This window comes from Muntiacus reevesi, chromosome 2, assembly GCF_963930625.1.
Source record: "Muntiacus reevesi chromosome 2, mMunRee1.1, whole genome shotgun sequence".
Classification (NCBI taxonomy): domain Eukaryota; kingdom Metazoa; phylum Chordata; class Mammalia; order Artiodactyla; family Cervidae; genus Muntiacus; species Muntiacus reevesi.
Genome location: NC_089250.1, coordinates 139,276,014 through 139,336,961, shown reverse-complemented (window position 1 = coordinate 139,336,961; position 60,948 = coordinate 139,276,014). Strand labels below are relative to the sequence as shown.

The 60,948-nt window shown below is 38.6% G+C and overlaps 1 protein-coding gene across 2 annotated transcripts; it reads right to left on the bottom strand.

Annotated features, from left to right (window-relative positions):
- Positions 1 to 9,348: 9,348 nt before the first annotated feature.
- Positions 9,349 to 42,888, bottom strand: LOC136158247 (cytochrome P450 2C19-like). 2 transcript variants are annotated; one of them, XM_065920037.1, is made up of 9 exons: positions 42,721 to 42,888; positions 41,029 to 41,191; positions 40,704 to 40,853; positions 27,151 to 27,311; positions 25,825 to 26,001; positions 17,394 to 17,535; positions 12,890 to 13,077; positions 10,251 to 10,392; positions 9,349 to 9,530 (listed from the first exon to the last, which is right to left on the bottom strand). In XM_065920037.1, the coding sequence occupies exons 1-9, from the start codon at positions 42,886 to 42,888 to the stop codon at positions 9,349 to 9,351; spliced, it is 1,473 nt and encodes a 490-aa protein (XP_065776109.1). The 2 variants fall into 2 exon arrangements, with proteins under 2 accessions (XP_065776109.1, XP_065776110.1); XM_065920038.1 differs by lacking the exon at positions 25,825 to 26,001.
- Positions 42,889 to 60,948: the final 18,060 nt, after the last annotated feature.

The window sequence follows — 60,948 nt, the reverse complement described above, 5'->3', positions numbered from 1 at the left end:
TTCCATGGTGTATATGTACCACAGCTTCCTTATCCATTCATCTGCTGATGGGCATCTGGGTTGCTTCCATGTCCTGGCTATTATAAACAGTGCTGTGATGAACATTGGGGTGCACGTGTCTCTTTCAGATCTGGATTCCTCAGTGTGTATGCCCAGAAGTGGGATTGCTGGGTCATATGGCAGTTCTATTTCCAGTTTTTTAAGAAATCTCCACACTGTTTTCCATAGTGGCTGTACTAGTTTGCATTCCCACCAACAGTGTAAGAGGGTTCCCTTTTCTCCACACCCTCTCCAGCATTTATTGCTTGTAGACTTTTGGATAGCAGCCATCCTGACTGGTGTGTAATGGTACCTCATTGTGGTTTTGAATTGCATTTCTCTGATGATGAGTGCTGTTGAGCATCTTTTCATGTGTTTGTTAGCCATCTGTATGTCTTCTTTGGAGAAATGTCTGTTTAGTTCTTTGGCCCATTTTTTGATTGGGTCGTTTATTTTTCTGGAATTGAGCTTCAGGAGTTGCTTGTATATTTTTGAGATTAATCCTTTGTCTGTTTCCTCATTTGTTATTATTTTCTCCCAATCTGAGGGCTGTCTTTTCACCTTACTTATAGTTTCCTTTGTTGTGCAGAAGCTTTTAATTTTCATTAGGTCCCATTTGTTTATTTTTGCTTTTATTTCCAATATTCTGGGAGGTGGGTCATAGAAGATCTTGCTGTGATTTATGTCGGAGAGTGTTTTGCCTATGTTCTCCTCTAGGAGTTTTATAGTTTCTGGTCTTACATTTAGATCTTTAATCCATTTTGAGTTTATTTTTGTGTGTGGTGTTAGGAAGTGTTCTAGTTTCATTCTTTTACAAGCGGTTGACCAGTTTTCCCAGCACCACTTGTTAAAGAGATTGTCTTTTTTCCATTGTATATCCTTGCCTCCTTTGTCAAAGATGAGGTGTCCATAGGTTTGTGGATTTATCTCTGGGCTTTCTATTCTGTTCCATTGATCTATATTTCTGTCTTTGTGCCAGTACCATACTGTCTTGATGACTGTGGCTTTGTAGTAGAGTCTGAAGTCAGGCAGGTTGATTCCTCCAGTTCCATTCTTCTTTCTCAAGATTACTTTGGCTATTCGAGGTTTTTTGTATTTCCATACAAATTGTGAAATTATTTGTTCTAGTTCTGTGAAAAATACCGTTGGTAGCTTGATAGGGATTGCATTGAATCTATAGATTGCTTTGGGTAGAATAGCCATTTTGACAATATTGATTCTTCCAATCCATGAACACGGTATGTTTCTCCATCTGTTTGTGTCCTCTTTGATTTCTTTCATCAGTGTTTTATAGTTTTCTATGTATAGGTCTTTTGTTTCTTTAGGTAGATATACTCCTAAGTATTTTATTCTTTTTGTTGCAATGGTGAGTGTTATTGTTTCCTTAATTTCTCTTTCTGTTTTTTCATTGTTAGTGTATAGGAATGCAAGGGATTTCTGTGTGTTAATTTTATATCCTGCAACTTTACTATATTCATTAATTAGCTCTAGTAATTTTCTGGAAGAGTGTTTAGGGTTTTCTATGTAGAGGATCATGTCATCTGCAAACAGCGACAGTTTCACTTCTTCTTTTCCTATCTGGATTCCTTTTATGTCTTTTTCTGCTCTGATTGCTGTGGCCAAAACTTCCAACACTATGTTGAATAGTAGTGGGCACCCTTGTCTTGTTCCTGATTTCAGAGGAAATGCTTTCAATTTTTCACCATTGAGGGTGATGCTTGCTGTGGGTTTGTCATATATAGCTTTTATTATGTTGAGGTATGTTCCTTTTATTCCTGCTTTCTGGAGAGTTTTAATCATAAATGAGTGTTGAATTTTGCCAAAGGCTTTCTCTGCATCTATTGAGATAATCATATGGTTTTTATCTTTCAATTTGTTAATGTGGTGTATTACGTTGATTGATTTGCGGATATTAAAGAATCCTTGCATTCCTGGGATAAAGCCCACTTGGTCATGGTGTATGATTTTTTTAATATGTTGTTGGATTCTGTTTGCTATAATTTTGTTAAGGATTTTTGCATCTATGTTCATCAGTGATATTGGCCTGTAGTTTTCTTTTTTTGTGGCATCTTTGTCTGGTTTTGGAATTAGGGTGATGGTGGCCTCATAGAATGAGTTTGGAAGTTTCCCTTCTTCTGCAATTTTCTGGAAGAGTTTGAGTAAGATAGGTGTTAGCTCTTCTCTAAATTTTTGGTAGAATTCAGCTGTGAAGCCATCTGGTCCTGGGCTTTTGTTTGCTGGAAGATTTCTGATTACAGTTTCGATTTCCTTGCTTGTGATGGCTCTGTTAAGATCTTCTATTTCTTCCTGGTTCAGTTTTGGAAAGTTATACTTTTCTAAGAATTTGTCCATTTCATCCAAGTTGTCCATTTTATTGGCATAGAGCTGCTGGTAGTAGTCTCTTATGATCCTTTGTATTTCAGTGTTGTCTGTTGTGATCTCACCCTTTTCATTTCTTATTTTGTTAATTTGGTTCTTCTCTCTTTGTTTCTTAATGAGTCTTGCTAATGGTTTGTCAATTTTGTTTATTTTTTCAAAAAACCAGCTTTTAGCTTTGTTGATTTTTGCTATGGTCTCTTTAGTTTCTTTTGCATTTATTTCTGCCCTAATTTTTAAGATTTCTTTCCTTCTGCTAACCCTGGGGTTCTTCATTTCTTCCTTCTCTAATTGCTTTAGGTGTAGAGTTAGGTTATTTATTCGGCTTTTTTCTTGTTTCTTGATGTGCGCCTGTAATGCTATGAACCTTCCCCTTAGCACTGGTTTTACAGTGTCCCATAGGTTTTGGGTTGTTGTGTTTTCATTTTCGTTTATTTCTATACATACTTTGATTTCTTTTTTGATTTCTTCTATGATTTGTTGGCTATTCAGAAGCGTGTTATTTAGCCTCCATATGTTGGAATTTTTAACAATTTTTTTCCTGTAATTGAGATCTAATCTTACTGCACTGTGGTCAGAAAAGATGACTGGAATGATTTCAATTTTTTTGAATTTTCCAAGACCAGATTTATGGCCCAGGATGTGATCTATTCTGGAGAAGGTTCCGTGTGCACTTGAGAAAAAGGTGAAGTTGATTGTTTTGGGGTGAAATGTCCTATAGATATCAATTAGGTCTAGCTGGTCCATTGTATCACTTAAGGTTTGTGTTTCCTTGTTGATTTTCTGTTTAGTTGATCTATCCATAGTTGTGAGTGGGGTATTAAAGTCTCCCACTATTATTGTGTTACTATTAATTTCCTCTTTCATACTCGTTAGTGTTTGCCGTACATATTGCGGTGCTCCTATGTTGGGTGCATATATATTTATAATTGTTATATCTTCTTCTTGGATTGATCCTTTGATCATTATGTAGTGTCCTTCCTTGTCTCTTTTCACATCCTTTATTTTAAAGTCTATTTTATCTGATATGAGCATTGCGACTCCTGCTTTCTTTTGGTCTCCGTTTGTGTGAAATATTTTTTTTCCAGCCCTTCACTTTCAATCTGTATGTGTCCCTTGTTTTGAGGTGGGTCTCTTGTAGACAGCATATATAGGGGTCTTGTTTTTGTATCCATTCAGCCAATCTTTGTCTTTTGGTTGGGGCATTCAACCCATTTACATTTAAGGTAATTGTTGATAGGTGTGGTCCCGTTGTCATTTACTTTGTTGTTTTGGGTTCACGTTTATACAACCTTTCTGCATTTCCTGTCTAGAGAAGATCCTTTAGCATTTGTTGAAGAGCTGGTTTGGTGGTGCTGAATTCTCTCAGCTTTTGCTTGTCTGTAAAGCTTTTGAATTCTCCTTCATATCTGAATGAGATCCTTGCTGGGTACAGTAATCTAGGTTGTAGGTTATTCTCTTTCATTACTTTCAGTATGTCCTGCCATTCCCTTCTGGCCTGGAGGGTTTCTATTGATAGATCAGCTGTTATCCTTATAGGAATCCCTTTGTGTGTTATTTGTTGTTTCTCCCTTGCTGCTTTTAGTATTTGTTCTTTGTGTTTGATCTTTGTTAATTTGATTAATATGTGTCTTGGGGTGTTTCGCCTTGGGTTTATCCTGTTTGGAACTCTCTGGGTTTCTTAGACTTGGGTGGCTATTTCCTTCCCCATTTTAGGGAAGTTTTCAGCTATTATCTCCTCGAGTATTTTCTCATGGCCTTTCTTTTTGTCTTCTTCTTCTGGGACTCCTATGATTCGAATGTTGGTGCGTTTCACATTGTCCCAGAGGTCCCTGAGGTTGTCCTCATTTCTTTTGATCCTTTTTTCTTTTTTCCTCTCTGCTTCATTTATTTCCACCATTTTATCTTCTACCTCACTTATCCTATCTTCTGTCTCCGTTATTCTACTCTTGGTTCCCTCCAGAGTGTTTTTGATCTCATTCATTGCATTATTCATTTTTAATTGACTCTTTTTTATTTCTTCTAGATCTTTATTAAACATTTCTTGCATCTTTTCAATCTTTGTCTCCAGGTTATTTATCTGTACCTCCATTTTGCTTTCAAGATTTTGGATCATTTTTATTATCATTATTTTGAATTCTTTTTCAGGTAGATTCCCTATCTCCTCCTCTTTTGTTTGACTTGGTGGGCTTTTTTCATGTTCCTTTACCTGTTGGGTATTTCTCTGCCTTTTCATCTTGTTTAGATTGCTGTGTCTGGAGTGGGCTTTCTGTATTCTGCAGGTCTGTGGTTCCTTTTTATTGTGGAGGTTTTACCCAGTGGGTGGGGTTAGACGATTGGCTTGTCAAGGTTTCCTGATTAGCGAAGCTTGCGTCAGTGTTCTGGTGTGCGGATCTTGATTTCTTCTCTTTGGATAGCAATGGAGTGCCCAGTAATGAGTTTTGAGATGGGTCTATGTGTTAGGTGTGACCTTGGGCAGTCTGTATGTTGACGTTCAGGGCAATGTTCCTGCGTTGCTCTAAAACTTATTGGCTCTTGGGTGGTGGTTGGTTTCGGTGCAGGTATGGAGGCTTTTGTACGGTCACTTATTACTTAAAGATCCATGTAGTCAGGAGTTTTCTGGTGTTCTCAGGTTTTGGGCTTAAGTCTCCTGCTTCTGGATTTCAGTTTTATTCTTCCTGTAGTCTCAGGACTTCTCCAACTATACAGCACTGATAATAAAACTTCTAGGTTAATGGTGGAAAGTTTCTCCCCCGTTAGGGAGACCCAGAGAGGTTCACCGAGTTACATGGAGAAGAGGAGAGGGAGGAGGGAGATAGAGATGGGCAGGAGGAGAAAGAGGGGGACTCAAGAGGAGAGAGACAGATCTACGAAGTTGTCTGATCCCAGAGTGTTCTCCGTAGCCCAGACACCCACAAAGATTCACAGAATTGGATTGGGAAGAGAAGGGGAAAGGAGGAAATAGAGGTGTTCTGAGGTAGAAAACAGAGTCAAGATTGGGAGAGAGTAACCAACACACTCCTGAATAAAAATGGGAGCTGAATATTGGATTCTTAAATGTTCACAATTTATATCATATACTGAAAAACAAAAATTAAAAATCTAGAGTATAGGTTAGACTCTTAAAAATACTATATTAAAAACAAAAACCCAAACACACAAAAGAAATTTTAGAAATATATATGAAGTTTGGTATAAAAATAGGGCTTCTCTTCTTCTTTTTTTTTTTTTCTCTTTCTTCTGCAAGGTTATAGTGTATTGAAAATGAAGATTAAGGCGTAGTAAAAGGAGTGCTAGAGGGCTTTAAAGTAAATCAGAGAAAAAGAAAAAGAGAAAATAGAAGAGAAGAAGAAAAAAGAAAAGAAAAAAAAAGAAGAAAAAGAAAAAAAGAAAAAAGAAAGAGAAAAAAAATTGTTTTGCCTAATTAAAAAAAATCGTAAAAATCTATGAAAATGAAAGTTAAGGAGTAATGGGGGAGTAATAGGGAATTTTTAAAGGAAAATAAAAGAGAACCAAGAAAAAAGAAAAAAAAAATTTTTTTTTCCTTACTTAAAAAAAAGAAAAAAAAAAAAAAGAAAGAAAGAAAAGAAAAAGAAAAAATATATCTAGGAATTTCTCTGGAGCTGTTGCGGTCAGTGTGGGTTTGGCTCAGCTTCAGATAGCTCCTCGTTCCAGCTTACACTTCTCGATATCTACAGGCCCTTCCGTTGTAGTCAGTCGGTGGTTTCTTCAGGGATTTTAATCTGTTGCACCGGTCCCTTCTGAAGCGGTTCCCTTTGTTTATTTGGGTTCTGTTGCCGGTCTCTTCCGCGCCTAATTTCCGCCCTGACACACGGGGCGGAGGTGGATTCTTATTCAGGTAGCTAGTTCCGTCGCGCTGCGGGGAGGGGCTGTGCGGGGAGGGGCTGTGCGGGGAGGGGCCGGCGCTCCAGGGAGAGGCTTGCGCTCTTTTCTCGGTCTGCGCTGCTCAGGCTCCGGGCTGCGCTGTCTGAAGCGTGCGCCAAGCTGTGCGCGGCTCCAGCCCTCGGGCGATTCACAAAAGCGCGGCACACAAAGCCGGGTCCGCGCTCCGTCCCCACGCCGCCCGAGCGGCCCAGGCAGCCAGGCGCCTGACGGGCGCTCTCTCCCCGGGTGCGGCGCGTCTTCTGCCCTGCGCGGTCCCAGTCTCAGTCCCCGCCGGCGCCAGTCGGCGCGCCCTCTGCCCTCCGCGTCCCCAGCCCCAGTTCCCGCCCGCGCTGGTCGGACGCCCGCGCCCTCCGTCTCGCCACGACCCTCCCGGCGGACTTCGGTTGCCCAGAATCTCGGTCCCTTTGTTCTGCGAACGGCCGGCAGTGTGTTCGGGCCGGTTAATTTTCTCTCTCTTTGCTCTCCCACAGTTCAAGTTGGCAACTCACAAAAGCTCCCTCTGATTGTCCTCTGGGCGCTCAGGCCCGGACCCTGCCCCAAGTAATGCCGCCCGCTCCTCTCCGTTCCGCCCCCACTTGCTGGTGGCGGATGCGGGCGTCTGGGGTACTTTTCTGCTGGGAGTTGCTTTTAGGCTCGTAATCTGTGGGTTTTATTTATTGTATCCCTCCCAGTCAGATTCAAACTCTTGAGATTCCAACACTTCCCCCAGGCCCGCCAGTGCGAGGGTTTCCCGGTGTCTGGGAACGTCCTCTATTAAGTCCCTTCCCCGGGACGGATCTCCGTCCTTAGCTCTTTTGTCTCGCTTTTTATCTTTTATATTTTGTCCTACCTCCTTTCGAAGACAATGGGCTGCTTTTCTGGGCGCCTGATGACCTCAGCTAGCGATCAGAAGTTGTTTTGTGAAGTTTGCTCTGCGTTCAGTTATTTTTTTTGAAGAATTTCTAGGAGAGAAAGTGGTCTCTCCGTCCTACTCCTCCGCCATCTTGGCTCCTCCCCTCTATTGTATTCTTAATTAACACATAGGTTATTATTAGTATATAGAGAAGCAACTGATTTTTTGCATGTTGATTACCTTATGTTCTGCAAATTTACTGAATTATTTCATTTATTAGTTCTTACATGATTTTATTATGGAATCTTTAAGAATTTTCTTCATACGGTCATATCATCTGTGAACAGATATAATATTAGCTCTTCCTTCTGATTTGAATGCCTTTTCCTTCTTTTTCTAATTTCTCTAACTACAATTTCTAATACGCGTATCAGTGGTGAGAGTGGATTTCCTTCCTTGCGCCAGAGCTTAGAGAAAGAGCTTTCAACTTTTTGAAATCTATGATTCTAAGTACTGGTTTTCATATGGGCTTATTATTCCTAGTTTGTTGAGTTTTTTGTAGTGAATGCTTGTTGAATGCTGTCAAATGCTTTTACTACATCTGTTGAGAAAATCATATGATGTTCATTCTTTGTGGTGGTAATGTTGCATATCACATTGAATTTTGTATGTTGAAGCAGTCCTGCGTGACAGGGATAAATCCTGAATAACTATGATGTATAGTCCTTCTAATTTGCTGTTGAATTTGTGAGACTGTGTCTTTGTTTTTCTTTCTGGCTTTGATGTAGCTGAATTCACATTCACTAAGGGTACAGAAATCTTTCCACTAGTTTCCAAATTGCTATTTTACAAAGAGAACTTATTAATGTTGTTTTGAATCAATATGCCCACAGGGGAAAGTGTAGTTTAGCACTTCCTATAATGCCATGTTACTGATATTATTCCTTGTGTACATTTTGTCAGACTGAGTACTTAAGAAATAGACCCATTTCAATTAAATCATCAAATTGGTGGACATAGAGTCATTCAGAATACTCTTTCATTATCCTTTTAATGTCCATGGCATCAAAGAGATGACTCCCCATTTCAAGGATAAGTTGTGTAATTTCTGTCTTATAGCTTTTTTGAGGGTTCAGTTCAGTTCAGTTCAGTCACTCAGTCGGGCCCACCTCTTTGCGATCCCATGGACTGCAGCACGCCAGGCTTCCCTGTCCATCACCAACTCCCAGAACCTACTCAAACTCATGTCCAACGCATTTTTGAGGGTAGCCTAGCTATAGATTTATCAATTCTGTTCAAATTTTCAAAGAACTAGCATTGGTTTCATTGATTCTATTCAGTTATTTCCTTTATACAATCTTATTGATTTCTATTCTGATTTTCAATTGTAGTTTTTCTGACTTACTTTGACTTTGAGCTTCCCTTGTGGCATGGCAGTAAAGAATCTGCCTGCCAATGCAGGATACCCGGATTCAATCCCTGGGTGGGGAAGAACCCTTGGAGAAGGAAATGGCAACCCACTTCAGTATTCGTGGCTGAGATATTATATCCCATGGAGAAAGAGGCACATGGGCCACAGCCCATGGAGTTGCAAAGAGTCGGACATTACTGGGCAACTAAACAACAATTAACAGTGATCTCCATAATCCCTACAGGATTAAGATGCTCCTGAAAACAATTTCTTTCACTTTCAAGTCCAAACCTCAAGTAACTCATGGTAACATGCACCTAAGCGAGTTTTTCTACTCTCATTCCCTCTGTCCTTCTCTGTGCATATGAGGACCATGTGACACCTTTGCCTTTTTTTCTTTCCTCCCTTATCTGCAATATGCACAAAAGAAGGAAAGCTTGGTGCTGGCTTACCAAGTTATGTGTTTTATTAGGAACAGGCAAAGCAGAAATAGCTCTGTGTTGTACAGAGAGTAATAATCTTGTTTTATTTTGATGGAGTATGTAGTCCTGTGCATGTGGAACTACTCAACATCAGATAATTATGTGCATTATCTGGAAGCCAATACAGATGTTACAGAGTATGAAGAAGAGCAGATACACTTCTGCAGTGAAATTGTACAATGAATGAAGAGAGGTCAGAGCAGGCACTCTCAGGAAAGATGAGGGGAAGCAGGTGAACAATGCTGCAGATGAGAGGGAGTTGAAGACAACATGAGTGAAGAAGCCAGATGATCGAACATTCCTCACACAGGAATGAAACAGAGCCGGTAAAAAGGTGGCACAGAAGCTAATCCATTGACAACTGGGGTGATGTCGAGGTCCTTTGGGTCAACCACAGATTTCAAGGTAAATTTTTGTAAAATTGTGGTTAGAAATAAAAACAGCTCCACGCGGGCCAGGCCCTCTCCCAAACAAACACGTTTTCCTGAAAATAACAAACACAGAGAGTAAATGTTCCTTGCATTCTGTCTTTCTGACAGTCAGAAAGAGATTATGTAGTAGCCATTTGATGAATGCTTGAATGGATGGATGGAAAGCAGGATGACTAGGGAGACTGATGGACAAAGGGTGGACACATATGCTATCCATCTGACATCTTCCCATAGCAAATATTACTCTTTCAACAAATATTTACTGACTATTCCAAACACTTCATTAAATTATTCACATATTATAACCACAATTTTATATTTTCAAGCTTTTATCTATATTTTTCTTGAAAGTCATATATCGTGGCTGTATTTTCTGATCTTAACCTAGTAGTCCCACATGTTTCTTTTCATTCTTCACAGGCTCACTTCTCTGTTCTAAGTATACCTCCTTTTCATCAACCTCCAACACACCTTGAGATTTTATAACACATGGTTCTTTTTGGCTAAGATATGGTTCTCTTACATTTTCAATTTCCAGCTCAAGTTTTACTTCTAAATTTGAAATAACTGGGTCACCTCTCCAAAGCTCCAGTAATCTAGCCCAATAATGATGATGTCTCATGGGGAGGGAAAGTGCGTGGACATTGGGATTGCTGTTCCTCAACATGGACAAAGCGTTTCTACCAGCCCCATAGGATTACTATATAACTCCCAACTGATCTTTAGAAGGTATATTGTCCTCTAAAGGTTTGAGGGAAAAAAAAAATTATTACCTGTAGAGAAAGCCATGAAATAGTCACTCTTTCTAAAGTTGCCACTCTCATCCAGGAAGTGGCCAGGATCAAATACCTCAGGGTTGGGGAATTCTTTGTCATCACGTAGCACAGAAGTCAGTGATGTTAATATATCCGTGCCCTGGAAAGAACAGATGAAGATAAAATAAACTATGGAGAAGTCAGGAAGCTAGAAGGAATGCTACAAATCGTTATTCCATTCTAAGGACCAATAAAGAGGAAACTTCAGTCCAAAGAAGAGCAGTGGTATTTTGAGGCAGACAGAACAAGTAATTAACAAGGATAAGTTTAAGACTAGTGGTAGTGATGCTGCTGATGTGAACTTCAACAGCATCTGAAAACTTCGGTATCTGGGTCCTAAGGTGTCAGATCTCATGAATCCAATCTGCTAATCCCCATATTTGGATACAAGTGTCTGTTCCCATGAGGTGCTTTATTTTATCATTTCAATTCTCACTCATCTCGTATTTGGATTATGGTTTAAAATGGAAGTCTCTATTGAACTAGAAATTTTTTTATAAATGAATATATGATCTTCTGTGATAATAGAATAAGTTTGGTAACAAATATTATTGTTTACCATTGCCATGCAGACAGTCTGTCTTTATTTGAAAACATATGGTAGAACTTCCCTGGTATCTCAGTGGTAAAGAATCCACTTGCCAATGCAGGAGACACAAGTTCAATCCCTGGTCCAGAAAGATCCCACATGCTGTGGAGCGGATAAGTCAAGGCACCAAACTACTGAACCTGTGCTCTAGAACTTGGGAACCACAACTATTGAGCCAAATCACCACAACTAGTGAAGCCTTTGTACCCTAGAGCACATGCTCCACAACAAGAGAAGTCATACAAAATGGGAAGCCCATGCACTGCAATGAAGATTAACCCCCACTCGCCACAACTAGAGAAAAGCCCGCATGTAGCAACAAAGACCGAGCACAGACAAAAATAAATGAATAAATAAATAAAATTATTTAAGAAAACAAAAATACAGTAGACATCATCACCCATTAATCCTAGATTTGAAACACAGGAAGAATGATAAAACTAGAAAAATCATTTCATACCAGTTCAGGTTAGTATCATCAATTTAAACATGTTTTGCTAGCAAAGCTAAAACTGTTGGGTAAATGATTAAGAAACACTATACTCTCAAAGCCCTAATGTATCATGCAATAGATTTTGGTGTATTAAATGTAAAAAATGCTTCTGCTCTGGAGCAATCTGGCAAACACCACTTTGTCATGTGAACAGCACTGCATAATGAATAATAATGGAATAAGTGACAGTATGGACCTTCACCTCATTTATGAAGGAAAACAGAAAAACTAGAAAGGTTATTCTAAGAAAATTGGGATATTTTAAGTATATCCGGTGCATTAGATCATATCATTGTTTCAGTGATAAGCCATGCTATTATTCCTCTGTGTACAATAATCACTGTTATTGAGGTATGCATACCGAGTAAGGACATTTTGATGGATAGCTGAATATGGATACACAAGTGGTTGTTAATGGAAAATTTTTTCACATATTGCAATATAGTGAAATCATTCGGGCTTATCAATGATTTAACCTGAATTCTGCATTAACTAAAACAACCTGGTGTGGTCTACCAAATATATATTGTCTGTGCTCCTGCTCAGTCATGTCCAACTCCTTTAGTCCCCTTGGACTGTGGCCTGTCAGGCTCCTCTCGCCATGGGATTTTCCAGGCAAGAATATTGGAGTGGGTTGCCGTTTCCTTCTCCAGGGGAACTTTCTGACCCAGGGATTAAACTGGTGTCTCCTGCATCTCCTGTACTGGTAAGAGGATTATTTTACCACTAGGCCACCAGGCAAACTTCCTTAATTTGATTTTAAAAAAAGTCCAACAAAATATAGATAAAACATCATTCCCAATAGTGAGGTGTTAACTTCAACTCTCCTTCAAATCAGAAATAAAAAAAGGATGATACAAAGATATTAATCCAGACAGGCAGGATAATGTATACAGAAATTGCAATTAACTAGAGAGAAATTTTCAGAAATGATTTTAAATTTAGCAAGTTTGCCATATACAAGTTCATAAAAATGATAAAAGCAATTATATTTTGATATTACATGCAAAAAATGGATAAAGCATTTAAAAAAAATTCTAACTACAATAACCACCTTGGCAAAATTATCCCAAAAATATTCAAGCCAATTCCTGGAATAAATTATTGAAAAACATTACAGAAAGCCCTTTCAAACAGGGAGACTGTATCATATTCATATCATGATATTCAATCTTTCTAAATTGATCTAAAATGTCACCATTCTAAAAAAAAATCCCTGCAGAGTATTTTGGTAAATGGACAAATTGATACTAACATTCAGTTGGAAATGTGGACAGCTATGGTTAGATAAACAATATAAAAGAAACAAAAAATGTGGAAGTCTTATACTGCTACCTGTCAAAATCTGTTACAAACCTTTACAGATTAAACTGGAAACAACACACAACCCATCAAACCACCACACACAAGACTATTTTTACTTCTCTCACCTTGTGTTCATCGAAGATTGTGCCCATACTGTATAAATGGGAACTTCAAGACCAATGAGGTCAGTATAAGAGAAACCAATCCTACCTTGGGGATGAGGTAGTTTCTGAAGTTAATGTCCTGGGTCACTGCATGAGGTATACCAGTGGGGACCAGGTTAACATATCTCTGGATCTCATGGATCACAGCGTCCATGTAGGGCATGTGGCTCCTGTCCTGCATGCAGGGGCTCCGGTGTCTGCCAATGACACGGTCAATCTCTTCCTGGACCTTAACTGATAAGAGATAAGTAAGAAGGATGGAGAAAGAGGAAAATGCACACCATATTCCATACCAATTCAGGGATACATGAGGCATTTATGAAGGTGTCCCAACAGCATATGAACTTCCCGGGTGGTTCAGATGGTAAAGAATCTGCCTACAAGGTAGGAGACCTGGGTTCTATCCCCGGTTTGGGAAGATGCCCTGGAGCTGGAAATGGCTACTCACTCTAGTATTCCTGCCTGGAAAATCCTATGGACAGAGGAGCATGGTGGGCTACAGCCCATGGGGTCGCAAAGGGACACAACTGAACAATTAACACTTTCTTTCACTTTCAACATTATTATACACATAAACTACAAGACCAGAAAGGAACCTAAACATAGAGAGGTAATGGTCATAGTACAGACACTTGCAAGTCTCTTACAAGCTTGGCTTAAGATACATCTATACATATCTCTATATTAGCATGCATGATAAAACAAAGAGAAATGATGAAATGTTTCAAATATAAACAGAATTTAAAGTCAAGAAATCACATTGGCAGATGAATGGATAAGAAAGTTGTGGTACATATCCACACTGGAATATTACTCAGCTATTAAAAAGAACACATTTGAATCAGTTCTAATGAGGTGGATGAAACTGGAGCCTATTATACAGAGCGAAGTAAGTCAGAAAGAAAAACACCAGTACAGTATATTAACGCATATATATGCAATTTAGAAAGATGGCTAATGACAACCCTATATGCAAGACAGCAAAAGAGATACAGATATAAAGAACAGACTTTTGGACTCTGTGGGAGAAGGTGAGGGTGGGATGATTTGAGAGAATAGAATTGAAATATGTATATTGCCATATGTGAAACAGATCACCAGTCCAAGTTCGATGCATGAAACAGGGAACTCAAAGCCGGTGCAATGGGACAACCTAGAGGGATGGGATGGGGAGGGAAGTGGCAGGGGTTTGGGGATGGGAGATACATGTACACCCGTGGCTGATTCATGTCAATGTATGGCAAAAACCACCACAATATTGTAAAGTAATAAGCCTTCAATTAAATAAATTAATTAAAAAATATTGTCCTTCAAAAAACAAGCAAGAATAAAATATTAATTTTATATCAAAATAATACAGGTTAAAATTTAACTTATATGTGTTTTATTGTATTTGTGTATTTTGCATGAACAATTTACGATGGTATTCACTTTATCCTCCTATTGTCAAATGCCACAGTTTGAGCATTTTAGCAATTTCTTCTGAAATTCATGTCCTATTTTAAAATAATGACTCTTTGTTTCTATTTTTAACTTGCAAATTTTAAAAAATAATCTTATGTCCTGGCATGGGAGTTGAGAATTTACATCTCCATCCACCACTTATACAAAATCACACACACACACACACACATACACACACACACACACACACATACAAAAATCCCCTTAGTCCATTTCCCCAATATATTTACACCACAATATTTGGTTGTTAGAATATTCACTCTAATATCATTCTGATTAAATAAACATTGCTTCCTGGTAAGAAAATTATGATTATGTTCCTTTTTGGTACTTTCTTGGACCTAAGCATATTATTTTAGTTCAATTCAAACAACTCTGTATCTTGACTTAGGATTGAGACTCATATTTGATTTAGGATTATTTCCTAACACTGAGGCAGATGCATCAAACTCCTAATAATAATTTACTTATTATTCAGAAGTTACAGATATTCCATCACCTCTCTTTTGTTCTTGGTGTCTCTCCTCATACCTGCTTTACCCACCTAATCCATTTAGATGTGGATATTTTCCAAGTTTACTTTCTAGCAATAGCCCTGACACTTTCACTCTCCTTCATGAGCTTTTCAAATCCCTAGAGCCCATGACTTCCTTGACATGACTTCAGGCATCTGGATGAGATAGGGGAAACTATGGATAAAAACTGTGACAAACATACAAGACTGAAAACACCCTTTAAAAATTAATACCCAGTTTGATATTTACTCTTGAATTCTGATGCTGTTGTGAACTCTAATTTTTTATCTATGATCTGCTACATCTCTCTGAAAGGTTTTGTGATTTTCTCTTTCATCCTGGTGTTCTGAAATTTTGTGACCTTGTGTCTTGGGAAGGATGTTTTTATTTCATTCACTCTGTGAGACATGTTAAGATAATTTTCTGTCTAGATGGCAAAACTTGGAAGTCTTTTCTCCAGAGTGCTCACTCTGGAGTTTTTCTCTGGCAGCTGAATTTCAGGAAGCAGGATGGAGAAAGGAACCAAGAATCTCTGAATTCAAGAAGTGGATTCTTCCCTAATCTTTCCTCTATGTTGTGGCCTCACTCTTTCCCCCTGTCTCTGTCAAGCATCCTGAGTGTAGGACCTTTAGATTCCATTTCTCTAGACAGTAAACCTCTCTCATCCTATTGGAGAATGAAAGTTACCTGATAAAAGGAGTTATCAAAGACTCCTGGCTGGGAGAGCTACTTTTATCAGCCTTTGTCTCCTCTATCCTTTTTGAAACTAGGTACTTCCCAATTCAGAACCTTTAAGACTTTAAGAACATAAATGACTTCTCATTTGATGATACCACTCTCATGGTTGAAAGTGAAGAGGAGTTGAAGAACCTCTTGATGAGGGTGAAAGAGGAGAGTGATAAAGTTGGCTTAAAACTCAACATTCAAAAAAACTAAGATCATGGAATCCAGTCCCATCACTTCAGGGCAAATAAAAGAGGAAAAAATGAAAATAGTGACAGATTTTATTTTCTTAGGCTCCAAAATCACTGCAGATGGTGACTGCAGCCACGAAATTAAAAGACGCTTGCTCCTTGGAAGGAAAACTATGACAAACCAGGCCAGAGTAATAGGAAGCAGAGACATCATGTTGCTGACAAAATTCTATATAGTCAAAGGTATGGCCTTTCCAGTAGTTGTCTATGGATGTGAGAGTTGGACCATAAAGAAGGCTGAACACTGAAGAATTGATGGCTTTGAATTGTGGTGCTGGAGAAGACTCTTGAGAGCCCTTTGGACTACAAGGAGATCAAGCAAGTTAACCTTAAAAGAAATCAACCCTGAATATTCAAAGGAAGGACTGATGCTGAAGCTGAAGCTTCAATACTCTGGCTACCTGATGCAAAGAGCCAACTCTTTGGAAAAGACCCTGATGCTGGGAAAGATTGAGGGTAAAAGGAGAAAGGAGCAGCAGAAGATGAGATGGGTAGATAGCATCACCGACTCAATGGACATGAATTTGAGCAAACTCTGGGAGATACTAAAGGACGGGGTAGCCTGACGTGCTGCAGTCTATGGGGTTGCAAAGAGCTGGACACAACTCAGTGACTGAACAACAACTTCATCCTCTCTACTGACTTCATTGTCACCCCTCAATATGCTCTCTGTATTTCAGAAATCTGTTGAATATTTCTTGACTGCTACTTGACTTCCTCTTCTCCAACTTTAAAAGGCTAATTCTTATATGTTATAATCATTTCAGGGCTATTCTGACACTAATCAAGGTAATGTATGTTTCTAAACAGTGACGCATAGCCATAATCCTTTAAAAATTAATTTCTAACGAAAAGTTCTTGTGAAAGATAAAATTCTTGACTCCTTAAAATGCATTTTTTGGCAATAACCACTCTTCTGAAAAGAAACTTATGGACCAATAAAATTCCTTTACATAAATATCTTAAGCCAATTTATTGTCAATCTAACTTTTTAGAGAACTTCCTAGACTGTGGAAATTTTATCAGGCAACTTCACTAAATTTCTACGATTTCCAATTATGCTTCAGTAAGGAGCATTTCCATTCTCCCAACACTGGCTTTTTTTTTTTTTTTTTTTTTCTTTTGTTTTGATTTTTGGCCACCCTCTACAGCACATGGGACCTTAGCTCTCCAAACTGGGATTGAACCACGGCCCCGTGAACTGCAGGTGGATTTGTAAACACTAGACCACCAAGTAGTCCTCAGACACTGTTGATTGGAACATCTCATTTTCAGAATGAAGGGCCATCACAGTTACATTTCCATGATAAAACCAATATGCAGCCCCAGGTCAATTCATGCTGGCCATGCCTGCTACACATAACCTCCCATGAAATTCAGATGCTACAGTGTTGATGTTCTTACCATTCACAGTCTTTACTCCTCTTAGTCATCTCATATTATGTAAAGATGTCACATTGCTATCCCTTCATTAAATGTGAGAAAAATGAAGCTGCTCAGAGACTTAAATAGTTTTCTGAGAGAAACAAGGTAGAGTACATTCAAGCATCTTTCTCTCATCTCTTCTGCAGTCACCGTGCCCACCATGTTATCATACCTGTGACCTCAGGGTGTTTCAGTAGGAGGAGGAGCCCATATCTCAGCGTGGTGCTCGTTGTCTCTGTTCCAGCTGCAAACAAATCCAATATAGTGTTTTCCAAGTTTTCATCTGTATACACCAGTTCTTGACCGGGCTTTTCCTAGGAATAATTTAATTAAAAAGTTACAAAGTATACAAAAAAGGAAGAAGCATGGACCACTAGCAGCTAAAAAACCAAATCATTGACACAAATCATTCCTGAAGAAGTCCAGGCATGGACTTACTAAATAAAAACTTTTAGATAAATGCGTTAAATATGCTTAAACAACCGATGAAAATCATCAAGAATGAAAGAAAATCTGAAAAGTATATGAACAAGTACAGAATAATGAGAAAGTTTCTATAAAAATAAACCAAACAGAGTCTTGGAGCTAAAAAAAATGCAATCTCTGAAGATTTAAAATTTTACCAGAAAGTTTGAATAATAGACTACAGGAAACTCAAGAAAGAAACAACAAGCCTGAAGAAAGAATAAAAATTTGCAGTGTGATTATCAGAAAGAAAAAAGAATAAAGAAAAATAAACAGATCTTAAGGGACCCATGGAACTCAATCAATTGTAGTAACATCCACTTTATAGAGTCCCAGAAGAGAGATCAGGAAGGAATAAGTATTTAAAATAAGAATGACTGAAAATTTCCAAAATTTTGCGAAGTACCTGAATCTAGAAATCCAAAAAGTTAAGCTCCAAGAAGAATAAAACCAAACAGGCTCACAGTAAGGCATATTGAAATAAAACTGTCAAAAGCCAAAGCAAAGGAGAGAATGTTCAAAGCATCAAGAGAATAGTAACTTGTCATATACAAAGGATCATCCATATGATAACATTTCAGTTTTTCCACAAAAACTGTAGAGGCCAAAAATCAGTGGAAAGATATATTTAAAATCTTGATGGTAATTATGTCCACCAAGACTTTTGTATGTGGCAAAACTACCCCTCCATAAAAATAGGAGCTATAAGACACCCCCAAAATAAAGGATAAGGAGTTCCTGGTTAACAAAATCAAAGATAGAAGATAATTCAAAGCCAGATTGATAAAGTTCCTTGTTAAAAATAAGTATGTAGGCAAATAGAAAAGCAAAAACGACTATTGTTGTTGTTGCTCAGTCACCAAGTCGCATCTAACTCTTTGGCACCTCAAGGACTGCAGCATGCCAGGCTTCCCTCTCTGTCACCATCTCCTGGAGTTTGCACAAGTTCATGTTCACTGAATCGGTGATACCATTCATCGTCTGAGATGATTCATCCTCCAATCATCTCATCCTCTGTCATCCTTTTCTCCTTCTGCCCTCAGTATTTCCCAGCATTGGGGTCTTTTCCAATGAGTCATCTGTGTGTATCATGTGGCCAAAGTACTGGAATTTCAGGTTCAACATCAGTCCTTCCAATCAACATTCAGGGTTGATTTCCTTTAAGATTGACTGATTTGATCTCCTTGCCATCCAAGGAACTCTCAAGAGCCTTCTCCAGCATCACAGTTCTGTATAGTTCAGTTCAGCTGCTCAATCGTGTCCGACTCTTTGCAACCCCATGAATCACAGCAGGCCAGGCCTCCCTGTCCATCACAAACTCCCGGAGTTTACTCAAACTCATGTTCATTGAGTCGGTGATGCCATCCGGCCATCTCATCCTCTGTCGTCCCCTTCTCCTCCTGCCCCCAATCCCTCCCAGCATCAAGGTCTTTTCCAATGAGTCAACTCTTCACATGAGGTGGCCAAAGTATTGGAGTTTCAGCTTTAGCATCAGTCCTTCCAATGAGCACCCAAGACTGATTGATTTTAGAATAGACTAGATGTTTCTGCTTTCTACTATGATTATACAGTAGAAGTGAGAAATAGATTTAAGGGACTAGATCTGATAGAGTGCCTGATGAACTATGGATGGAGATTCGTGAGATTGTACAGGAGACAGGGATCAAGACCATCCCCATGGAAAAGAAATGCAAAAAAGCAAAATGGCTGTTTGAGGAGGCCTTACAAATAGCTGTGAAAAGAAGAGAAGTGAAAAGCAAAGGAGAAAAGGAAAGATATTCCTTTTTGAATACAGAGTTCCAAAGAATAGCAAGGAGAGATAAGAAAGCCTTCCTCAGTGATCAATGCAAAGAAATAGAGACAAGCAATAGGATGGGAAAGACTAGAGATCTCTTCAAGAAAATTAGAGATACCAAGGGAACATTTCATGCAAAGATGGGCTCAATAAAGGACAGAAATTGTATGGACCTAACAGAAGCAGAAGATATTAAGAAGAGGTGGCAAGAACACACAGACTATACAAAAAAGATCTTCATGACCCAATCAACTCAATGATACAACTTATCTTCTCTGACCACAGTAAAAAGAGGCTAAACATTAATAGAAGAAAGAAAGAAAGTGAAGTCGTGTCTGACTGTTTGTGACCCAATGGCCCGCCAAATTCCTCTGCCCATGGGATTCTCCAGGCAAGAATAATGGAGTGGGTTGCATTTCTTTCTCCATGGGAATCTTCCTGACCCAGAGATCGAACCCAGGTCTCCTGCATTGCAGGCAGACTCTTTGTGGTCTGAGCCACCTGAGAATCCCCTAAACATCAATAGCAGAATGAAAAATTAAAAATTCACAAATATATAAATGTAGAAAAATAAATCTGATAGTTCTACATGTAAAGACCTTGGGAGCTTCAACTCCATTCCTAAAAACAATTAAAAAGCTGAGCAGACCAAAAAATAAACTTTTCAAAGACTCTTAAGAGTGTTGAGCACAAAGGGAACACCAATGCTCCCTAGACTGGAGAGGTTGACAGGGGAATACAGGGAGTCAGACTTACCAAAAGGAGCTTCAATGAGTGAAAAGAGCCATTGGAACAAGTATCAGGGAAGGAAAAATCTGAATTGTAATAAAGAAATCCTCAAGGTTTAGCATGAACAACTTTGAGAGACAGGGTGACCCCATCTTCCAGGGGCCATCAAATTTTTTTCAGATTTATCTCTAGGAGCTTTAGCAAATTCTCAAAGTACAGCTGGAGAAAAAACAAACAAACAAACAAACAAAAAACCTTTATGCTTCCAGCAGGGGAAGGGCAAAAGGAGTGTTTTAAAAATATAGCAGAGCACTCGATTCTTCTTAAAAAACCTTGCCCTCAACAGAAACTAGCTAATCAATAGCCTCACCTGCTGGGGTATTATCAGAGCCTAACTGACTGAAGGAAAGGGAAATAATCCAGTCAGCTCTAGCATTCCATGTGAGGGAAGAAAAATATTCACCTCTAGTCTACTAAACCTATGCTTTCCCACTTAAGGAAGGAGAAAAACACGTGTGAAGCTCACAGTCCAGAAGCAAAGGTTTGTTTAATGTATGAGACGGATTCATAGGACTATAGAATGTTTCCCCTCCTCCCACATGTCACCATCACATTACTAAATGACTATTTGTAACAGTTCCTTTCACCAAGCACAGCATGTTCACCATTCAATAAGAAATTACAAGGCATACCAAAAGGCAAAAACCAGAATTTGACAGAGTAAGCATCAAAACCAGACAAGACAGGGATGTGGAATTATCAGACTAGGACATAAAATTATATTCCTCTGCTCATGGATTTCAAGGATAAAGTAGAAACCATGCAAGATCAGATTGGAAATGTAAGGAGAGACATAGAAATCCTAAAAAAGAATCAAAAAGAAATGTTAGAGATCAACACACTGTAACAGAAATAAAGAATGCCTTTGATGGGCTTCTCGGTACACGGGACAGAGCTGAAGAAAGAATCTCTATCTTGAGGAAATCTCAATAGAAACTGCCAATGCAAAGAGACCAAAGACTTTTAAAAAAGAGAAAAAAAGCATATCCAAGGACTATGAGACAAGTTCAAAATGTGTAACATATTCATGATTGGAGATGGAGAAAAAAGAGAAAAAGGAACAGAAGAAATATTTGAAACAATAATGAACAATAATGACTGAGAATTTCCCCCAAATTAATATCACATACTAAACCACCAATTAAGCAAATGTAAGGAACATAAACAAAATATATCAAAAAAGCAAAACATAATCAAAAAGCTCCTGCACCTAGGCATATATTTTCATATTACCAAAATAAATAAGTAAATATTTTAAAATTCTGAAAAAAGAGGAAAAGAGCATCTTACTTATTAAAGAACAATAAGAAGAATCATTCTAACTTCTCCTTACATATCTCAGAAGCAAAAGGACAGTGGAGTGAAATATTTAAAGCATCAAGAGAAAGAAATCACCAACCAAGACTGTGAACCCTGCAAAATGATACTTCATTAGGGAAAGAGAAATGAAGACTTTCTTAGGGGGAAAAAAGCCTGAAAATCAAAAATTGAGAGAATTTGTTGCCAATAGAACCACCTTGCAAGAACTGTTAAAGGAATTTTTCAGAGAGAAGGAAAATCACATAGGTGAGAAACACATCTATATAAATGAAGAGCTACAAAGAAAAAGCGAAGGTTTAAAAAGGTATTTTCTTTGGTCTTAATTGATCTCAAAGCTAAAAGTTTGTTCAAAATAATAACAATGAATTTAATTGGGTAATGCTTATGAATATGTCATACAAATATATATGCTTATATAAAAGTGGGAAGAATGATAGCCTGATACAAGGAATGGAAGGGAAGAATCAGAATTATTTTGCTACTACCTGTGAAATGGTGCTGAAACAACTAGGTAAGCTCAAGGAAAGGAGTGAAGATAAGTCAGCCTCACTTCATACACAAAATGTAACTCAGAATAGATGAAAACTTTAATGTAAGAGCTAAACATATAACACTCTTAGAAGAAACAGTGGTAAATCTTCACAGACACAAATTTGGCAACAGATCCTTAGATGTGACACCAAGTTACAAATATATGTGTATATATTTGTCTTATATATGTATTTGTCTGATACATATGCTGGACTTCATCAAGTAAAAAATGTTGTGTATCAAAGTAAAAATATTTGTGTATCAAAAGATATAATCGAAGATCTGAAATGACAACTATAAATCGAGAGAAAAAACTGGCGTTTTATATATATGTAAGGGCATAATGCACAAAATATCAAATTTTACAGCTCAATGACAAAGACAAGCAACACAATTTTAAAATGGCAAAGAACTTGAATAATATTTTTCCAAAGGAGATATAAAAATGGGTAAGAACCCACAGTTCAGTTCAGTTCAGTCGCTCAGTCGTGCCCGAGCCTTTGCGACCCCACGAGCTGCAGCACGCCAGGCCTCCCTGTCCATCACAAACTCCTGGAATACATCCAAACTCAAGTCCATTGAGTCGGTGATGCCATCTAACCATCTCATCCTCTGTCATTCCCTTCTCCTCCTGCCACCAATCTTTCCCAACATCAGGGTCTTTTCAAATGAGTCAGCTCTTTTTATCAGGTGGCCAAAGTATTGGAGTTTCAGCTTCAACATCAGTCCTTCCAATGAACACCCAAGATTGATCTCCATTAGGATGCACTGGTTGGATCTTCTTGCAGCCCAAGGGACTCGCAAGAGTCTTGTCCAACACAACAGTTCAAAAGCATCAATTCTTCTGCACTCAGCTTTCTTTATAGTCCAACTCTCATATCCATACATGACTATTGGAAAACCCATAGCCTTGACTAGATAGACCTCTGTGGACAAAGTAATATGCTTTTTAATATGCTGTCTAGGTTGGTCATAACTTTCCTTCCAAGGAGTAAGCGTCTTTTAATTTCATCACTGCAATCACCATGTGCAGTGATTTTGGAGCCCCCCAAAATAAAGTCAGCCACTGTTTCCCCATCTATTTGCCATGAAGTGATAGGACCAGATGCTATGATCTTAGTTTTCTGAATGTTGAGCTTTAAGCCAACTTTTTCACTCTCCTCTTTCACTTTCATCAAGAAGCTCTTTAGTTCTTCACTTTCTGCCATAAGGATGGTGTCATCTGAATACATGAGGTTATTGATATTTCTCCCAGCAATCTTGATTCCAGGTTGTGATTCCTCCAGCCCAGCATTTCTCATGATGTACTCTGCATATAAGTTAAATAAGCAGGGTGACAACATACAGCTTTGACATACTCCTTTCCTGATTTGGAACCAGTCTGGTGTTCCATGTTCAGTTCTAACTGTTGCTTCCTGACCTGCATACAGATTTCTCAAGAGGCAGGTCAGGTGATCTGGTATTTCCATTTCTTTCAGAATTTTCTACAGCTTATTATGATCCACACAGTCAAAAGCTTTAGCATATTTGATAAAGCAGAAATAGAAGTTTTTCTGGAACTCTCTTGCTTTTTTTGATGATCAGCAAATGCTGGCAATTTAATATCTGGTTCCTCTGCCTTTTTTAAAACCAGCTTGAACAGCTGGGAGTTCACGGTTCACGTATTGCTGACGCCTGGCTTGGAGAATTTTGAGCATTACTTTACTAGAATATGAGATGAGTTCAATTGTGCCATAGTTTGAACATTCTTTGGCATTGCCTTTCCTTGGGATTGGAGTGAAAACTGACCATTTCCAGTACTGTGGTCATTGCTGAGTTTTTCAAATTTGCTAACACATTGAGTGCAGCACTTTCACAGTATCATCTTTTAGGATATGAAATAGCTCAACTGGAATTCCATCACCAGTGGCTAGTTTTGGATCCAAAAACAAGACCAGGAGCCGACTGTGGCTCAGATCGTGAACCCCTTATTGCCAAATCCAGACTTAAATTGAAGAAAGTGTAGAAAACCACTGGACCATTCAGGTATGACCTAAATCAAATCCCTTATGATTATATGGTGGAAGTGAGAAATAGATTTAAGGGACTAGATCTGATAGAGTGCCTGATGAACTATCGATGGAGGTTCATGACATTGTATAGGAGACAGGGATCAAGACTATCCCCAATTAAAAGAAAAGCAAAAAAAACCAAATGGCTGTCTGAGGAGGCCTTACAAATAGAGGTGAAAGGAAGAGAAGTGAAAAGCAAAGGATAAAAAGAAAGAAATACCCATTTGAATACAGAGTTCCAAAGAATAGCAAGGAGATATAAGAAAGCCTTCCTCAGCTATCAATGCAAAGAAATAGAGGAAAACAATAGAATGGGAAAGGCTAGTGTTCTCCTCAAGAAAATGAGAGATACCAAGGGAACATTTCATGCAAGGGCTCAATAAAGGACAGAAATGGTATGGACCTAACAGAAGCAGAAGATATTAAGAAGAGGTCGCAAGAATACATAGAAGAACTAAACAAAAAAGATCTTCACGATCTATATAACAACTCATAAACATCCAACAAAAATATGTTCAGCATCATCATTCATTCAGTTCAGTTCAGTTCAGTCGCTCAGTCGTGTCTGACTCTTTGTACCTCAAGAATCGCAGCACGCCAGGACTCCCTGTCCATCACCAACTCCTGGAGTCTACCCAAACCCATGCATCAGCATCAGTCCTTCCAATGATTATTCAGGGTTGATTTTCTTTAGGATTGATTGGTTTGCTATCCTTACAATCTAAGGGACTCTCAAGTTCTCGAGCACCACAATTTGAAAGCATCAATTCTTTGGCACTCAACCTTTTTTATGGTCCAAATCTCACATCCATACATGACTACTGGAAAAACCATAGCTTTAACTATATGGACCTATGCTGGGAAAGAGATGTCTCTGATTAAAAAAAAAAAAAAAAAAAGAAAACAACCAGTAATTAAAATGACTAGATGAAAGTGTAAGGGCTGACATTCAGATTACTGGAAAAGATGTCAAATTACACAAATAAACCCTCAAATTTTGGGTCAGTTGATTTTTGACAAAGATGCTGAAATGATTCATGTGGGGAAAATAGTCTTTTCAACACATGATGCACGATTCATGCTCACAGACATGTAACTCCAACTCCATATCTCTGCCAATTCATTTTACTTCACACAAAATTAAGGCTTCTCTTCCACCTACCTACTCTTTCTCATCACAGGCCAATATATACAGCATTATGTATATAGCATTCACCCATCTGAAATTCCCTACCTTGCCCTTCAGTGCTAATATATTCAGATTTATTTCCAACCACCTGACCTGCAAAAAGTTCAGCTAGATTAAGCCAGTCTTTTCCATTTCCTAGTACAGTGTGTGCAACGATCATGTCCATCATCATATACCACAATATTTGTATTTTCTAACTTGTTTCTAAATGTTTCCTTTTCACCTGAGTGTCATTCTGTCTTTCCATAGGTATATTATCAGTATGTGAAGAGTAGAATCAATATATTCAACTGATTAAAGTTAAATGTTATATCTTCCATAATAGATTCTTGCTATAGATTTATGCACAATTCAAATACTTGTCAGCATAGAATGCCAAACCACTGAAATATCTCCAATAAATTCAATGACCCCCCCAAACTGCATAAGCAACCAAGTTAGTGAGTTGTCATTAACATTTTACCTGCTTCATCTTGATTAGGAAACAATCAATAAAATCCCGAGGATTGTTAATGTCCAGGGATGTTTGGTGTTCTCTTGTTTTCTCAAAAATATAACTCTTTAAATTAGCACAGTTTTTGAGGAATTTGTTATGGCTTCCTGGGAAATAATCAATGAGAACAGGAAAAGTATTGCAGACCTAGAAAAAAAACAATAGTTTATTAAATAAAGAACACTTTATGAAAATTTATATACTATATGCCCATTCTTGGTGAGCAGCCATGTTAAAATAGTAATATAACATGGTCTCTGTATTGAAGGAAATATTTATTTCACAATACACAGTATCTATGTTGATAGATGTATTTGGGGAAGAAAATTCAACCCAGGGATGAAAGATAATAATCATTTCCTATATTCACACATCATGTTTATAGTATAAAATCATCCTTATATCAATTATCTTATTATTTTTTTACAACAAGTTTTCCCTACAATCATGAAATAAGGGATGGATTTACATTTTATAGATGACAGTAGAGGTTAAGAGAATTTGGATAACTTGATATGCACAGAGCTGATTCCTGATGTTTCTATTTCTGTTTAGTAGCCTCAAACATAAAATCAGTATTTTAGAACCTAGAGGGTTCACAAGACACCATGAAACACAACTCAACATTTTATGGATAAAGTAACTGGGAACCAGATCAGTTAAGTGACCTTTATGAGGTCACACCATTGTCTTTTAGGCAGAGGGCAGAACATGTCAGCTCAGCACAGGGTACACCTGTGAGGTTTGTTTTTGGATCCTACACCAAGGAAACAATCATTCCGTCATCCCCAAAGCAACTATTCTGCCAGTCAGGGCCAACTGAAGCATCGAACTCTCCTGTCCTCGTCAGTGTCCCCTGGGAGCACTCTCCCCCTAAAGGAGATCTTCTCTTCCTTCCCCAAAGCAGATATTCCTGCCAATTAATATGCTGAAGTAGCAACTAAGTGGAGACAATGACTAGACTTGTGGGCAATGGAAGCCTTTCCAGAAGGGTCTGCAGGTCCTTCTACTGCTGTGGGCATGCTTTGGAGAAGTCACCCAAGTAGTTTATGGAAAAACCATTGAACAGAGTCAACAAAACTGAATTGCAGTTCTGTATCATTCTGGGCATGTATTTTCCTGTCTGCTCTTAAAGGGCTCAGCCATCTACCCCAGATGAGCACTCCATGATGCTAAGCTCTGGGCCAGACTGTGCTCTTCATACATTCACCTCACAGCTTTGTGCAAAGAGAGATCTGGACCTCATGCAGAAGAGAGCAGAAATGATTCCTCAAGAAGAAAGGAACTTAGCCTCACCTGCAGCCATGGAGAGCTCAGAATTCTGGCATTTTCATTAAACATTTTCATCATATCTAGAAAAAATTGATCTTTGTACTCAAAACGGTTCTGGAAAATAATGGAGCAGATCACATTGCAGGGAGCACAGCCCAGGATGAAAGTGGGATCACAGGGCAACCCTAAAAAATAACAATTTAAACACATCATTAAAGCATACATGTGAAAAACATTTTGCCTTTGAGACAACAGGTAAAGGTTATGTTAGAAAGTTTGTCAGTGTTTCTGCTACAAATTCCCTTAACAGCACAATATTCAACATGCATAAAATTAACACATCACTTTTATCTTGATCTGAATAGCTAGTTAAATAGCGTTTTTTTTTAAAAATTAAAATCATATCCACTGATAATACTTGTGCTCTCTTCACCCAGTGTTCCTTTGTCCAAGGGGTAAAGAAGAAAATATTTAAAAATATTATTTTCAAGAGAAATAGGAGAGACTATAAGTGCATCCCTTGGGTGGTTTACAATCCCCCTGGACTGGCAAGATGCAGAGCTGGTAGAGAACAGCAGGAGGCACACCATGCAATACAAACACTCAATCTGAATACAAGCAATTGTTGGGAAAAGGATTACGGAAGCTCAAAAAAGGAAAAGGGCAACTTTCAATTACTTGTAAGAAGTGGTTGTACTTGACATGGTCTTGAATAATTATATTTTGTAGTATTTGTGTGGTACCTCAGCATTTTCAAAGCCCCTTCAGTTAAACTCACTGAATATATTTCATACTAATGTTGTTAGGTATTGCTATGCCCATTTTAAAGAATAAGAGGACAAGGTCTTGAAAGCAGGAGAGATTCAGCCAGAGTCACATGGTAAGATAGGGGCAACACTGGGACTCAAACCTGGGTCTTTGGAATTCAAGTTCAATGGGCCATGCAATGCTCCCACTGCTTTCTAATCCTATCATTCTTTGGCTTTAAATTAGAATTTAAGAGCAAAGCCATGAAGCAAAATGAAAATGTAATTTAAAAATTGTGGGTACAGACAGGAGGAGCCAAGATGGCGGAGGAGTAGGACGGGGAGACCACTTTCTCTCCTAGAAATTCATCAAAAGAATAACTGAACACAGAGCAAACTTCACAAAACAACTTCCGATCGCTAGCTGAGGTCACCAGGCGCCCAGAAAAGCAGCCCATTGTCTTCGAAAGGAGGTAGGACAAAATATAAAAGATAAAAAGTGAGACAAAAGAGCTAAGGACGGAGATCCGTCCCGGGAAGGGACTTAATAGAGGACGTTTCCAGACACCGGGAAACCCTCGACCTGGCGGGCCTGGGGGAAGTGTTTGAATCTCGGAGTTTGAATCTGGCTGGGAGGGATAGAATAAATAAAACCCACAGATTACGAGCCTAAAAGCAACTCCCAGCAGAAAAGTACCCCAGACGCCCGCATCCGCAACCAGCAAGTGGGGGCGGAACGGAGAGGAGCGGGCGGCATTGCTTGGGGTAGGGTCTGGGGCCTGAGTGCCCTGAGGACAATCGGAGGGAGCTTTTGTGGGTTCCCAGCTTGAACTGTGGGAGAGCAAAAGAGAGAGAAAATTAACCGGCCCGAACACACTGCCGGCCGCTCGCAGAACAAAGGGACCGAGAAGGTCCTGAGAAGAGCTTGCAGGCTGCGGACCGGCCCAGCCCCGCCAGAGGCAGGAGGCAGGGGGGAGGGGAAGGGGGCAGGCTCGGCCCCAAGGACCACATCCCCTACCACACTGCAAACGGGCCTCCGCCTTCTAATCAAAGACCTCCGGGGATTCTGGATGGTCGACATCTGCCGGGAGGGTCGCGACTAGACACAGTACAAGCACCCGGCCAGTGCGGGCGGGATTGGGGCTGGGGACGCAGAGGGCAGAAGGCGCACGCACCCGACTGGCGCAGCGGAAACTGAGGCTGGGATAGCGCAGGACAGAAGGCGCGCCGCACACGGGGAGAGAGCGCCCGACAAGCGCCTGGCTGCCTGAGCCACTCGAGCGGCGTAGGGACAAACCGCAGGCGCAGCTTTGTGTACCGCGCTTTTGTGAATCACCCGAGGGCTGGAACCGCCTGGAGCCTGAGCAGCCCAGACGGAGAAAATAGCGCCAGCCCCTCCCTGCAGCGCCAGCCCCACCCCGGAGCGCGACGGAACTAGCTACCTGAATAAGAATCCACCTCCGCCCCCTGGGTCAGGGCAGAAATTAGGCCCTGATGAGACCGGCAACAGAAGCCAAATAAACAAAGGGAACCGCTTCAGAAGGGACCGGTGCAACAGATTAAAATCCCTGAAGAAAACACGGACTTCACCGGAAGGACCTATAGATATCGAGAAGTATAAGCTGGAACGAGGAGATATCTGAAACTGAGCCGAACCCACACTGACCGAAACAGCTCCAGAGAAATTCCTAGATATATTTTTTTCTTTTTTCTTTTTCTTTTTTTTTTTTAAGTAAGAAAAAAAAAAAAAATTTTTTTTTTCTTTTTTCTCTTTTATTTTCCTTTAAAATTCCCTATTACTCCCCCATTACTCCTTAACTTTCATTTTCATAAGATTTTTACGATTTTTTTAATTAGGTAAAACAATTTTTTTCTCTTTTTTTTTTTCTTCTTTTTCTTCTTTTTTTTTCCTTTTCTTTTTTCTTCTTCTCTTCTATTTTCTATTTTTCTTTTTCTCATTTCTTTTAAAGTCATCTAGTACTCCTCTTACTACTCCTTAATTTTCATTTTCAATACACTATAACCTTACAGGGGGAAAAAAAAAAAAAAAAGAAGAAGAAGAGAAGCCCTATTTTTATACCAAACTTCATATATATTCCTAAAATTTTTTTTTTTTTATGTTTTGGTTTTTGTTTTTAATATAGTATTTTTAAGAGTCTAACCTCTACTCTAGATTTTTAATTTTTGTTTTTCAGTATATGATATAAATTGTGAACATTTAAGAATCCAATATTCAGCTCCCATTTTTATTCAGGAGTGTGTTGATTATTCTCTCCCAATCTTGACTCTCTGTTTTCTACCTCAGAACACCTCTATTTCCTCCTTTCCCCTTCTCTTCCCAATCCAATTCTGTGAATCTTTGTGGGTGTCTGGGCTACGGAGAACACTCTGCGATCAGACAACTTCGTAGATCTGTCTCTCTCCTCTTGAGTCCCCCTTTTTCTCCTCCTGCTCATCTCTATCTCCCTCCTCCCTCTCCCCTTCCTCATGTAACTCTGTGAACCTCTCTGGGTGTCCCTAACGGAGGAGAAACTTTTCACCATTAACCTAGAAGTTTTATTATCAGTGCTGTATGGTTGGAGAAGTCCTGAGACTACAGGAAGAATAAAACTGAAATCCAGAGGCAGGAGACTTAAGCCCAAAACCTGAGAACACCAGAAAACTCCTGACTACCTGGATCTTTAAGTAATAAGTGACCGTCCAAAAGCCTCCATACCTACACTGAAACCAATCACCACCAAAGAGCCAATAAGTTTTAGAGCAAGACATACCACGCAAATTTCTCCAGCAACTCAGGAACATAGCCCTGAACGTCAACATATAGACTGCCCAAGGTCACACCTAACACATAGACCCATCTCAAAACTCATTACTGGGCACTCCATTGCTCTCCAAAGAGAAGAAATCAAGATTCACGCACCAGAACACTGACGCAAGCTTCGCTAATCAGGAAACCTTGACAAGCCAATCATCTAACCCCACCCACTGGGTAAAACCTCCACAATAAAAAGGAACCACAGAACTCCAGAATACAGAAAGCCCACTCCAGACACAGCAATCTAAACAAGATGAAAAGGCAAAGAAATACCCAACAGGTAAAGGAACATGAAAAAAGTCCACCAAGTCAAACAAAAGAGGAGGAGATAGGGAATCTACCTGAAAAAGAATTTAGAATAATGATAATAAAAATGATCCAAAATCTTGAAAGCAAAATGGAGGTACAGATAAATAGCCTGGAGACAAAGATTGAAAAGATGCAAGAAATGTTTAATAAAGACCTAGAAGAAATAAAAAAGAGTCAATTAAAAATGAATAATGCAATGAACGAGATCAAAAACACTCTGGAGGGAACCAAGAGTAGAATAACGGAGACAGAAGATAGGATAAGTGAGGTAGAAGATAGAATGGTGGAAATAAATGAAGCAGAGAGGAAAAAAGAAAAAAGAATCAAAAGAAATGAGGACAACCTCAGGGACCTCTGGGACAATGTGAAACGCCCCAATATTCGAATCATAGGAGTCCCAGAAGAAGAAGACAAAAAGAAAGGCCATGAGAAAATACTCGAGGAGATAATAGCTGAAAACTTCCCTAAAATGGGGAAGGAAATAGCCACCCAAGTCCAAGAAACCCAGAGAGTCCCAAACAGGATAAACCCAAGGCGAAACACCCCAAGACACATATTAATCAAATTAACAAAGATCAAACACAAAGAACAAATACTAAAAGCAGCGAGGGAGAAGCAACAAATAACACACAAAGGGATTCCCATAAGGATAACAGCTGATCTATCAATAGAAACCCTCCAGGCCAGAAGGGAATGGCAGGACATACTGAAAGTAATGAAAGAGAATAACCTACAACCTAGATTACTGTACCCAGCAAGGATCTCATTCAGATATGAAGGAGAATTCAAAAGCTTTACAGACAAGCAAAAGCTGAGAGAATTCAGCACCTCCAAACCAGCTCTTCAACAAATGCTAAAGGATCTTCTCTAGACAGGAAACACAGAAATGTTGTATAAACGTGAACCCCAAACAACAAAGTAAATGGCAATGGGACCATACTTATCAATAATTACCTTAAATGTTAATGGGTTGAATGCCCCAACCAAAAGACAAAGATTGACTGAATGGATACAAAAACAAGACCCCTATATATGCTGTCTACAAGAGACCCACCTCAAAACCAGAGACACATACAGACTAAAAGTGAAGGGCTGGAAAAAAATATTTCATGCAAACGGAGACCAAAAGAAAGCAGGAGTCGCAATACTCATATCAGATAAAATAGACTTTCAAATAAAGGAGGTGAAAAGAGACAAAGAAGGACACTACATAATGATCAAAGGATCAATCCAAGAAGAAGATATAACAATTATAAATATATATGCACCCAACATAGGAGCACCGCAATATGTACGGCAAACGCTAACAAGTATGAAAGAGGAAATTAATAGTAACACAATAATAGTGGGAGACTTTAATACCCCACTCACAACTATGGATAGATCAACTAAACAGAAAATCAATAAGGAAACACAAACCTTAAATGATACAATGGACCAGCTAGACCTAGTTGATATCTATAGGACATTTCACCCCAAAACAATCAACTTCACCTTTTTCTCAAGCGCACACGGAACCTTCTCCAAAATAGATCACATCCTGGGCCATAAATCTGGTCTTGGAAAATTCAAAAAAATTGAAATCATTCCAGTCATCTTTTCTGACCACAGTGCAGTAAGATTAGATCTCAATTACAGGAAAAAAATTGTTAAAAATTCCAACATATGGAGGCTAAATAACACGCTTCTGAATAACCAACAAATCATAGAAGAAATCAAAAAAGAAATCAAAATATGTATAGAAACGAATGAAAATGAAAGCACAACAACCCAAAACCTATGGGACACTGTAAAAGCAGTGCTAAGGGGAAGGTTCATAGCATTACAGGCTTACATCAAGAAACAAGAAAAAAGCCAAATAAATAACCTAACTCTACACCTAAAGCAATTAGAGAAGGAAGAAATGAAGAACCCCAGGGTTAGCAGAAGGAAAGAAATCTTAAAAATTAGGGCAGAAATAAATGCAAAAGAAACTAAAGAGACCATAGCAAAAATCAACAAAGCTAAAAGCTGGTTTTTTGAAAAAATAAACAAAATTGACAAACCATTAGCAAGACTCATTAAGAAACAAAGAGAGAAGAACCAAATTAACAAAATAAGAAATGAAAAGGGTGAGATCACAACAGACAACACTGAAATCCAAAGGATCATAAGAGACTACTACCAGCAGCTCTATGCCAATAAAATGGACAACTTGGATGAAATGGACAAATTCTTAGAAAAGTATAACTTTCCAAAACTGAACCAGGAAGAAATAGAAGATCTTAACAGAACCATCACAAGCAAGGAAATCGAAACTGTAATCAAAAATCTTCCAGCAAACAAAAGCCCAGGACCAGATGGCTTCACAGCTGAATTCTACCAAAAATTTAGAGAAGAGCTAACACCTATCTTACTCAAACTCTTCCAGAAAATTGCAGATGAAGGTAAACTTCCAAACTCATTCTATGAGGCCACCATCACCCTAATTCCAAAACCAGACAAAGATGCCACAAAAAAAGAAAACTACAGGCCAATATCACTGATGAACATAGATGCAAAAATCCTTAACAAAATTCTAGCAAACAGAATCCAACAACATATTAAAAAAATCATACACCATGACCAAGTGGGCTTTATCCCAGGAATGCAAGGATTCTTTAATATCCGCAAATCGATCAACGTAATACACCACATTAACAAATTGGAAGATAAAAACCATATGATTATCTCAATAGATGCAGAGAAAGCCTTTGACAAAATTCAACACTCATTTATGATTAAAACTCTCCAGAAAGCAGGAATAGAGGGAACATACCTCAACATAATAAAAGCTATATATGACAAACCCACAGCAAGCATCACCCTCAATGGTGAAAAATTGAAAGCATTTCCTCTGAAATCAGGAACAAGACAAGGATGCCCACTCTCACCACTACTATTCAACATAGTGTTGGAAGTTTTGGCCACAGCAATCAGAGCAGAAAAAGACGTAAAAGGAATCCAGATAGGAAAAGAAGAAGTGAAACTCTCGCTGTTTGCAGATGACATGATCCTCTACATAGAAAACCCTAAAGACTCTTCCAGAAAATTACTAGAGCTAATCAATGAATATAGTAAAGTTGCAGGATATAAAATTAACACACAGAAATCCCTTGCATTCCTATATACTAACAATGAAAAAACAGAAAGGGAAATTAAGGAAACAATACCATTCACCATTGCAACAAAAAGAATAAAATACTTAGGAGTATATCTACCTAAAGAAACAAAAGACCTATACACAGAAAACTATAAAACATTGATGAAAGAAATCAAAGAGGACACAAACAGATGGAGAAACATACCGTGTTCATGGATTGGAAGAATCAATATTGTCAAAATGGCTATTCTACCCAAAGCAATCTATAGATTCAATGCAATCCCTATCAAGCTACCAACGGTATTTTTCACAGAACTAGAACAAATAATTTCACAATTTGTATGGAAATACAAAAAACCTCGAATAGCCAAAGTAATCTTGAGAAAGAAGAATGGAACTGGAGGAATCAACCTGCCTGACCTCAGACTCTACTACAAAGCCACAGTCATCAAGACAGTATGGTACTGGCACAAAGACAGAAATATAGATCAATGGAACAGAATAGAAAGCCCAGAGATAAATCCACGAACCTATGGACACCTTATCTTTGACAAAGGAGGCAAGGATATACAATGGAAAAAAGACAATCTCTTTAACAAGTGGTGCTGGGAAAACTGGTCAGCCACTTGTAAAAGAATGAAACTAGAACACTTTCTAACACCATACACAAAAATAAACTCAAAATGGATTAAAGATCTAAACGTAAGACCAGAAACTATAAAACTCCTAGAGGAGAACATAGGCAAAACACTCTCTGACATAAATCACAGCAAGATCTTCTATGACCCACCTCCCAGAATATTGGAAATAAAAGCAAAAATAAACAAATGGGACCTAATGAAACTTAAAAGCTTTTGCACAACAAAGGAAACTATAAGTAAGGTGAAAAGACAGCCCTCAGATTGGGAGAAAATAATAGCAAATGAGGAAACAGACAAAGGATTAATCTCAAAAATATACAAGCAACTCCTGAAGCTCAATTCCAGAAAAATAAATGACCCAATCAAAAAATGGGCCAAAGAACTAAACAGACATTTCTCCAAAGAAGACATACAGATGGCTAACAAACACATGAAAAGATGCTCCACATCACTCATCATCAGAGAAATGCAAATCAAAACCACAATGAGGTACCATTACACGCCAGTCAGGATGGCTGCTATCCAAAAGTCTACAAGCAATAAATGCTGGAGAGGGTGTGGAGAAAAGGGAACCCTCTTACACTGTTGGTGGGAATGCAAACTAGTACAGCCACTATGGAAAACAGTTTGGAGATTTCTTAAAAAACTGGAAATAGAACTGCCATATGACCCAGCAATACCACTTCTGGGCATACACACTGAGGAATCTAGATCTGAAAGAGACACGTGCACCCCAATGTTCATCGCAGCACTGTTTATAATAGCCAGGACATGGAAACAACCTAGATGCCCATCAGCAGATGAATGGATAAGGAAGCTATGGTACATATACACCATGGAATATTACTCAGCCGTTAAAAAGAATTCATTTGAATCAGTTCTAATGAGATGGATGAAACTGGAGCCCATTATACAGAGTGAGGTGAGCCAGAAAGATAAAGAACATTACAGTATACTAACACATATATACGGAATTTAGAAAGATGGTAACAATGGCCCTATATGCAGGGCAGAAGAAGAGACGCAGAAGTACAGAACAGACTTTTGAACTCTGTGGGAGAAGGGGAGGGTGGGAAGTTTCGAAAGAACAGCATGTATCAAGTGCTCGGGCCTGTTGGGCTGGGAAGATCCAGAGGAATCGGGTGGAGAGGGGGGTGGGATGGGAGACCGGGATGGGGAATTCGTGTAACTCTATGGCTGATTCACATCAATGTATAACAAAACCCACTGAAAAATAAAAAAATTAAAAAAAAAAAAAAAAAAAAAAAATTGTGGGTACAAAAATAGAATCACAGACATAGAAAACAAACTGGTGGTTTCCAGTGGGGAGGGGTTTGATGGAGGGGTGGAGTGCAGTGGAAAGTTGGGGTTATAAAATGTTAAGAGTTATGTACAAAGTGTGGAAACAACAAGGTCCTACTGTACAGCATGGAGAACTATATTTGTTATCCTATGGTAAACCATAATGGAAAAAATATTTTAAAGAGACTGTGTGTGTGTATATATATATATATATATATATATATATATATATATATATATATGTATAACTAAACCACTTTGCTTTACAGCAGAAATTAACACATCATTGTAAATCAACTACACTTCAATGAAGGAAATTGATTAAAAAATAATTTAAAAAATTTTAAAAGATGAAACTTTCATAAAATTAATTACTCACATTGTCAATGCTGATTATCATTCATCTGAAAATTCTGTAGAAAATTAAACACTGGGGACTTTCCAGTGGTGGTCTGGTGGTTAAGAATTTACCTTCCAATGCAGGGGATGTGGGATCTATTAGAGAACTAAGATTCCACATGCCACGAGGCAACTAAGCCTGTGAACCTCAACCAGGAAGCCCATGTGCCGCAAACTACAGAGTCTGCAGACCACAACCAGAGAGAAACCCACATGCTGCAGTCAAGATCCAGGATGCCACAACTAAAATTCAGTGCATCCAAAACTAAATAAATACAAAGAAAAAAGAGGAGAAAGTTAGAGAACAATCAGCTGCAATCTCAGGGTATCAGTTATATGAATGAATTATATTCATACAAAGAATTTTTCTGAATTTTTTCAAATCATGGAAAATCTGTACTAGATAATGTGCAGTGTTGCTTAGAACTTCAAGATAAAGCTATTTAAAAGGGAGACAATGTGATAAATAGATACACTGGAATTTTATTCAGTCATAAAAATGAAAGACTGCATCATATGCTACAACATGAATGAAAAGTGAACATACTGTACTAAGTGAAAATAATTGATTACAGAAGAACAAATGTTGCGTGATTCCACTTATATTTGTATGTATATATATATGTGTATACATACATATGTATATATGTTTTTATATACACACACACACACACACACACACATATATATATATATATGTATATAGTAGTCAGACTCATAGACACAGAAAACAGAATGCTAGTTGCCAGAGTCTGGGGGAAGAGGAAATAAAGATGACTCCAGTAGGCCTCTGCCCTTGAGTAACTCATGCAAAGAATGAGATCTAGAAACCTCATTGTGTCCCTAGGGAATTCATGTAAGAGTATCAGCAAATGTTGGTTTCTTTGTTGGTGTTGTGTTGTTTTTTTAAGGTACAGAAGGTTCCAGGAAGAGATTTTTCTCAAAAGCCAGTTCAAACCAGGTTGGGCCCAACCACAAGACTGGAGACTGAGCACACAAACCAAAAACTGTCCAAAAGCTACCTTTGCTTCATGTGAATGCTAAAATCTCCTCTGCAGTCAGAGATTAAGGCCCATTAACATAACACAAGATGTATGAAGAAGCACGTTCCCAAACTGGGCTTCTGTGAAATTATGACCACCTTTATATGTAATGACAAAACTTTCCTGCTAATATTCATCCCCTGCCCTGATAAAAGGACAAAGCTTTCCTTGTTCAGGAAGCCAGAAAAATGATTCCCTTTACTAGATGCAAATAAATACTTCAATTTGTATGGCAATTACTCTTGGAGTTGTCTCTGATTAAACACTCACTAAGAAGTGAACTCCTTTTGGTATGGTAACAGAGAGTCATAGTTCAAAGAGTACAGAGTATCAGATATGTGAGATGAAAAGTTCTAGAGACTTGCTGTATGACAGTATGATCATAGATAACAAACTCAGTGCTGTAAGCAAGTATTCACTGAACTTTTGCTAAGATGGTAGATTTCATGTTAGGTGGGGTTTTTTTGTTTTTTTTTTGTTTTTACTATAAATTTACTATAAAGGTTTTGGGAAGAATTGGTAGGACATAGATAAAAGAAACATGTATCTTGGGCTTCTGTGCCAGGTTCCAGGGTCCTAAGTCTAAAAAAAAAACACATTTACTTTAGCTAGACTGGCAGAGGTAATTTGGAAAACAGGTAATTTGGGGGTGGGTATTTCTTTGTCTATATGTGAGTCACAGGTAAAATCTGATTTGCTGACTTTTGTTTCACTTAATACAGGATAAAGAATTTAATTTTTTTTGGTTTATTAGAGTAGTTTTATTGCTGTCAACCAAAGAACTAAAAAACTAGGTATAAAGAACCAAAAGAAAGAAAAGTTCAATCACAAAAGAAAAGAACACATGAGCAATTAGGTGTGGGTTGCTCCTAGATAGAGAAACTCAATCAGTAAAGATGTAAGTTTTCTTCCAGATTAATTATTATAATTCTCCGCAATCATGATTCCACTGTAAGGGTGTGACTCAATTAATTTATTTGAAAAACAAGAAAATAGGACAACTTGTATAGTTCAGTGGATCTTCCCATCAGTTAGGGGAAAAAAAGAACAAATAAGCTCTGTTTATTGTAGGAAGGAACAAGAATAAACACATACATAAACAAACATAAAAGAAATCTGGCAATAACTTCATAAATGATAAAATTCTAATTGAAAACTAGTAAAAAGTTATTCAAACAAGTTATACCCTTCCCCCATATTACAAACACACACTCACATGCTCTAGTTTAACTAAAGGTGTAAATTTAAAGTATAGAACCATAAAAGTTTAAGAAACGTTTAAGAGACTATTTTCATCACCTTGGTGTAGGGAGGGTCTAGGTTAAGAAAAAAGCTTTGAACATCATAAGGGAAAGAACAGATATATTTGTTTACATAAAACATAATAATAGAAGTTACTACACAGCAAAAGTCACCATAAACAAAGATTGAAAATTCATTTGACAAGTGAATACATACTTTCTCTCAGTGATTCAAGAACTGCAATTTTAAACAGCTAGTCAAATTGAGAATGATTGAAAGACCTATTGAGAAGGAAGCTCCAAACACTGGACAGAGATAAGTATATTTCTGCTGGGCAATTTGGTAAAGGACCTTAAATTATAGTGAAGTGAAAGTCACTCAGCCATGTCCAACTCTTTGTGACCCCATGGGCTATACAGCCCATGGAATTCTTTAGGCCAGAATACTGGACTGGGTAGCCTTACCCTTCTCCAAGAGATCTAGCCAATCCAGGGACTAAACCCAGGGACTGAACCCAGGTCTCCTGCATCGCAGGCAGATTAAGTGCACAGCAATTTCAACTCACCAAATTTACTTTTAGAAATTTATTAAATGGAAATACATTGACAAATACAATAAGATAATATATGTTTGATCCTTTGAGCATAGTAATAATAACTTGGAAACAACCTGAATGATCAACATTGGTGGATTATTCATGAAAAAAAAAAAAAATAAGCAAAACCATGCAGGAAAATATTTATTATACAGTCATTAAATATTCTGAATTATGACTAAAAGTAATAAACATGTTCATAAGACATCAAGTTATATAAAGTGGGTTACTATATTCAGTTTATGTCTACACTATGGAGTATAATCCCAAAATACTTAAAATAGCAGAATTTGGGACTTCCAAGTTGGTCCAGTGGCTAAGACTCCATGTTCCCAATGCAGGGGGCCTGGGTTCAATTCTTGGTCAGTGAACTAGATCCCAAATACCGTATCTAAGACCCAGTGCAGCCAAATAAATGAATATAAAAAAAATAAATAGTGGAATTTGTAACATAAGCTGAAAATTAGAGGCATTGCAACAAACACTTTATAGGTGATTATACCTGGTACTGCAAGGTAAATAATTACCATACATTTGTTACAAAGTCTAATAACAGTAGGGCAAAGTTTGAAAATTGAAAAGAGAGTCAAATTTGGCTTAGAGAAGACAGGGTAAGCAGGTGTTGAAATGTTGAAATCTAGTTAAATAAAACATTTTGTAACTTATGACATAGCAATTATTTATTCAAAATATATAAATCAATACAGTATTATGCAACAGAAAATAATGAGTGCTGCTATTTTAAAACAGTGTTGATTTTTAGAAAGATCATAACTGATGAGAACTGCAATAAGATATCCCTAAACGATTAAAATCATATGGCATTACTATTGGCCAGAATTGTAGGTTTGGCCCCTGGAAGTACTCTCAGACAAATCTGTGAGGATGAACACATAAATATGGTTTAATTAAGTGGATGTACATGATACTAGTTTCACGCTCCATAAGGGTATGAGAAGGTCGTTCCCACCCTGTCTAGTTAACAAGTATTCCCTGCTGAAATGCTCTGAAATAGACAATCCATATTTATGCCATGAGAAAAACATTGTTTTCTCACTTTTTCAGGAAATGATTCAGAGATCTTCGTTGGTATTTCTGATGTGAAAACAAGGTTCAGAGAAAGTATGATAAGTGAACTTTAAACCCACACTGTGTGCACAACCATGGGTGTACACCAAACTATCAGCATGGCTACGCAAAAGCTCCCTCGGCTCCCTCTTCTTCACAGCCTCCCACTTCGAAGGAAGGGCTGGCAATCATGATCCATAGGAGCAATGTGGCCACTCCTGAAATGTTTCCAAGGGCGTCACTGGAGAAGACAGCAGTCCGTTAAAGTCAGAGTTATAGATAATAGACTCACCCACCATTGGTTTTTCTCAACTCCTCCACAAGGCAACGCGCTTCCTCTTGAACTCGGTCCTCAATGCTCCTCTTCCCCATCCCCAAATTCCGCAGGGTCATGAGGGAGAAGCGCCGGGTCTCCTTCCATCTCTTGCCATTGCTGAAAAGGATTCCTACCAGGAGAAACAGAAACTATTAACAGCAGGGAGGCCCTAGGCAAGGAGGAGTGAGCTTACAGTTGGCAGCCTTTCTGGTGGATCCAGCTCTGCTGGAGGGCTCTTCAAATCCCTCTTTTCCATCCTCCTCATCCCCATTTTGAATGCAGAACATGTGCACATGCACACTTACCATGTCCTTTTCTAACTTTTTCATTCACTGGGAGGCGGCCTCTTCCAGAAAACTCCTCTCCTAGATCAATCAGAGCTTCCTTCACTGCTTCATACCCATGCAAGACCACCATGGGCTTCATGCCAAAATACAGAGTGAACACAGGGCCATAGACTTTTGAGAGCTGGGAATGGAGATGCATGTAATAGTAAAAGAAGTCAATATTTGATAATACATTATGCCTGATGCAGAACATGTTATCATCCTACAATTATGTTTTTCTTCTGCCACATACAGCCTAAATATTCCTGAATTCAATACCTAAACATGATGGTGGTTGTTACAGCTTCCGCTAATGGCTGAACTGCAATGCCAGGCAATGACAAAAGTAATTGGTACACAATGACAACTAATCCTCATATCAACACCTTCAGCAAGTTTATTTGCTCCACTTATAAATAAGGAAACCATAGTCAAGGAATTCCATTTCATGCCAGTGTCCCAGAGTTACTATATATAGAGGATTGAAATTTGAATCTCTCCTTGTTCAACTTCTGATCCTTGAACGATAAATGATTCCTCAAAGCCCACCTTTAAACCAACACCCAGCTGACTGCTTCAGAGTTACATGTAGAGTTCTTCCCATGAGAATTCTCATTCTCCAGTCCTGTGATGAATGCTACGATTATTTTTTGAAGGATAGTTGACTTATAGTACTGTTACAAGACTACAGTACTAGTTTCAAGATTACAGCAAACTGATTCAGTTTTATATACACATATATGTATGTATGTATATATACACATATATGTATGTATATATGTTTGTATATATACATATTGTACAATGTGTATCACATGTGTATATATGATTCAGTTTTATATATATGTATGCATACGTACATGTATGTATATACATACATATGTATAATATATATAATACATAAATATAAAACATGTTATTTTTTCAAATTCTGTTCCATTATAGGCCATTGCAAAATGCTGAATATACTACAATTCTATATTATAAAAAATAAGATCAAATGGTTCTAATGCCCAGCCTTGGTTGAGATCCACTGGTGTCACTAACACAGAAAGAGAGGAAGCATCATTGAGGCAGTGCCAGGACATGCAGCATCTCACGGAAGAACATCATCGTCCATCCTGCAGCATTCACAGGGTACAGACGGCAGCTTCCTGCAGAATCCAAATGAACGCTGCTGCCGCCAGTTGGACCCTGACTGACAACTTCTTTCTTTCACTTACTTATGCTGGTCTTGAACACAGAGCTATTTCCTTCATACCAAGTCCAATGTGCTTCTTTAGAAAAGTTCTGTTTTCATAGAATTGACCATCTGAACAAAATACACAGCTTATATAGTACACGTCTTCTGCAAGGAAATTTTTTTATTGCCAAACACTTCATTACCAATTTACCTTCAGCCCCAAATCAAAGCAAATGGCTGTGATATAAAGAAGGAAAGCAATACTCTAGCTTTTGACACATTATTATTTTGATTGCTCCATTCAAAGAGCTAAATTTCCTCTACTCACAAAACACATTATTTTGTTTCTCTATGACAATGACAGAGCTAAAAAAAAAAAAAACCAAAATGGGAAATATCAAAGTTTATGTACATATATATAATTTTTTTAGTTTGGCTTAATTTACTCACTGTTTTCAGGACATTGGAGGAGCATAAACTCTACTTACATTACTTAAGGATTTGCTGATGTTCTTAACATCTAACTGTAGGATGTTTCCAAGAATCGGGAGAGGAGTGGGGCCCGGCGGGAGCTTCCCTTTCCCAGATCTCTGTTTCCAGAGTGAGAGGAGAAGCAGAGAGCAGAGGCAGAGTACCAGGTCCACAGCCAGATCCATTGACACTGTCTCTTCTCACTCAGATGGCTGTCAGCATGAAGTCTAAAGATTTCATAATAATCCCTTTTAATTCACCCTTGGCCTCTCCCATATAAACAGGCCAATCAGTTATATCCACTTTGCACTCTATTCTGAGTAGACTTTACCCCACTGATAAAAATCAGAATAAGCTGTCCTTTACTCTTGTTTTCTCTGTGTCCAGTGACCGCTCTGGAGAATCTGGTTTAATCACAGTAGATGCTGTTCCAGTTATAATTTTACAAAGTGTTTCCATTATGCAGCCAAGATTGAGAACTACTGAAATAAAAGATCTAATGACAAAAAGGGTTTGAAATTCTGGATTCAAATCAATGACCAACTGTGAATGTATCACTTTGAGGACAATCACTGTAATACCTACCCTCTTTATTTGAAAAGAATGCTCTATCTAATGCTAGGTATTTTGTCCTTGAAAGTGAAAGACTTCGAAGTATTTGAATGCATTGTACTAACATTGCACTTGTGGCTGTTTAGTCACTAAGTCGTGTCCAACTCTTTGTGCCCCCATGGACTGTAGCCTGCCAGGCTCCTCTGTCCATGGGATTTCCCAGGCAAGAATACTGAAGTGGGTTGCCATTTCCTTCTCCAGGGGATCTTCCTGACCTAAGGATCGAACCTGCCTCTCCTACATTGGCAGGTGGATTCTTTATCACGGAGCCACCACAGAAACCCAACATTACTGTTACCTATTCATAAGATAGTTAATGATGACATATTTAAGAAAATCAAAATGGAGTAATTGTGGGCAGTCATTGTGGATGTGATTTCAGACACGTTCCTGCATCACTGACTACTTCAATTCTGAACTGTGTCAAACTCAAGTAGTCCACCAGCCATTTGCAAAATGATATATACTGGTAACTCTTAAATACAAGTTTAAAGTTTCAAAACTGCCTGCTTCACAACTATTTAATCACTTCAGACACAACCAACCTTTGCTTAACAAGCATCTTTACATCTTTCCATCTCCAATCCTAATTCTTTTCTTTTTCCTTGGCTTAAGACAACACTAATTTATTATCCTACAATTCTAGAGGTCACAAATCTGAAAATTAAGGTGTTGACAGGGCTGCATTCCTCCTGGAGGCTCTCAGGAGAATCCATTTCCTTGTCTTTTCCAGTTTCTAGAGGCCACCTGCATTCCTTAGCTCATGACTACCTTCCCCATTGCCAAGGTCAGCAGCACAACATCTTCATGGCTCTTTGATCCCCTTGACTGCCTCCTTAATGGACTCTTACAATTCCACTGGGCATACCAGGTAATCCAGGATGATTTTCTATTCTCAAGATCCTTACTTTTTAAAATTTTTAATTTTTTGTACAGTTATTAAAGGTTACTTTCCATTAACAGCTATTACAAAATATCCAACCCTAATTTTTGACACAATTTGTAATATTTGCCCTTATAAACTTCCTCATTTTGTAGTGTGGAAGAACACGGCTTAAATACTTCTTGGATATGTGTCTTCTGAGCAACAGTCCTAACAAATCCCAAATAAACAGCTCTTGATTTCAACCAGATCTCCATTCTGGAAATTCATGGTTAACAATAGCATAATTTGAGCATCCTGAATGACCAAAGACATATAGAATAGTTGTCTAAGTAATTCAACATGACTTTTACCTGGAAATCCCAGGACTACCCTAACAAAAGAAACACTGGAAGGTAGAGATGGTAAATTTGTTTTTATCAAATGAGGGAAAGGGAGATTCTGGATAAAGAGGACAACCATCCAGTGTCACACGGCTCATAATAAATTAGGATTTAAACTGAAATTTTCTGATGCCCATTGTGATGCTCTCTCATATATACCACAGCTGTCTCAGGGACAATTTTAGGAAAAAACCCCCACAAAATCAAACACCCTAAAATGGTACTCTGAATATGCACCACATTGACAGTTCACAAAACAACAGGCATCACAGTAAATACATCTCCCTGGACTCCAAGGTGAAAAGGGTCATAGATTCTCAAGTGGAGAAATGTTAATAACATACTCTCCCCTCCTCATCAGCAAAAAGATAAAACTTGCTCAGGCAATAGAAGGAAGAGCCTTTCTAAGCCTCCCAGTTGCCTTCAAACCCAAATGCTTTGCTGCCCCTTGGAGTCTGACTTTGTCAGAAATAATGAAATAAAGGGGGCTTCTCCTGTGACTCATCAGCAAAGAATCTTCCTACAATGCAGGAGATGCAGCAGGAGCTCAGGTTTCAGCTCCAGAAATCCCCCTGGAGAGGAAATAGCAACCCACTCCAGGATTTCTTGCCTGGAAAATGCCATGGACAGAAAAACCATAGCCTTGACTAGACAGACCTTGATGACAAAGTTATATCTCTGCTTTTTAATATGCTGTCTAGGTTGATCATAACTTTCCTTCCAAGGAGTAAGCATCTTTTAATTTCATGGCTGCAATCACCATCTGTGGTGATTTTCAGTTCAGTTCAGTTCAGTCGCTCAGTCGTGTCCGACTCTTTGCGACCCCACGAATTGCAGTACGCCAGGCCTCCCTGTCCATCACCAACTCCCAGAGTTTACTCAAATTAATGTCCGTCGAGTTGGTGATGCCATCCAGCCATGTCATCCTCTGTCATCCCCTTCTCCTCCTGCCCCCAATCCCTCCTAGCATCAGGGTCTTTTCCAATGAGTCTACTCTTCACATGAGGTGGCCAAAGTATTGGAGTTTCAGCTTCAGCATCAGTCCTTCCAATGAACACCCAGGACTGATCTCCTTTAGGATGGACTGGTTGGATCTCCTTGCAGTCCAAGAGACTCTCAAGAGTCTTCTCCAACACCATAGTTCAAAAGCATCAATTTTTCAGCGCTCAGCTTTCTTCACAGTGCAGTTCTCACATCCATACATGACCACTGGAAAAACCATAGCCTTGACTAGATGGACCTTTGTTGGCCAAGTCATATCTCTGGTTTTTAATATGCTATCTAGGTTGGTCATAACTTTCCTTCCAAGGAGTAAGCAGTGATTTTAGAGCCCCCCAAAATAAAATCAGCCACTGTTTCCACTGTTTCACCATCTTTTTGCCATGAAGTGATGGGACCAGATGCCATGATCTTAGTTTTCTGAATGTTGAGTGTCGGGGCAGTGTGTAATTGCCTCAGTTCTGTCTCATCACAACAAAAAATTGAAGCAATGGGCCAGTGTTTCAGCCCTTGGAAAGATCATGTGACAGCTCTCAGACAGATCAGTGTCACAGCTCTATGTTACAGCTCAGTTTTATTTAGAAAATAAAGGAAAATACATCCTTGATGCATGAGGGCATGATGACCCAAAAGACGTGAAGAGGAGAGAGAGAGAGAGCATGTGAGAGAGACCCCCGGCCCTTTGACTCCTTTTTTTATATGTTTTTTCTCATCCTCCTGGACCTGCCCTATGTAAATTGGCCTAGCCAGGAGTGCTGCTTGTTCTACATGAGGTCCTCATTCCGGTCCTTGGACCTTCCTTTGTTCTATTTTCATGGACTTTTCCCTTCCTTGTCTTTTAGTCACCGCCATTCTGGACTCCTTTTTCCTATTCTAACTACCTAACAAAAGGATACTCCTAATAGGCATTTGATTTTTTTCTGCTAGAATTACATCGAAGATATTTGCATCCATCATCATAAGGAATCCTAACTAACCTATAGTTTTCTTTTCTGGGTAGCATCTTTGCCAGACTTGGGAACCACAGAATTTCTGGCCTCAAAAAAAAAAAAAAAAAAAAAAAAAAAAAAAAAAAGAATTTTGAAGTGTTCCCTCCTCTCACATTCTGAAAGACCTTGAAAAGGATTAACATTAATTCTTTTACATTTGAGTATTTTAAACTCACCAATGAAACTAGGTGGTCCTGGGCTTTTCTTTGTCGGGAGGCTATTGATTACTGATTCAATTTCTTTAGTCTTTGTATGTCTTTTCTGACTTTCTTCAATGGCATATAATTGGTCATAATAGTCTCTTATGATCCTTTTATTCTGTGGTAATGTTGTACAGGTTTCTCTTTATGATTTTATTTATTTGAGTCTTACTTTATTCTTAGTCTAGGTAAAGATACGTCCATTTTTTCCCTTTTCTAATATAAGCATTGCATGCTGTCTATTTCCCTCTTTGCCTTTTCTTAGCAACAGTTGACATTTGCAGCTACACAGATGTACCTAGAAATGATCATGCTAAGTGAAGTAAGTCAGAAAGAGAAGGACAAATACTGCCTGATATCACTTATATGTGGAATTTAAAATATTACACAAATGAACTTAGTTACAAAGTAGACTCACAGACATACAAACCAGACTTGTGGTTGCCAAGGGGGAGAAAGGTAGGAGAGGGATGGATTGGGAGTTTGAGACTAGCAGTTGCAAACAATTAAATATAGGATGGATAAACAAGGTCTTACTGTATAGCACAGGGGACTATATGCAATATCCTGTGATAAACCATAATAGAAAAGAATATGAAAAAGAACATATACATAAACATAACTGAATCACTTTGCTTCACAGCAGAAAGTAACACAATGCTACAAATTCAACTATGTGTTCATGGTGGTGTAGTCTCTAAGTCATGTCCAACCCTTTGCAACCCTGTGAACTGCAGTCCACCAGGCTCCTCTGTCCATTAGATTTTCCAGGCAAGAATATTGGAGTGGTTGCTATTTCTTCTTCCAAGGGATCTTCTCAGTCCAGGTATTGAACCCACATTTCCTGCACTGCAGGTGGTTTCTTTACTGATGAACCATCAGGGAAGTCATTTCTAGCCATTTACTTTCAGCCTATGAGTGTCCTGAAATCTAAGATTTTTTTTTTCAGAACTCTGAGGATATGTTCTATTTTCTATCCTGTCAGTTTCTGCTCTAAAATTTACTGACAGCTTTGTGGGGTCCCTTGTATATAACAAGCTGCTATCTATGGTTGCTTTCACTCTCGTGGTCATTGACTTTTGACAATTTAATTATTGTGTGTCTCAGAATGGATTTCTTTGATTTTTTTTAATCTGAGGTTCTTTATACATCCAGGATTTTTATGTCCACTTCTTTTCCAGATTTGGAAGATTTTTTGACATTGTTACCTTGAATAAGCTTTTTAGTCCTTTCTCCTTCTCTCTTCTCTTTCTAGACTCATATTGGTTCATCTCATGGTAGCCCATAAATCTCTTAAGTTTCTTTTCTTTTTCCTATTCTTTCTTTCAATCGCCTGATTGACTGAATAATCTCCAACGATATATATTTTAGTTCACCGATCACTTCTTCTCCTGATTCAATCTGCTGTGAACCCTCTAATGATGTCTTAGATTCAAATACTATATTCTTTAATTATCTGACTTCTGTTTGGTTCCTTTAAATTGTCTTTTGTTGAAATTTCTGCATTTCTTTACTGTTTTCCTGAACCCAGTAATGATCTTTGTGGCTGTTATTCTGAATTATATTTTTGTTCCATCATGTATCTTCTGCTTCTTCATTTTTATTGACACTCTGCATTGGTGTTTGCACATTACACCAACAGTCAGTTCTCCCAATCTATAGTAACTAGCCTCATGTAGATGAAGAACCTCACCAACCAGTTCAGTCAAAGATTCTGAAAGTCTCAAACTTGCATGCTAGTGCAGCCTACTTTTCTGTTCTAGCTGTCACCAGGTTTCTTCAAGAGTATACTGAGTCCTGTCAATGTTCCAAGACAAGCAAGATAAAGTGAGTTCCTCATTCAAGTCCCCCCAAAAGCTATTATCCTTTGGAATGCCAGATGTACTGACTTATAATTTGGAGAAACATCATGACTATTTGCACCTTTTCTTCCATTTTGTACGTGCACTATGCACAAAAGAGGGAGAGTCTGAGAACTGACTCATCAAATTACGCTTTTTATTTTGAACATGCACAGGAGAAGGCTCTCCATTGGTATACACTAACCATCTTGTTATATTTTGTAGTGATTACATAATAATACTCAATATTAGACAATTATTAGCATATGTGATGGCCAATACAAATATTACAGGATATGAAGAACAGCAAATACATTTCTGCAGTGAAACAGCACAACGAGATGAGAGGTCAGAGAAGGAATTCTCAGGAAAACTGAAGGGAAAGAGGTGAGTGATGCCCTGAAGAGAAACAGTTGAAGCCAGATGATCTAAAATTCCTCACACAGGAATGAAGCAGAGCTCGTAAGAAGGCGACACAGTAACTAACCCACTGGCAACTGGGGTGGTGTCAATGTCCTTTGGGTCAACCACAGATTTCAAGGCAAAGTTTTGTAAAATTGTGGTCAGGAATAAAACCAGTCCCATGCGGGCCAGACCCTCTCCCACACAAATCCATTTCTCTGGAAACACAAATACATAGAGTACACATACTCCTTGAACATTGTGTTTCTGGCTGTCAGAAAGAGACTATGCAGTAACCATTTGATGAATGTTTCAGTGAATGGAAGGAAGGCAGAATGGCTGGATAGACAGATGGACAAAGGGTAGATATACATGCTATCCACTTACATCTTATCTTAACGAGTGTCCTCCTTTCAACAAACATTTACTGAGTATCAGTCCTATACCACATACTTCATTAAGTATTCTCATACTATAGCTGCAATTTGATATTTTCAAGTTCAATCTTTCTCTAGGAGCACACATATATTCATTCTATTTTCTGTTCCTATTTTCTGTTCTGATGGTCCAACACATTTCTTTCTATTCTCCACAGCCTCTGTTCTCTGTTCTAAGTATATTTACTCTTCATCAACTTTGAAGTTTCAAAGATTTATAACACAGAGTTTCTTTTTTCTAAGATGCACTTTAATTACAGTTTCAGAAGGTAGCTCAAACTTTATTTCTGAATTTGAAAGAACTGGGTCACCTCTCCAAGCTCCAGTAATCTAACCCAACAATGATGATGTATTGAGGGGAAGGAAAGTGTGTGGGCATTGTGATTACTGCCCCGCATCATGGACGAAAAAGCATTTTTACCATTCCTAGTGCAGGATGCCAGTTTCAGCTGATGCCCGAAAGGTATCCTGCTCTCTGAAGTGATGAAGAAAATAAACTTGTGTTACCTGCTGAGAAAACCATGAAGTATTCACTCTTCTTAAAGTTGCCACTCTCATCCAGGAATTGGTCAGGGTCAAATACCTCTGGGTTGGGGAATTCTTTGTCATCATGTAGCACAGAAGTCAGTGATGTTAATACCTCTGTGCCCTGGAAAGAACAGATGAAGATAAACTGAACTACACAGAATTTCTGGAACTGAACAAATGTTGCAAACCATTCAGTCCAATTTTATGACTTATGGATGAGGAATCCTAGGCCCAAAGAAAGGCTGTGGCATTTTGATCAAGACAGTGGCAGACAGAGCAAGGAATAAACAAAAATTAAAGATGAGTGGCAGTGATGTTGCTAAAGTAAACTTCAAGAGCATTTGGAATAGTGAGTACATGGGCCCTAGGGTGAATTCATTTTGCTTATCACCACATTTGGACACGGGTGTCTGTCCCCAACAGCTACTTCATCACTTCAATTTCCACTCTTCTCATATGTGGACAATGGTTTGAAATGGAAATCACTATTGGAACTTGAGGTGTTTGGAGTTATCTGTCCATAGTACTTTTGTAAACAGTTATCTGATCTAGTTAAAAATAACTCTTCTGTGAAAGTAATAGGTACTAGAGCAACTCTTAGTGCTTATCATTTTCATGCAAATTGTCTTATTTGAAAGTATAGGGCAGATTTCATTACACCTTAGTCTCAGCTTAGAAACAGAAACAATGTTAAAATTAGAAAAATCTTTCTACAGCAATTCAGTGTATGATCATTAATTCAAGGAATTTGCATCAATAAATGCTAAAACTGTAGAGTGAATGGTTGAGAAGTTAGATTTACAAAGACCTGAAGTACTACACCATAGACTTTTATTCAGTTCAATTCAGTCACTCAGCCGTGTTCGACTCTTTGCGGCCCCATGAATCGCAGCACACCAGACCTCGCTGTCCATCACCAACGCCTGGAGTCTACCCAAATCCATGCCCATCGAGTCGGTGATGTCATCTAGCCATCTCATCCTCTGTCGTCCCCTTCTCCTCCTGCCCCCAATCCCTCCTAGCATCAGGGTCTTTTCCAATGAGTCAACTCTTCGCATGAGGTGGCCAAAGTACTGGAGCTTCAGCTTCAGCATCAGTCCTTCCAATGAAAACTCAGAACTGATCTCCTTTAGGATGGACTGGTTGGATCTCCTTGCAGTCCAAGAGACTCTCAAGAGTCTTCTCCAACACCATAGTTCAAAAGCATCAATTTTTCGGCGCTCAACTTTCTTCATAGTCCAACTCTCACATCCATACATGACCACTGGAAAAACCAAAGCCTTGACTAGATGAACTTTTGTTGACAAAGTCATGTCTCTGTTTTTCAACATGCTGTCGAGTTTGGTCATAACTTTCCTTCCAAAGAGTAAGTGTCTTTTAATTTCATGGCTGCAATCACCATCTGCAGTGATTTTGGAGCCCCCCAAAACAAAGTCAGCCACTGTTTCCACTGTTTCCCCATCTATTTGCCATGAAGTGATGGGACCAGATGCCATGATCTTAGTTTTCTGAATGTTGAGCTTTAAGCCAACTTTTTCACTCTCCTCTTTCACTTTCATCAAGAGACTTTTTAGTTCTTCTTCACTTTCTGCCATAAGGGTGGTGTCGTCTGCATACCTGAGGTTATTGATATTTCTCTTGATTCCGGCTTGTGCTTCCTCCAGCCCAGCATTTCTCATGATGTACTCTGCATATAAGTTAAATAAGCAGGGTGACAATATACAGCCTTGACGTACTCCTTTTCCTATTTGGCACCAGTCTGTTGTTCCATGCCCAGTTCTAACTGTTGCTTTGTGACCTGCATACAGGTTTCTCAAGAGGCAGGACAAGTGGTCTGGCATTCTCATCTCTTTCAGAATTTTCCACAGTTTATTGTGATCCACACAGTCAAAGGCTTTGGCATAGTCATTAAAGCAGAAATAGATGTTTTCCTGGAACTCTCTTGCTTTTTCAATGATCCAGTGGATGTTGGCAATTTGATCTCTGGTTCCTCTGCCTTTTCTAAAACCAGCTTGAACAGCTGGAAGTTCATGGTTCACATATTGCTGAATCCTGGCTTGGAGAATTTTGAGCATTACTTTACTAGCGTGTGAAATGAGTGCAATTGTGCAATAGTTTGAGCATTCTTTGGCATTAGCTTTCTTTGGGATTGAAATGAAAACTGACCCTTTCCAGTCCTGTGGCCAATGTGGAGTTTTCCAGATTTGCTGGTATATTGAGTGCAACACTTTCACAGTATCATCTTTCAGGATTTGAAATAGCTCAACTGGAATTTCATCACCTCCACTAACTTTGTTCATAGTGATGCTTTCTAAGGCCCACATGACTTCACATTCCAGGATATCTGGCTCTAGGTGAGTGATCACACCATTATGATTATCTGGGTCATGAAGATCTATTAATTAAATATAAAAACAAATGAAGCTCTCCCAAGGAGAAATCTGGTAGATACTGCTTTATTATGTGAAGAACACCACATACCAATAGTAGAGTGACATTATGTATCCCACCTCCCAAATGAATTTCAGTGGAAGAAACAAATGCATCTACGTAGGTGTCTAACCAAATAGTAACTGAAATCTAATGTCTAGAAAATAATCACCTGCTGTAAAACTACTAAATTGAATTCTTCGCAAAATTAAATGTTGAAAGAAATACAAAGCAAAGAGAATTGATAACAGGAAATTAAAGAGAAAAGGAAACCAAATTATATGCTTGTCCTTAGGCTACACACTAAATTGCAAAGAAAAAAAAAGCTATTAAGTATATTTTAGGCAAATCATTTTTGAATTGAATCTTTAAATATAGGCTATACATTAGATAATATGATTGCATTCATGGTAACTCTTGAGTGTAAATATTATTGTTCTGTTTATAAAAATTATTGTTAATGAGACATACACACTAAAATAGTGAGGTGTTAATGGGTAGATGGATAGATAGATAAACTGATATTAATGGAAGAAATTTTTACATACTGAGGTATGGGGAAGTCATTCTGGTTGATACTTCATTTAACTTGAATTTTACCTGAAGGAAAACAGCTTCTTTGTGGCCTATCAAACATACATTGTCCATCTGTTTAATCATTTTTTAAAAGGGTGGACTGAGCAGAAATAAAGAATATTAAAAATACAGATTAAATGTTGTTGGGACATCAAAGCTGGAAAGACTCCCTTCCCAGGCATCAAGGCCATACTGACTTTTTAAACATGCTCATCTTTGGGGAAAAAAACGAAAACTTGAAGGAATGTTTTCCCGACTTGCTTGATGTACTTTGTTCTGACAAGATATAAAACTGTGCTGAAAATCATGCTTCTCCACAGCAGCTCTTCAGAGTGATCTGAGAGGCTGTCTCACAGGCTTACACCTAAATTTGGCTCAAATAAAACTCTCTTCTATTGCTAATATGGCTCATGATTGTGGTTCAGGTGGTCAGTTTGGTTAGTTTTTGGTGATTGTGGTTTTTATTTTATCTTCCCTTTGAAGGATGAGGATAAGAAGCTTGTGGAAGTTTCCTGATGGGAGGGATACCAGAGACTCCAGGACAATCAGGCAAGTCTGGCTTAGTCTCTTGTGGGGTCACTGCTCCTTTATCCTGGGTCCTTGTGTGCACAAGGTTTTGTTGTGTCCTCAAAGAATCTGTTTCCCTGAGGGTTCTTGGTCCTTTTGCCAGATCCCCAGGTTGGGAAATCTGTTGTGGGCCCTAGAACTTTTGCAACAGTGTGAGAACTTCTTTGTTATAACTGTTCTGCACTCTGTGTGTTGTCTGCTCTGTGGCTCTATGGTGGGCCAATGGCAATCTCCTCCAAGAAGACTTATGCCACATGCTGCACCTCCCAGGTATGCTGCAGCCAGAGCCCATGTCCCCACAGCAGGCCACTGCTGGCCCATGCCTCCACAGGAGACACTCAAACACTCAAAGGCAGGTCTGGCTCAGTCTCCTGTAGGGGGATCACTGCTCCTTGCCCTCAGTCTTGGTGTGCACAAGGTTTTGTTTGTGCCCTCTGAGCATCTCTGGTGGGTCTGAGATTTGATTTTAAACACAGTTGCACCCCTCCTACCATCTTGTTAAGGCTTCGTCTTTGCCCTTGGATGCAGGGTATCTTTTTTTTGGTGGAATCCAACATTCTATTGTTGATGGTTGTTTACAGGACTGGAAAAGGTCAGTTTTCATTCCAATCCCAAAGAAGGGTAATGCCAAAGAATGTTCAAACTATGGCACAATTGCACTCATTTCAAATGTAGCAAAGTAATGCTCAAAATTCTACAAGCCAGACTTCAACAGAACATGAACCAAGAACTTCCAGATGTTCAAACTGGATTTAGAAAAGGCAGAAGAAACAGAGATCAAACTGCTAACATCTGTTGGATCATAGAAAAAGCAAGAGAATTACAGAAAAATATCTATTTCTGCTTCATTGACTATCCTACAAGCTTTTGACTGTGTGGATCACGACAAACTGTGGAAAATTTTTAAAGAGATGGGAATACCAGACCACCTTACCTGCCTCCTTAGAAATCTGTATGCAGGTCAAGAAGCAACAGTTAAAACCAGACATGGACCAATAGACTGGTTCCAAATTGGGAAAAGAGTATGTCAAGGCCGTATACTGTCACCCTGCTTATTTAACTTATTTGCAAAATACATCATGTGAAATACCTGGCTAGATGGAAGCTGGACACAACAAAAGAGATTGAGAATGCATGCGAACACACATTAAATACATAAAAATTTTTCAAGCTTTCAGTTCAGTTCAGTTGCTCAGTCATGTCCAGTTCTTTGTGACCCCATGGACTACAGCACGACAGGCTTCCCTGTCCATCACCAACTTGCAAAGCTTGCTCAAACTCATATTCATCGAGTCGGTGATGCATCCAACCATCTCATCCTTTGTCATCCCCTTCTCCTTCTGCCTTCAATCTTTCCCAGCATCAGGGTCTCTTTTCAAATGACTCTGTTCTTTGCATCAGGTGGCCAAAGTATTAGAGTTTCACCTTCAGCATCAGTCCTTCCAATGAAACTTCAGGACTGATTTCCTTTAGGATGGACAGTTTGAATCTCCTTGCAGTCCTAGGGACTATCAAAAATCTTCTCCAAGACCACAGTTCAATACCAAAGTATCAGTTCTTAGGAGCTCAGCAATCCTCGTAATCCAACTCTCACATCCATACATGACTACTGGAAAAACCATAGCTTTGACTAGATGGACCTTTGTTGGCCAAGTCATGTCTCTGTTTTTTAATATGCTGTCTAGGTTGGTCATAGCTTTTCTCCCAAGGAGCAAGTGTCTTTTCATTTCACAGCTGCAGTCACCATCTGCAGTGATTTTGGAGCCCCCCAAAATAAAGTCTCTCACTGTTTCCATTGTTTCCCCATCTATTTGCCATGAAGTGATGAAACCGATGTCATGATCTTAGTTTTCTGAATGTTGAGTTTTAAGCCAACTTTTTCATTCTCCTCTTTGATTTTCATCAAGAGATTCTTCAGTTCTTCTTCACTTTCTCCCATAAGGGTGGTGTCATCTATGTATCTGATGTTATTGATATTTCTCCCAGAAATCTAGATTCCAGTTTGTGCTTCACCCAGTCTGGCATTTCGCATGATATACTCTGCATACACTCTGCGTATTCCAAGCTTTCAGTTCAGTTCAGTTCAGTCACTCAGTCGTGTCCGACTCTTTGCAACCCCATGAATCACAGCATGCCAGGCCTCCCTGTCTATCATCAACTCCCGGAGATGACTCAAACTCACGTCTATTGAGTCGGTGATGCCATCCAGTCATGTTATCCTCTGTCGACCCCTTCTCCTCCTGCCCCCAATTCCTCCTAGCTTTAGGGTCTTTTCTAATGAGTCTACTCTTCCACTGAGGTGGTCAAAATGTTGGAGTTTCAGCTTCAACATCAGTACTTCCAATGAACACTCAGGACTGATCTCCTTTAAGATGGACTGGTTGGATCTCCTTGCAGTCCAAGGGACTCTCAAGAGTCTTTTCCAACACCACAGTTCAAAAGCATCAATTTTTTGGTGCTCAGCTTTCTTCACAGTCCAGCTCTCACATTCATACATGACTACTGGAAAAACCATAGCCTTGACTAGATGAACTTTGTTGGCCAAGTCATGTCTCTGCTTTCTAATATGCTATCTAGGTTGGCCATAACTTTCCTTCCAAGGAGTAAGCGTCTTTTAATTTCATGGCTGCAATCACTGTCTGCAGCGATTTTGGAGCCCAAAAAAACAAAGTCTGACACTGCTTCCACTGTTTCCCCATCTATTTCCCATGATGTGATGGGACCAGATGCCATGATCTTAGTTTTCTGAATGTTGAGCTTTAAGGCAACTTTTTCACTCTCCTCTTTCACTTTCATCAAGAGGCTTTAAAGTTCCTCTTCACTTTCTGCCATTCCAAGCTTTACTGAGGTTTAATTGACAGGTAAAAAATTGTTTAATTGAAATAGAAGAACTCTCCAGACCAATCGGGATTCCCTGGTGGCTCATCTGGTAAAGAATTTGCCTGCAATTCAGGACACCCCAGTTCAATTCCTGGGTTGGGAAGATCCACTGGAGAAGGGATAGGCTATCCACTCCAGTATTCCTGGGCTTCCCTGGTGGCTCAGCTGGTAAAAAATCTGTCTGAACTAAGGAAGACCTGGGTTCGATCCTTGGGTTGGGAAGATCCCCCATAAAAGGGAACAACTCCCCACTCCAGTGTTCTAGCCTGAAGAATTTCATGGACATACAGCCCATTGGGTCACAGAGTCAGACATGACTGAGTGACTTTCACTTCATTTCACTTCCAGACCAATTAGGCAAGAAAAATAGACAAAAGACATTCAATTTGGATAGGAAGAAGTAATACTATGACTATTTGCAAATAATTTAGTATACATATAGAACCCACACAAAAAATTACTAGAGATAATAAATGAATTCAACACAATTCCAGTGTATAAGATCAATGCAAAAAACAATGTTCCATTCTTTATTTCTTCTCTGCCCTTGTGATTTGATGACTATCCTTAGCATTATGTTTGTATTCCTTTCACTTTTTTGTGTGTTTGTACCTATTGTAGAATTTTGGTGTGGTTACCATGAGTTCTATATACAGAGATTTTTGATGTGTATTTACCATGAGGGGTGTGTCTATGTGTGTGTGTGTATGTGTGTATGGCCTTCCCAACTGGCTCAATGGTTAAGAATCTGCCTGCCAATGCAGGAGACACGGATTTGATCCCTGGGTCAGGAAGATCCCCTGGAGGAGGAAATGGCAACCTGCTCCAGTATCCTTGCCTGGAAAATTTCATGGGCAGAGAAGCCTGGCAGACTACAGTCCATGGGGTTGCAAAGAATTGAACACAACTGAATGACTAAGTGTGTGTGCATGTGCACACACACACACATCAAATGACACAATCAAAGATGTAAAAAAAAAAAAAAAACTTACGGGATGGGAAAAAATATTTGTATTTCATGTATTTTATATATATAATATATGGGTTTAATGCACAAACTATATAAACAACTTTTACTTTCAACAACAAAAACAAGCTCCCCAATTTAAAAAGGGCAAAGGGACTTGAATGACATTTCTCCAAAGAAAATATAAAAATGGTGGACATACTATACTAAAATCACATAAAAATATGTTCAACATTATTGGTCATTAAACAAATGGAAATCAAAGCCATGACAAGATACCACTTCACATTAACTAGGTTAGCTTCAATAATTACAAAAATTAGGAAATACACACTGGCAACTATGTGGGTAAATAGAACCTGTGTACATTGCTCATGGGAACATGACTTCTGTAGTCTCTGTGGAAAACGTTGGCAGCGCCTCAAAACTTAGACATAAAATTACAACATATCCCATCAATTCTTCTCATAGAAATATACCCCACAAAAATGAAAAAATGTCCATCAAAAAACTTGTACACAAATGTTTACAGTGAAACTATTCATAAGATTCAAAGATAGAAACAACACAGATATCTACCAATAGATGAATGTATAAAAAATTACAATAAGTGAAAACATGGAATATTATTCAACTGTAAAAGAAAGTAACAAAGCACGGGTGCATGCAACTTAGATGAACCTCCTAAACACTATACTAGATCAAAGAGCTAGAAACAAAAGGGGCAATGCTATGAGACCTTTCATATGATATATACATAATAGGCAAATTCATAGAGATATAAAGCAGATAACAGGTTAACACATGATGTGTTAGTGATCATTTAATGGGAGGGTATATTTCTGCAGAGTGATGGAAAAGTTTTGAAATTAGATCAAGTAATCACACAATAGTGTGAATGCACTAAATGCCATAAACTGTACACTTCGAATCACCAGTCCAGGTTCTATGCATGAGACAGGGTGCTCAGGGCTAGTCACTGGGATGACCCAGAGGGATGGGATGAGGAAGGAGGTGGGAAGTGGGTTCAGGATGGGGAATACATGTGCACCCATGGAGGATTCAAGTCAATGTATGGCAAAACCAATATAATATTGTAAAGTAAAATAAATAAATTAAAAAAAAAGAAAAAAAGAAAAAGATAGTGAAGGATCAATCTCTTAAGGATCATTCTCTGACCTTCAGCATAACATTGTAACTAGGGAAATTGTTTCTATTACATAGTTCCATAGAATCACAAACATCTATTCTCAGAGCACTCCACATACATTTACGAAATAGTTTCACTGTCTTTAGATTCTGACATCCATGATGGCAGGGAGTGTATCTGTCAGACTCAACTTTTTATCTCTAGTTCCTAGCACAGTACTTGCTGAATACATAAACAGATGAACAAACTTCACAATGTAGGCATCAAAGATTTATTAAAGCAAGGATTTTTAAAGAAAATAAATAACTATATGTAAAATCAATTATAAATCATTATATATTTATATAAATATTACAGTGGGTTGCCTCCAAAAAGATATGTCTAAGTGCTAACACTCCAGTACCAGTGAATGTGACCTTATTTGGAAATAGGGTATTTGCAGATGTACTTAAATTAAGGATGTCAAGGTGAGATCATATTAGATGTAGAATGGGCTCTAACTTCAAGAAAAATTTCCCTTATGAGAGAAAGGAGAAGGAAATTTGAGACACAGACACAAAAGGGAGAAGGGTATATGAAAATGGAGGCAGAAATTGGAGTTAAGCTGCCACTAACCAAGGAATGTCTGGAGTCACCATAGGCTAGATGAAGTAAGCGATTATTCACTCCTAAAACATTCAGAGGAAGCCCAACACTGCAAACACATTGATTTTGGTCTGGCCTCTAGAAATGTAAAAAGATAAATTTCTATTGTTTAAAAAAAAAAAATAAAATGGATAAGTGTATGGTATGTGACTTTCACCTTATTTTTTTAAATGACATTACTCCACAAACTGATCTACAGATTTCCTGAGATCCCTACCAAAATCACTACTGTCCTCCTGGCAAAAATTGATGAGTTTATCCTATAATTAATCTGAAAATACAGAGCACTGAGATGGCCAAAATACTCTTAAAAATTAAGTTAGAGATTTTAAAAACATATAATTTGTACTGAAACTTTCATTCAGCTTCCTAATGTAATTATATTATAAAAGAAACTCATTGAATGATTTTGAAAAAAAAAAAAAAAATTAAGTTAGAGGACTCACACCTCTTGATTTCAAAACTAACTATAATACAAAGCTAGTAACTAAGATAATGTGTTATGGTATAAGGTTTACATATAGGCTATTGGGAAAGATTTGAGGTTTCACAAATAAACCCTTCCACTGACTGAATAAAATGATTTTTGACAAGGGTGCCATAACGGTTCGTGTGGGGAAAACAGTCTTTTCAACTAATGGTGCAGAGTTCAGAGCCTCAGATACCAACCTTGAACTCCATGTCTATGGCAATTCGTTTTACTTCACATTCAATTAATGTTTCTTTCTTTCATTCACCTGCTCTTTCCCATCACACACCTTTGCACCTCTACATACACTATTTACCCCTCTGAAATTCTTTTTCTTTTCCTTCATGCAAACATATTGAATTTATTTTCAACCACCTGATATGCAGAAGTCCGGCTAGATTAAGTCATTCTTTTCCATTCCCTCATACTGTGTGTGCAGCGATCATGCTCATCTTCATATTATACTAATATATTTGCATTTTATACCTTGTTTGCAATTGTTTATTTTTCATCTGAGGTGTCATTTTGACTATTCTTAGGTAGACTGCTGCTGCTGCTAAGTCACTTCAGTCGTGTCCGACTCTGTGTGACCAGCCCATCAGGCTCCCTCGTCCCTGGGATTCTCCAGGCAAGAATACTGGAGTGGGTTGCCATTTCCTTCTCCAATGCATGAAAGTGAAAAGTGAAAGTGAAGTCACTCAGTCGTGTCCAACTCTTAGAGACCCCATGGACTGCAGCCCACCAGGCTCCTCCGTCCATGGGATTTTCCAGGCAAGAGTACTGGAGTGGGGTGCCATTGCCTTCTCCAGACTACTAGTACACAAAAAGCAAGATCAATTTTTCCACTTATTTAAAAGTTAAATATTGTATCTTTCATAATGTTAAGTGCACACAGTATATGCACAATAGGTACTTAAAATGCTTGTTGACATTACTTACTTGACCACTGAAACATTCCTAGTAAATTCAAAACTATTCAATGAGTCACAAAATGCATAAGCAAAGAACTGAGCTGTAATTAACATTTTACCTGCTCCATTTTGATCAGAAAACAATCAATAAAGTCTTGAGGATTGTTAATGTCCAGGGATGGTTGGTGTTTCCTTGGTTGCTCCAAAAAATAATTTTGTGAATGAGCTGCATTTTTAAGTACTCTGTTATGACTCCCTGGGAAATAATCAAGGAGAGCAGGGAAAGTATTGCAGATCTAGAAGAGAAAGTAGTAGTTTCTTAAATAAAAAACACTTAGTGAAGCTTTACTTAATATGCCAAGCCCTGGTGAGCAAA

Excerpts from the sequence above, each read along its gene's own strand:
- LOC136158247 (XM_065920037.1), bottom strand. The coding sequence starts at position 42,888 with ATGGATCTGGCTGTGGACCTGGTACTCTGCCTCTGCTCTCTGCTTCTC. Across the intron at positions 40,854-41,028 it reads AAAAGTTAGAAAAGGACATG|GAATCCTTTTCAGCAATGGC; the intron begins GTAAGTGTGCAT and ends TTCTCCTGGTAG. Across the intron at positions 13,078-17,393 it reads GAAACACCCTGAGGTCACAG|TTAAGGTCCAGGAAGAGATT; the intron begins GTATGATAACAT and ends ATCTCTTATCAG.